General features: G+C 41.3%; 1 protein-coding gene across 1 annotated transcript; it reads left to right on the top strand.

Annotated features, from left to right (window-relative positions):
• Positions 1-51,543: 51,543 nt before the first annotated feature.
• gpatch1 (G patch domain containing 1) lies at positions 51,544-70,693 on the top strand. Its single transcript, XM_038267427.1, has 20 exons — positions 51,544-51,642; positions 53,039-53,173; positions 54,373-54,458; positions 54,613-54,773; positions 54,842-54,939; positions 55,055-55,113; positions 60,201-60,443; positions 60,518-60,659; positions 60,738-60,817; positions 60,888-61,104; positions 63,506-63,778; positions 65,989-66,167; positions 66,248-66,375; positions 66,453-66,541; positions 69,351-69,538; positions 69,616-69,937; positions 70,011-70,094; positions 70,211-70,317; positions 70,391-70,506; positions 70,593-70,693. The coding sequence occupies exons 1-20, from the start codon at positions 51,573-51,575 to the stop codon at positions 70,624-70,626; spliced, it is 2,811 nt and encodes a 936-aa protein (XP_038123355.1). The 5' UTR covers positions 51,544-51,572; the 3' UTR covers positions 70,627-70,693.
• Positions 70,694-72,089: the final 1,396 nt, after the last annotated feature.

The following is a 72,089-nucleotide window of genomic DNA, read 5'->3' as shown; positions in this document are numbered from 1 at the left end:
GGTGGGTTTCCTCCATATCATCCATCTTTATGTCTACATGTTAACTATAAAGTGGTAAAGTGTGATTTTGTTCTTTTTAGAACAATTTTATCTCTTATCTCCTGAGTGCAAACTGAACCGTTTAAACTTGTTAGGTTTGTTTTGCTTTCAGAGCTCCCATGTGTTGAAAAATGTTCTCCAACCCATAAACTGAAGGAATGCAGCAGAGAGAGCGATATCAGATATCTGCGTGCTTGCTCTGAAACACACGTGCACGTGCATGTGCATGTGCATGTGCACACGCGTTGGAGGGATTTAAACCTGGCTCTGGTCCTCACAGAAATGGTTCAGATAGTTCAGACTCGTACTGACTCCCTCCTCCGGGACTTTTATATAAAGTTAGTTTCCTCCCCCTGTTGGAAGATAAGGTCTATTAGCTCAGCGATAAATCCTCACACCTCCTCCTCTCTGCTGGAGCGTTGCCCTCCTCATACTCACACAGACCTGCGCTGAGGCTGGGGTTTTCTGCTATTGCCACAAAACTAGAGAGGAAAGGAGAAGAAACTATTGGAAGATATCAAATTTAAAGATGAAGTAAATAAAGAGAGATAGGAATTTAGGTAAAGAGCAAAATGACAGAGAAAACATTAAGATTTAAAAGAATAAATAAAAGAAAACAAAGGAGAATGTTGGCTTAAAACTGGAGTTTTGGTTTGAACTGTTTTCAGGATTCTTGTTTCTTCTTCCTTTGTGTGATTTTTATAAGTTTCTTTCTTTACTTTTTGTCATGCTTTAGTTACCTCATTAACCTCTTACACCCTCAGGGGGTATAAATAAATTTCTGCCTGACAAAAACACACAAAAGTAAATAACTTATAGCCTCACAGCTATTAGATTTAAGAAGAAACCTTTGGTACGTCTGTAAAGGTAAGATGTCATAGAATGGTTTTCTGGTGTCAGCACCATTGTAGCTTTGACCCTGCCTGAAATATTAGGGACAAAATACAAAATATTTTGCATTTTTTGAACCTCGCCAAAATTTTCTTTGAAATAAACATTGCAAAACACTACCAAAATATTATTTATAGCACAAAAAAGTAGTACAGACTTTCACATCTAAATGTTGTTTAAAAATATACCAAATTTGGACTCAATCAGATGAATCATATTTATTTTAGAATGGTATTAGTGAGAAATTTCTTAGGCGGAGAGGCCATTTTGGCACATTTATCCATAAATGTCACCAAACTGTGCCAAATGTGTTTTTTACATCAATACTGGGGGTTTGGTAACATTACGAGGTCACGTAGCAGCTGGACCCGCCGGTGGGTCCGTCGGGTTCTAGGGGTTAATATTGTAAAATAAATGAATAAACTGAACTTTATTGATCTCACAATGTAGAAATTAACTCTCTGCATTTAACCCATCCCCTCGGGGAGCAGTGCGGTTAAGGGTCTTGCTCAGAGAGATAGAGTGGCAGTCTGAGGGAGTGGGTTTCAAACTCACAACCTCAGGATTCCAAGGATTAGGCCGCCACTCCCACATTGGGTTCTGTTTGATTTGCTCTTCGGTTTCCGCATATCCATCTGGAAACCTTCCGTTGAAGTAATTTTGGGAAGGGGCGAAAATACTGGTTAGCTGATTGGCCTATGTTGGTGATAGACGGGCCAAATAAACCAATCAGATCAACGAAGCATTTGACGTACTAACAGAGCGACGACGAAGAGGAGCCAATTGATAGATCAAACTCTTGCCGAAACCAGTCGGGAGAAGAGCAAAAACATCTTTTCCTCTGAGAAAAGCCTCCAGAGCAGTGTTTTGCTCTTCTTTCAGTGAAGAAATACTCTGTAATTCCGATAAAACTTGCTCGATAGCCACGCTAACGCTAGTTTCATCGGCTGAAGCCGCCATGTTCTTTAGACTGAACTGTCACGCTTCTCGTTGCGTCACACCTCAACCCGCCTCAAAGCCATTGGACGTTCGTTTGGTGAACGGCTCCAAATTTTCTTCAACGGAGAGTCTCCAGACTGATCTGCGAATGAAGCTCGCGAGATCAGGATGGTCTCACGAGGCTATTTTTTTTTTTTTTAGCTTTTGTTAATAAAAATCATCTTCACTCACCAAACTACCTCTGTGCACCCAATCAACTCCTCATGACATATATCTGCATAAAGTCCATGGGACTATAAGAACCGAGCAAAGCAGCCAAAACAGTTACAGCTGGACTCTCGGGTCAGGATACGTCAGGTTCAGGTTAAACCATCACTCATTAATGGGTTAAATGAAGAGCATGAGAACCCTGGAGGAACATCAGACCCACTTTTATTGATACCAGCATCAGAGTACGCAGCATCAGTGTTCAAGGCAGGAACCTCTGTGGGTGGAGACAGCAGGTTAGTGGCCATGTCTTTCTGGAAGGACGACAAACATGTGAGTCACTAACCTGGTCTTACAGTTCAGTCCAAATCCAGAGATAGAGGATGGTTCCACCCGGCTAGTTGCCAATGCGACATGGCGGTCAGAGACAGAGAGTCCCAGTGTCACAGTCTTGGTTTTGTTATGTCTATTTAGAGTATTTAGCTTTACTTTGTTTCTTGTTAGTTCCTGTCTTCCAGGTTTTCCATTTGTTGTCCTCTGCTGCCCTCTTGTGTCCTCTTTCCCTTGCTCTGTTTTCTGCTCTGCCCTCACCTGTTTTCAATCCCCTCGTTAGCCCTCTCTTTGTCTCTGTCCCCTTTAAAAGCCCTCCCTCTTCAGTTCCTGTTTGCTGGATCCTCGTCTAACGGCTGTCTGCTTACCTCGTCTCTCCCTGGCTCCTAGAGTTTGGTTTCCCCTGATGTCTCCTAGGTTCTAGTTCATTGTAATTTTTGTTGGATCTTTGATTCCTGCCTCCGTACCTGTAAACCTCATTAAACCCACCTAAATTCACCTCTGCCTACTTGCCTCTACTTTTGGGTTCTCAATCCAACACCAAATCCTGACACCCAGACATGGAGGAAGTCTTGATTCAGGGTTCCACACCAGCACCTTTGAATCTGTGTTAATAGTAATTATATGAAATTTGTCGGCTGGATTATCCCGTCCCTCAGAGAGCAGTGGACTGCTTGCTCAGGGATCCTGAGGAGTGGTCTGGGATCGTCGGTCAACTGGTTGATTTCGTGTTGGTTGTTAACCATTAATGTCGTTCCACCATAGCAGGCCTGATACTGTAACTGTCCACGCAACTACTGCCTTTATCCTCAACCTAAAATCCTCAACCTGAGAGTCATTCTTTCCAACCAAACTGAGATCCACTGTTTTCCTGCTGTGGACAGTGCAGTGGTCTCAGCATCTAGAAGGCTACTGCGTTTGAACCCAAAGTTCCCTAAACCAGAGACACCTATGCTGTTCCTGGTCCATTTTTTTTATTTTAACTTGTACCCTGTCTTTGCAGCACCCCCTACTGTTTATAATGTATCACTGCTTCTTTCTGCATCAGAAAACCTGCCCGATGTTAACAAGTTAACTTCCTGCAAACATCTTCAATGTTGTAGAAGATAAGAAATGCCACCCTTTACATTTTTCTTAAGAGCTGTTAAGATAAATGAAGACACAAGATTTAAACGGAACCATCTGCAGCCTGTAGAAGGAGCTGTATCATATTTCTCTAAATTCACTCTGATTCAGCAGATTTATCAGAAAAAAACCTTGGCAGCCAATCCTGGAGGAGAAGCCAACACGTCCTGTGAGCAACGATAGAGCAGCAGAGGTGGTTGGAGACAGTTTGGTCCACGTGAGGAAGAACCCTGAGACCAACATCAGTCATCCTCCCACCACGAGGCCTGGTGTTTCCTCTCCTGTGACTTTCAGTCAGCAGCAGCTAAATTTAACCCTGCTGCCTCGAGTGATGTCACCACAGCTGGAAACACCAACAAACATCAGCTCGGACATCATCTGACAGAGCGGTCCAAAGAGTAGCAAGCAGGGTGAACAACCACAGGCTCGCTGTCCTGTCGCTTTCACAGGGAACTAATGGATCATTTTAGACCTTTAGAGCAAAGAATCCCCTAAGTTCAAATTACAACATTTATGAAAAACACCAGAAAGGCAGCTCTGGCCTTGTGCCCAAAAAAAAATACACGCTTCATGTTAACCAGACCCATCTAAAGCCGGGCTTACACTGAACGATTTTGTCAATCTTTGCACGCAGCTACAGCTCACAGCTCACGATGTATGTTCTCACACATCTACCTGCTCACGTTTAAAAACCAGTTGGGACTCAGCTCCGCAGTGAGATGGCGCTACTCGGACTCGTCTATCTGGAAGCCAAACCAGTAGCAGAGGAACATGAAGCTCATAAGAGTGAAACGCGCTGCCTTGGATATTTGGGCAATTTAGTGCTGAAAGCCCTAAAAGAAAAGGAGACGACGTATTTGGACAAAGACATGGCTGAGCTAACGTGGCTACTACGGTCTGTCAGTTTGACAGAAAGAACTCCATTTCACTCATTGCCCCCCCGCCATGCTGCTGGGTTTACATCTGAGAGGAAGAAGAAGAAGAAGAATCCTTGTTTGCCCACTGAGGGATTTGCCGACTGAATTTCAAACATGTTTGATTTTCTTCCGACCTAAAGATTCCTGATGAGGTGGTCGTTAGAGGCGGATCGCCCCCCGTTACCCCCTGTATACTACGCCACACACCATCAGGGTGAAAGTCGACCCCATCGAAAAAATTCTCACAGGGCTGGAAAGTTGGCCAGAAAAGGGCACAAAATTGTACAGCTTAAGCTTTGGACCAGACTCATCTAGTGCCTAAACCAGACCGATCTAGGCATTGGACTACCACCGTCTAAAGACCTGACCTGACAGCTCTATACCTTTCTAAGGCCTAAAGAAAAACAATTGAATGCCTGGAAAAGACCATCTAAATCTGGACCAAATCCATCTAAAGCCTGGACAAAAACAATCTAAAGTCTGACTCAGACCGTTCCAAGGCCTGGACTAAACTCATCTAAATCTGGACCATATTAATCTAAAGCCTGGACCAAAACAATCTAAAGTCTGACCCAAACCGTTCCAAGGCCTGGACTAAACTCATCTAAATCTGGACCATATTAATCTAAAGCCTGGACCAAAATAATCTAAAGTCTGACTCAGACCGTTCCAAGGCCTGGACTAAACTCATCTAAATCTGGAGCATATTAATCTAAAGCCTGGACCAAAACAATCTAAAGTCTGACCCAGACCGTTCCAAGGCCTGGACTAAACTCATCTAAATCTGGAGCATATTAATCTGAAGCCTGGACCAAAACAATCTAAAGTCTGACCCAGACCGTTCCAAGGCCTGGACTAAACTCATCTAAATCTGGACCAGATTAATCTAAAGCCTGAACCAAAACAATCTAAAGTCTGACCCAGACCGTTCCAAGGCCTGGACTAAACTCATCTAAATCTGGACCATATTAATCTAAAGCCTGGACCAAAACAATCTAAAGTCTGACCCAAACCGTTCCAAGGCCTGGACTAAACTCATCAAAATCTGGACCATATTAATCTAAAGCCTGGACCAAAATAATCTAAAGTCTGACCCAGACCGTTCCAAGGCCTGGGCTAAACTCATCTAAATCTGGACCATATTAATCTAAAGCCTGGACCAAAATAATCTAAAGTCTGACCCAGACCGTTCCAAGGCCTGAACTAAACTCATCTAAATCTGGACCATATTAATCTAAAGCCTGGACCAAAATAATCTAAAGTCTGACCCAGACCGTTCCAAGGCCTGGACTAAACTCATCTAAATCTGGACCATATTAATCTAAAGCCTGAACCAAAATAATCTAAAGTCTGACCCAGGCCGTTCCAAGGCCTGGACTAAACTCATCTAAATCTGGACCATATTAATCTAAAGCCTGGACCAAAATAATCTAAAGTCTGACCCAGACCGTTCCAAGGCCTGGACTAAACTCATCTAAATCTGGACCATATTAATCTAAAGCCTGGACCAAAATAATCTAAAGTCTGGCCCAGACCGTTCCAAGGCCTGGACTAAACTCATCTAAATCTGGACCATATTAATCTAAAGCCTGGACCAAAATAATCTAAAGTCTGACCCAGACCGTTCCAAGGCCTGGACTAAACTCATCTAAATCTGGACCAGATTAATCTAAAGCCTGAACCAAAATAATCTAAAGTCTGACCCAGACCGTTCCAAGGCCTGGACTAAACTCATCTAAATCTGGACCATATTAATCTAAAGCCTGGACCAAAACAATCTAAAGTCTGACTCAGACCGTTCCAAGGCCTGGACTAAACTCATCTAAATCTGGACCATATTAATCTAAAGCCTGGACCAAAATAATCTAAAGTGTGACTCAGACCGTTCCAAGGCCTGGACTAAACTCATCTAAATCTGGACCATATTAATCTAAAGCCTGGACCAAAACAATCTAAAGTCTGACTCAGACCGTTCCAAGGCCTGGACTAAACTCATCTAAATCTGGACCATATTAATCTAAAGCCTGGACCAAAATAATCTAAAGTCTGACTCAGACCGTTCCAAGGCCTGGACTAAACTCATCTAAATCTGGACCAGATTAATCTAAAGCCTGGACCAAAACAATCTAAAGTCTGACCCAGACCGTTCCAAGGCCTGGACTAAACTCATCTAAATCTGGACCATATTAATCTAAAGCCTGGACCAAAACAATCTAAAGTCTGACTCAGACCGTTCCAAGGCCTGGACTAAACTCATCTAAATCTGGACCATATTAATCTAAAGCCTGGACCAAAACAATCTAAAGTCTGACCCAAACCGTTCCAAGGCCTGGACTAAACTCATCTAAATCTGGACCATATTAATCTAAAGCCTGGACCAAAATAATCTAAAGTCTGACTCAGACCGTTCCAAGGCCTGGACTAAACTCATCTAAATCTGGAGCATATTAATCTAAAGCCTGGACCAAAACAATCTAAAGTCTGACCCAGACCGTTCCAAGGCCTGGACTAAACTCATCTAAATCTGGAGCATATTAATCTAAAGCCTGGACCAAAACAATCTAAAGTCTGACCCAGACCGTTCCAAGGCCTGGACTAAACTCATCTAAATCTGGACCAGATTAATCTAAAGCCTGAACCAAAATAATCTAAAGTCTGACCCAGACCGTTCCAAGGCCTGGACTAAACTCATCTAAATCTGGACCATATTAATCTAAAGCCTGGACCAAAACAATCTAAAGTCTGACCCAAACCGTTCCAAGGCCTGGACTAAACTCATCAAAATCTGGACCATATTAATCTAAAGCCTGGACCAAAATAATCTAAAGTCTGACCCAGACCGTTCCAAGGCCTGGACTAAACTCATCTAAATCTGGACCATATTAATCTAAAGCCTGGACCAAAATAATCTAAAGTCTGACCCAGACCGTTCCAAGGCCTGAACTAAACTCATCTAAATCTGGACCATATTAATCTAAAGCCTGGACCAAAATAATCTAAAGTCTGACCCAGACCGTTCCAAGGCCTGGACTAAACTCATCTAAATCTGGACCATATTAATCTAAAGCCTGAACCAAAATAATCTAAAGTCTGACCCAGACCGTTCCAAGGCCTGGACTAAACTCATCTAAATCTGGACCATATTAATCTAAAGCCTGGACCAAAATAATCTAAAGTCTGACCCAGACCGTTCCAAGGCCTGGACTAAACTCATCTAAATCTGGACCATATTAATCTAAAGCCTGGACCAAAATAATCTAAAGTCTGGCCCAGACCGTTCCAAGGCCTGGACTAAACTCATCTAAATCTGGACCATATTAATCTAAAGCCTGGACCAAAATAATCTAAAGTCTGACCCAGACCGTTCCAAGGCCTGGACTAAACTCATCTAAATCTGGACCAGATTAATCTAAAGCCTGAACCAAAATAATCTAAAGTCTGACCCAGACCGTTCCAAGGCCTGGACTAAACTCATCTAAATCTGGACCATATTAATCTAAAGCCTGGACCAAAACAATCTAAAGTCTGACTCAGACCGTTCCAAGGCCTGGACTAAACTCATCTAAATCTGGACCATATTAATCTAAAGCCTGGACCAAAATAATCTAAAGTGTGACTCAGACCGTTCCAAGGCCTGGACTAAACTCATCTAAATCTGGACCATATTAATCTAAAGCCTGGACCAAAACAATCTAAAGTCTGACTCAGACCGTTCCAAGGCCTGGACTAAACTCATCTAAATCTGGACCATATTAATCTAAAGCCTGGACCAAAATAATCTAAAGTCTGACTCAGACCGTTCCAAGGCCTGGACTAAACTCATCTAAATCTGGACCAGATTAATCTAAAGCCTGGACCAAAACAATCTAAAGTCTGACCCAGACCGTTCCAAGGCCTGGACTAAACTCATCTAAATCTGGACCAGATTAATCTAAAGCCTGGACCAAAACAATCTAAAGTCTGACCCAGACCGTTCCAAGGCCTGGACTAAACTCATCTAAATCTGGACCAGATTAATCTAAAGCCTGGACAACTCATCTAAGGCCTGGACTAGATTCATCTAAAGTCTGTTTTGAGCCTTTAGACCGGAGGTCTTCAACAGGGGGTCTGCAGAGGTACTGCATGGGGGTCGCGAAAGTTTTGGTTGAATAGACTGTTTTTATTTTTATATATCCTCATCTAACCATCAGTTTGGGGTCCTTAGCCAGGAAAACGTTGGAGACTCCTGCTTTAGACAATGCTGAACAATGCTTTTTTTAACTGTAAAATGTGAACTTTAAACCATCAGACTCAGAAGTGGATTAAAGGAAAGTGTTTGCGGTGAAGGTGACAGATAGTCTGCAGAGTTGAGCTGCAGAAATGTTCTTATTGTCCCGTCCAGAGTTTGTCTGAGCGGTCAGCTTCTGGACCTGCAAGCCTCCCACGGGGTTTCCAGCTGAGCGCAGAATAGCTTCATTTCCCCATAAGTTCATTCTGTCGGGGCATGTCCAGATATCACTAACATACAGCATAATCACAGGCTTCTCTCCCCACCATTGTCTCCCACACACAGTGTAAACAGTCGTCTCAGCCGTGTTTAAGCAGCAGCGACATTCCTCCCACAGGCTCCATCGGCTCCGTGTGTTTGGCTCATTCGTGCGACGCCCCCCCGATCCTCAGGACCGGTCAGTGATCTATGTATCTCCATGTGAGCACGCAGCGCCTGCAGCCTCCACATGTATGGAACCTGTGGGTAATGTTACTGAAAGCCCCACACCTCTATAACCCAATGTTTATCTATCGCCTCTTTGCACTACTCCCCATAATGACTTGCAGTGACTTAGAAATCACAGGACGATAACTGCAGGTAATTCCAGCTGCTGCCTTCTCTTCTTTCTGCTCAGCAAGAAATTATCGACTGCATTTTCTGCAGACATAAGGAGTTGATTTTGGGCTTTCTCTGCTTCTCTGGGTGGAGCTCAGCTTTGAAGATAGAGACGGATGAACGTTAGCGTGCAGACTCAGCTGATGTCCCTTAGAAAGAGGGAATCGGTCCAAAGAAGTGGGACATGCACTGGAAAAAATCTACATTTGTTCTTGAATTGAGAAGGTAATTGAAATACTTTGCCAGTAGAACAAGACAATTTACATTTAAAATAATAATACTTATTTCAAATCCTTACTATCTAATTACCCACTCAAATAAAGGATAAATACACTTAATTTAAGAAATGTTTACTTCTTTCTAGATGTTTTTTTTATTTGAGTGGGTAAATAAAATGATTGGAAAGAAATTTTTTATTTTTAAAGTAAGATAATTAGATAATATGAACTTGAAATAAGACATTTTAACTATTATTCCTTATTTTAAATGTAGATTGTCTTATTCCATTAACAAATTGTCTCACTTAGCTCCTTACTTCAAGAAAAAATGACTAATTTTTCATTTTTTTTTGTGTTGGGCAACAGAAATATGGATTTCTGTTCATGGTTCTGGTGTTTTTAATGAAACCAGCAGCTGAACATAAAAAATCAATGTTCCATGTTGACAGGAATCAAAGTTCTGGAGAAGTTTTAATAAATGTTTCCAGTTAACAAGGAGATAAGCGCCTCACTGCAAAAAAACGTTATCTCAACACTGCAAAAACAATATAAAAATAAGTCAAAATTTCTTAAATTAAGTGTATTCACCCTTAATTTGAGCAGGTAAATGGGATAGTTTGCCAATGGAGTGAGTATTTTTACTCTTAAAATAAGATAATTGGATAAAATGCACTTGAAACAAGACAATGCAATTGTGTTTTCATATTTTAAAAATAAATTGTCTTGTTCCATTGGCAAAATGTCTCTTTTACCTCCTCAATCCAAGAACAAATGCACTTATTTTAAGAAAAAAACGACTTATCTAGATTTAGATTTTTTGCAGTGAATTAGTATTTTTTTTTAAATAAGTGTATTTGTCAATGGAACAAGACTTTATCATTAAAGTAAGAAAAAATAATATTTCAAGTACATATTATCTAAATATCTTATTTTAAGAGTAAAAACTAATTCCATTGGCAAATAATCTTATTTACCTGATCAAATGAAAGCTAGATAGAATTTTAGATCTTAATTTATAAAATTCTTACTTATTTCTAGATTATTTTTGCTGTTTTAGTTTGGTTCCTTGTTAAAACATTACTGCACTGCAAAAACGATCTAAAAAGAAGTAAAAAATTCTTATATTAAGTGTTTTTACCCTTAATTTGACCAGGTAAATGAGATAGTTTGCCAATGGAATGAGTATTTTTACTCTTAAAATAAGATAATTAGATAATATGCACTTGAAATAAGACAATGCAATTGTGTTTTCTTATTTTAAGTATAAATTGTCTTGTTCCATAGGCAAAATGTCTCTTTTATCTCCTCAATCCAAGAACAAATGCACTTATTTTAAGAAAAAATGACAAATTTTTAATTTTTTTTTTGTGTTGTGCAACAGAAATATGGATTTCTGTTCTTGGTTCTGGTGTTTTTAATGAAAACAGCAGCTGAACATAAAAAATCAATGTTCCATGTTGATAGGAATCAAAGTTCTAGAGAAGTTTTAATGAATGTTTCCAGTTAACAAGGAGATAAGCGCCTCACTGCAAAAAAACGTTATATCAAATAGTATTTCTTTTTAAAATAAGTGCATTTGTCAATGGAACAAGACAATTTATCTTTAAAGTAAGAAAAGAAATATATTTCAAGTGCATATTATCTAAATATCTTATTTTAAGAGTAAAAACTAATTCCATTGGCAAGTAATCTTATTACCTGATCAAATGAAAGCTAGATAGAATTTTAGATCTTAATTTAAGAAATTCTTACTTATTTCTAGATCAGTTTTGCTGTTTTAGTTTGGTTCCTTGTTAAAACCTTACTGTTAATTGTTTGACCTGGAAACTGCAGCTTTTTCTGGGTCTGCTCTGATTGGAGGAGGTTCTTCTGATTCCCAGGAGACTGAACCTCTGGGTTTCTGGGATTCTTCAAGCCTCTGCAGAGACAGCAGATCCAGCCCAGCCCAAACCATGTTGCCTTTGTTAAACCCATGTATGTGCAGCCAGGATGAACTGTGGTTGTGGAGCAGCAGAGTTTGCCTCTTAGCTCAGCAACTGCTGACCTAGGCTGGGGCCACACCTTCTCCACGTCCCTCCCTCTCTCCCTCTGCCTCACCTACGCAGGGTGTTTCTGGCCCGGTCCTGCGGGTTTGGCAGGGCTGCGTGTTTTTGTGCTCTGTGGTTTTGGAGGAACTAGGCAAATGAATCTCATGCAGGACGAGTCATCAATCAGCGCAAACTGTCACCTAAATCATAAGACGAGTCATCATAAGGGGTGCACGGCTCGGAGCGTGCGTGTCAGGGTGTGTGTTGGTGTGAAAATGTCATGAGAGAAGGGGTGGAAATATTGAGTTTTCTGTTGCTGGCCTTTTAAAGGTGGCACTAATTCACCTCTGAGGAGGACTGGGAGCTTTAAAGGCAGCTGCTGTGGTTAGACTGCAGCTTTATTGGGTTATTAATGTTTTAAATGTTCATGCCGACGGTGCTGAAGCCTGAGGCCGAGTTCATGTTGCAGCAGCTCAGACACTGTGAGAGCAAACAAGCCAGGATCCACCTGACTGGAGGAGAGATAATTAAACTGAGTCAACAATAGAAGAGATTCAGCCTTTATTTGTGGAGATTTAACTGCATCAGCGGCACAAAGATCCACATTAAAGGAAGAAGTTGGAGCAAAAATTCAAATAAAATTTAGGGTTTACAGTAAGAACTAATACTAAAAAAAAACTAAAGATGATGGTTCTGATAATCATTAGGCCGCTTTATTAGGTACATCTGTTCATCTGCTTCTCTACACAACTTGTTCCAGACAGCTCGGCTTCTTCTTCCGCTACCTGTAACATTAGCAAAGCCCAGCAGAGCACCAACTGTCTCCATCCCAGTCCTGGTCTAAAATATGTCATCTCGATTATGTGACTCCTAAAAGCCTCTCAATATTTTGTTTAACCTTTTCGTCAACTTCAACTCACCACCAGGTTTCATTATCCAGTTGCTCCGAGAAAAAAAAGGAAAAAGGCCAACCATCCCAAACTTTATTTGCATTTTGATCTCATTCTAGTAGAAGTATGCATATTTTTATGATCTTCCTTCAGGGAATGGAGACGATTTGCTTATTAGCTTCGCCGAAGATTCCTGTCTCTACTACCGTAAAAAAAAAGGTGTCAATTTCACATTTGTCGGCATCAATAGGCCGGAAGCTACGGAAGAGGATTAGGGCCACTGAAAAAAAAAAAAAAAAGTGAACTGATTTTTAAATTTTATTTCAGTTCAACATGGGAAAAAAGTCTGAATTCTGACTTTTTTCTCCGAATTCTGACTTTAATCTCAGAATTTTGACAATAAAAAAGTCAGAATTCTGAGATTAAAGTCAGAATTCTGACTTTTTTCTCCGAATTCTGACTTTTTTATTGTCAGAATTCTGAGATTAAAGTCAGAATTCGGAGAAAAAAGTCAGAATTCTGACTTTAATCTCAGAATTCTGACAATAAAAAAGTCAGAATTCTGACTTTTTTCTCATACTAAACTGAAATAAAATGTAAAAATCAGTTAACTTTTTTTTTTTTTTCCACTGGCCCTAATCCTCTTCCGTAGGAAGCTATGACGCTGCACCGACTTTCTCATTGTTTTTTATGTGAAGAACAAAACATTTAGAAAAAAGCAGCTTTTTAACGACAGACATGCTGAATGTTTCCTTAATAAGCCTTCAGGAAATGTAGACGAACCTTTTTTGATTAGTTTTGCAGAAGATTCGAGAACATCTGTTCTGGATCCGTTCCATTTCATCTAAACGAGGCTGATACGTAACATCGCAAGAAAGAATCTCCAATTCAATTTATTCTGATGACGTTTATAGCATAAACATGCATAATACTTTCATATTCTTTTATTGTCATGATCGGTACACTAATGTGACCCAATTATGCAGAACACCACGACACAGGAAACAGATGAAAAGTTAACAGAGTTTATTGAAGACAATCCAACGATAGTATGTTCTGGTTATGGTCCTGGGCAAACGGGTTCACCGGAGTCTGTGAGGAAGACAGTTAGTTAGCTGGGCTCTTAGCGGTTTGTCCTTTGATAGTCTCTGGTTTGTACCTTGTGGGTCCTTGAATGGATCTTGGAGAGGAAGGTTGTTGGAACTGGAGAGAGTCTGATTAGCTGAGTCCGTTAGCTGCTTCAGCGTCTTGCTTCTGAAAGGTAGCTGACCTTGACTTAGGATCTCCAGCTCTGGTCCAGAGCTGCAAGAGAATCCAGGGGAAGTCTTCAGGTTTGGCTCTGAGGGCAGGCTCGGTGGGTTAAGTTCTTCCAGAGCTTCACGAAGGAGGATCAGATTTTCCTGGAAAAACAGAGACAAGATTAGGATCCTGTCAGGATCTCAGAGCAAGCAAAGTTCTCAGAGGTTCAGGGCTTAGGTGCTAACCAACTGGCTCAACACTGCGGCGTTGAGGCAAGGTCTGAAGACAGCTTAAGTAGAGGGTCCTCCTGATGATGGTAACGAGCAGCAGCTGTGCAGAGGGCTCTGCTCAGGAGGATCCACAGCGGACTCTGCTGGAGAAGAGAGGTACTTCTCCAGCTTCCAACACTACCCCCCCCTCAACGACCGCCCCTTGGCGGTCCGGAGGAAGTAGATGGGCAGGAACGCTCATACTCCTCGATCAGGGAAGGATCGAGGATGTAAGAGCCGGGAACCCACTGACGGTCTTCAGGTCCGTAGCCCTCCCAGTCGACGAGGTACTGCCAGCCGCGACCTCGCCGACGGGAGTCCACGATGCGACGGACGGTGAATGCAGGGTGACCATCGACTTCCAGGGCGGGTGGTGGGGAGTCGGATGGCGGGCACAGAGGGCTAGAGACTACGGGCTTGACCTGAGACACATGAAAGGTGGGATGGATGCGTAGACTCGGAGGTAGCTGGAGACGGACTGCGGAGGGACTGATGACCTGGGAAACCTTAAACGGACCGATGAATCTGGGAGACAGTTTCCGAGACATTCCCTTGAGGGGAATGTCCCGGGTAGACAGCCATACCTCCTGTCCGATGGTGTACTCAGGAGCGGGACGTCTCTTAGAGTCGGCAAAACGTTTGGAGGTTTCTGATGATCTGTTGAGAGTGGTGATGGTTTCCTTCCAAACCCTTTGACAGCGGCGGATGTGTTGGTTGATCGTCCTGACTGATATCTCCTTTTCATCTGCGGGAAAAAGTGGTGGTTGGTATCCATGACTGACCTGAAATGGTGACTGGCCGGTGGAAGCGGATCTCTGGGAGTTATGGGCGTACTCAATCCAAGGGAGATACTGGCTCCAGTCGGTGGGGTTGTTGGAAGTTAGGCAGCGGAGGGTGGATTCAAGGTGCTGGTTCATGCGCTCGGTCTGACCGTTGGATTGTGGATGATAACCTGAAGTCAAAGCAGACTTACAACCCAGAGCTGAACAGAAGGCTTTCCAAACTTGTGAGATAAATTGAGGACCACGGTCTGATAGGATTTCCTGGGGAATGCCATGTAATCTGAAGACGTGTTTCACGAGAAGCTGAGCAGTCTGGAACGCCGAGGGGAGCTTCCTGAGAGGGACTAAATGACAGGACTTGGAAAAACGGTCAACGATGGTGAGTATTGTGGACATACCTCGAGAGACGGGGAGACCAGTGACGAAATCTATGGCAATGTGGGACCATGGACGTGAAGGGATCGGAAGAGGTTGAAGCAGACCAGAGGGTGGCTGATGCGAGGCCTTGTTTCTAGCACAAATGGGGCAGGCCAGCACATATTCCTTTACGTCCCTGTGGAGAGTGGGCCACCAGAAGCGTCTGGTGATGAGAGTGATGGTTCTACTGACTCCAGGGTGAGCCGAGAATTTGGCAGTGTGCATCCATTGAATGAGCCTGGACCTGACGGAAGACGGGACATAAGTTCTGTTAGCCGGACCGTTACCTGGGTCGGGTTCCGTGGCCAGGGCGGAGTTAATGAGATCGGAGATCTCCCAGTTCACGACTCCCACAGTACAAGAGGCCGGGAGGACTGGCTCTGGAGTCTCGGGTTGATCGACGGAGTATAGGCGCGAGAGGGAGTCTGGTTTCACATTCTTTGATCCGGGTCTGTAGGAGATAACGAGATTAAATCTGGAGAAGAAAATGGACCACCTGGATTGACGAGGATTGGCCTGTTTGGCAGACTGGATGCTAGCAAGGTTCTTATGGTCAGTCCAGACTAGAACCGGGTGCTCAGCTCCCTCTAACCAGTGTCTCCACTCCTCCAACGCCAACTTAATGGCTAATAGTTCTCGATCTCCAACACCGTAGTTCTGTTCTGCTGATGAGAGTCTGCGGGAGAAAAAAGCACATGGATGAATCTTTTGATCTGAGTCGAGTCTCTGGGAAAGGACGGCTCCGACGCCAGAATCCGAAGCATCAACCTCGAGGATGAACTGTTTAGAAGGGTCAGGCTGAATTAACACCGGTGCTCTGGAAAACAAAGATTTCAGTTTGTCAAAAGCAGACTGAGCTTCGGGAGTCCATTGAAAATTCCTCTTAACCGAAGTTAAAGAGGTCAGAGGTTGAGCCGTCTGGCTATAATTTCTAATGAAACGACGGTAAAAATTGGCGAACCCCAAAAACCTTTGAAGCTGTTTTCGAGTTTCAGGAATCGGCCAGTCCAATACCGCCTTTATCTTGTCCTCAGCAGGCTTAACCTGCCCGCCCTCGAGCACAAACCCCAAAAAGGTCACTGATGGTTGGTGGAATTCACATTTTTCTGCCTTGACGAATAACTTGTTCTCCCGTAGCCTCTGTAACACCAGGCGGACATGTTTCTTGTGATCAGTTAAGTTCCGTGAATAAATGAGTATGTCGTCTATAGACAAAGACAAACACATTTAAAAAATCTCTGAGAACATCATTCACTAGTGCTTGAAAGCAGGCGGGGGCGTTAGTTAAACCAAAAGGCATCACCAGGTACTCGAACTGACCTAATGGTGTCTTGAAAGCAGTCTTCCATTCATCACCTTCTCTGATTCTGAGGAGATGATATGCGTTTCTCAGATCCAGTTTGGTGAAGACTGTTGCCCCCTGAACTGGTTCAAAAGCTGAGGCTAGGAGAGGTAGAGGGTACTTATTCTTTATAGTGATTTGGTTCAACCCTCTGTAGTCAATGCATGGTCTTAATGAACCATCCTTCTTGCCAACAAAAAAGAAACCAGCACCCAAAGGAGAAGAGGACGGACGAATAATTCCAGCAGCTAAAGACTCGTTAATATACTTCTCCATTGTCTCTCGTTCTGGTTTGGAGATGTTGTATAAACGGCTGCTGGGTAACGGTGCTCCAGGTAACAACTCAATTGCACAGTCATATGGTCTATGTGGTGGAAGGGACGTAGCACTGACCTTACTGAAGACCGGGGCCAAGTCATGGTACTCAAAGGGGACTGAAGATAGGTCAGGGGAGTCCATCTCCTCCCCCCCTCTAGGAGGCCCCACCACGGGGGCTGCCGACCGAAGACAAGTCTCATGGCATGACGTAGACCATGCTTCCACGTGACGTTCGGTCCAATTAATGCGTGGATTGTGTTTCTCCAGCCATTCGAATCCGAGCACCAACGGGGAACATGCGGAGGGAATGACAAAAAATGTGATAGTTTCACGATGGTTACCTGAGAGGAGGAGCTCGAGGGGTTGAGTTTGATGAGTAACTTGGTGGAGATTTTTCCCATCAATGGCAGAGACACGGAGAGGTTGAGAAAGGGGAACAGTTTCAATCATCAACTGTTGAACAAGGTTAGAGTCTATGAGGTTCCGTTCACAGCCTGAGTCAATAAAGGCAGAAAAGGAGAGGTTCTGATTATCACAAAACAAAGTGGCAGGAAGCATCAATCGAGGAGATTTCTTAGAGTTGGTTTGGCCCGCCAGACTCCTCAGATCCTCTGGCGGGCCCTGCCTTTTGATTTAGCCGGGCAGGAAGCAATGAAATGTCCACTTTCACCACAATAGATGCAAAGTCTGCTCAAAAAACGTCTTTGCCTCTCCTCAGGAGTAAGCCGAGTGTGTCCCACCTGCATAGGTTCGACCTCCATACCATCAGAATGTGAAGCCTGAACAGGCAGAGGGAGGGACTGGGCTTTAGGTCGCCCTGTGGGAGGAGAAGAAACAGTCATAATATTTGAAGCAGATGTAGAGGCATGAGACCCAGAATTTCTTAACTTGGAGCTGCTTCTGGCTCTAATTCTGTTGTCCAATCTAATTGTCAGTTTGATTAGATCCTCAAGGGAGGCTGGCTCGTCGAGAGTTGCCAGTTCGTCTTTAATATTCTCATTTAAGGCCATGAAATAAGCTCCCTTCAGAGCACTTTGATTCCATCCGGAAGCCGCTGCCTTAATCCGGAAGTTGATCGAAAAATCAGCCACAGATGAGTTTCCCTGCTTAATACTGAAAAGAGCACGAGAGTCAATTGTTTGATCAGTTTCTTGATTAAAAATCTGGGAGAACTCAGAAATGAAATCAGAGTATCGGCAGTTGAGACTTTCATCTGAGGGGAATCTGGCCTGGGCCCACTCCAAAGCTCTTCCTGTTAGTTGAGAGAGAATAAAGGTTATTTTCTTAAAGTCCGTCGAAAAACTGTTGGGAGAGTTCTGGAACAATAATCTGCACTGAAATAAAAATCCTCTGCAATCCTTCATATTACCGGAGAATTTTTCAGGGAGGCTTGGGCGGAACTCTGATGACGTCACTGCTGGTGACCGCGGAGGTGGAACTGGACCCGGAAATGGTTGCGCTGCCGGTATGGCGTTAGCACTATTAAAGTAATTAGCTCACGTAAGGCCAAGGCATGTCCATTTAGTTGGGCCGCCTGCTCCTCCAAGTGGCGGGTGAAGTGATCTGCTGGGCCTTGTGTTTGGCCGCAGTGTTCTGTCATGATCGGTACACTAATGTGACCCAATTATGCAGAACACCACGACACAGGAAACAGATGAAAAGTTAACAGAGTTTATTGAAGACAATCCAACGATAGTATGTTCTGATTATGGTCCTGGGCAAACGGGTTCACCGGAGTCTGTGAGGAAGACAGTTAGTTAGCTGGGCTCTTAGCGGTTTGTCCTTTGATAGTCTCTGGTTTGTACCTTGTGGGTCCTTGAATGGATCTTGGAGAGGAAGGTTGTTGGAACTGGAGAGAGTCTGATTAGCTGAGTCCGTTAGCTGCTTCAGCGTCTTGCTTCTGAAAGGTAGCTGACCTTGACTTAGGATCTCCAGCTCTTGGTCCAGAGCTGCAAGAGAATCCAGGGGAAGTCTTCAGGTTTGGCTCTGAGGGCAGGCTCGGTGGGTTAAGTTCTTCCAGAGCTTCACGAGGAGGATCAGATTTTCCTGGAAAAACAGAGACAAGATTAGGATCCTGTCAGGATCTCAGAGCAAGCAAAGTTCTCAGAGGTTCAGGGCTTAGGTGCTAACCAACTGGCTCAACACTGCGGCGTTGAGGCAAGGTCTGAAGACAGCTTAAGTAGAGGGTCCTCCTGATGATGGTAACGAGCAGCAGCTGTGCAGAGGGCTCTGCTCAGGAGGATCCACAGCGGACTCTGCTGGAGAAGAGAGGTACTTCCCCAGCTTCCAACATTTATAAGGAAAGCAGAAAATCTGACATTTATAAGGTGAAAGATAAAGTCAGGGAGGTTAAAATTATATATTTTATAAATAATTTTGAACAAACAATAAAATGAAAATAGCACAAAACAAATAGTATAAATAGTTATATAGTGAGTTATTTAAAAAAAATAGCAGGTAGGAAAAATAATCAATATTCCTTTTTGTGCACCTATAAAATATATCATCATTCAAGTCTTTTCAAACCAGTTAGACCTTTAAAATATTCCCACATGATTAAAAAAGGTTTTTTTCTATTATTGGCTGCATAAACACATTATTATCATCAATAATATTATTCGATGTTCTTTAACCCCTAGAACCCTACGGACCCACCGGTGGGTCCAGCTACTACGTGACCTCGTAATTTTACCAAACCCCCAGTATTGATGTAAAAGACACATTTGGCACAGTTTGGTGACATTTATGGATAAATGTGCCAAAATGGCCTCTCCGCCTAAGAAATTTCTCACTAATACCATTCTAAAATAAATATGATTCATCTGATTGAGTCCAAATTTGGTATATTTTTACACAACATTTAGATTTGAAAGTCTGTACTACTTTTTTGTGCTATAAATAATATTTTGGTAGTGTTTTGCAATGTTTATTTCAAAGAAAATTTTGGCTAGGTTCAAAAAATGCAAAATATTTTGTATTTTGTCCCTAATATTTCAGGCAGGGTCAAAGCTACAATGGTGCTGACACCAGAAAACCATTCTATGACATCTTACCTTTACAGACGTACCAAAAGTTTCTTCTTAAATCTAATAGCTGTGAGGCTATAAGTGATTTACTTTTGTGTGTTTTTGTCAGGCAGAAATTTATTTATACCCCCTTAGGGTGTAAGAGGTTAAATGAACCATATTATTTAAAACATGTTCTAATGAGTTCATTTTCATAGTTTTTTAAACAGGTTTATTTGTTTTAGTTCATCATTTAATCTATTCTATAGATCCATTCCACACAACAATGTATAAAAACTCATATTTAGTCGTATTTTTTATTTTTTATCATAAGTTGTAACCATCACCTCCTCTTGCTTAATTTATTATTTCCAGCAGTTTTTTATTTATTTAAAAATGGTTAAATAGATGATTATTTTCCTTACTTGTAATGTTTTGTAAACCGGTTTTAAATGGTTTATCCAGCTCTTCCATATGTCTGATGGACAGGGTGTTAGTTTCTTGCGATGAGTCTTTTAACGCGATATAAACCTCTCAGTTATGAATCATTCTTATTTGGAAGGGTGTCGATAATCTTATTTTAATATAACCTCTAAGCGTTCAACTTGTGCTTTAGGTCCAGGTCCAAAAAGGCCATTTAAGAAAAGCATTCCCTCGTATTTCCACTTTGATTTTAGATATAAATCTATCCCTATACAGTGATATGCATGGCAAGTCTTTAAGTTAACTGTAATTAAAACTTTACTCAAGAAACCTTCGCTTGATCCAAAAGAAAAATTACAGACCTATATCTAATCTTCCTTTCTGATCCAAAATTCTCGAAAACATTGTTGCCAATGAAATTCAGGAGCACTTACAGCATAATAAGCTCAGCTTTTAGAGCTCATCGTCACTATTGGTATTCTTGTTGTGAATTGCTGCTATATAAATAAATTGAATTGAATTTAATATTCTCATGATCTCAGAAAATTGGATTGTATCCGAACTTTTCCTGTTGGATCTCGGTTGATGCAGTTGATCAGAATATTCTATTTGAATGCTATGTAGGAATTAAGGAAACTTCTTGAGGCTAGTTTAAATCTCATTCGTCCTTAAGTTCCTATATTTATTTCACATATAAAGCCTTAAATGGCCAAGCTCCATCTGATATCAGAGATCTGATTGTTCCTTATGTTCCTAACAGAGCACTTCGCTTTAAATCAGTAGGTTTACTAGGGCAGACTTCCTGTCAGCTTTTAAGGCTAGGCTTAGGTCTTAAGGCTGAGCTTGGCTATCTCTATAGCAGGGGTCTGCAACCTTTCATATCCAAAGAGCCATTTAGCCCCGAATCCGACCAAGTAAAAGTTGTTTAGGGCCTCAAAATACTTGGAAAAAAAAGACTTAAAAAAAAAAAAGCCTATTTTTTTTTTATATCTTATATGGGAAATTAGTTGCCAACAAATTATGTATTTTTAGCTTTTAAAATAATATTAAACACATAAATTCCAAGCTCATTCAAAGAAAAAAGCTTCTAAAAACATACTTCTGGTTCTTTTAATGTCATTATTTCCAACTTGTGTTTAAGAAAACATTTAAGACTAGTACATTATTTAGCTCTTCATATACATTTTAGCCACTATTAAGAGCCGCTGTAGGGGGTCCAAAGAGCCGTATGTTGCTCTAGAGCCGCAGGTTGCAGACCCCTGCTCTATAGTAATGCTGCTATAAGTTTAGGCTGTTGGAGGACATAGAGAACACTTTTCCTCATTTTGCTTCATTTTAATTCTGTTCTCCAGTTTTGCTGTAGGTATCAGTTCAACTAACTGGATGTTCTATTTGCTTGTCATAGTAGCTTCATCTAGCCTGGTTTTTGTTTAGCTGCGACACCATCCTGGAGGGAGGCAACAGCTAGGCTTTTTAAGTGCATAGTCCTGTTTTCTCCTAAAAATAGCTTTAATTCAGCTTTTATCGTGTCAAACTTTTTTTTCCTTTCCACTGCAGCATGCATGCTCTGTGTGAGGGATTGCTGCAGCATTAACGGCACAGAGGAAGCAAATGTCTGCTGGCTCCACATGTTCGTTCAGGAGCGGTTATTCCTGCAACGTAAATGACTGGATGAGAGAACTCTGATTGAATTGTGTCTGTAAAGAGCCTTAGGATGAAAAGTTGTCAATTGGCACGATAGAAATAAGCTAAATTTTATTGAATTTAAACTGGTTTCTGGGACGTAACAAGGAGTCCTCCGGATTCCAGTGGCAAATGAACAAAATTTTAACCCACCCAGATTTGTTATCAGAACCAGGTCCACTTTGGTCAAAAATCAATTAAGACACTGGATCATCAACTTCTAAACAGTAATTTCTCAGTCATCCAGGTCATGGAGATCACAAAACAGAAATCAAAGGTTATTCCAATCTTGCTTATTTTTGGGAACGTATACTGGAGACTTTCTCAATTCAAACTACTTTCAATTATCTATAGTAAACAGAATTTAGGCTTTTAACATGTTTTAACAGGAACATTTTGGATCTTATCAAATTATCTCATGTTTATCATTAAGGATAAACATTTTATATTGAATTCAACTAGAGAGTTCACAACTTTCACCAAATATCAGAGATCTTTTCAAACTGTCAGAATTTAAAGTCCATGGACCAATGAATCTATCATTTGAATTCAGGAAAGTTCTGGTGGTTTCTTCACTTTCCGAGGGCCTCTGGAGTCAGAGGCCCGTTCCTCAGCTGTCCTCAGTTGGCCTTTAACAGAAATAACAGAAAAAAGAGAACTAATCAGAACTTTTGGTCCAGTTTCAACAGAAAACTACAAACATAGAAGCTCAGAATGGCTGAACTTTGGAGTCTTAATTCTCAGTTTAGAAAACACTGACGTCACAGCCTCGTGCGGCCCCAGTGGGGCCCGACCTGAGCCGGGATTGAGTGGGTCTCAGTGGTCAGCTGGCACTGGGAGCTGAGCAGTAAGAGCATTAAGATCTTTCAGCTTCTTGGGCCAAAGAACGAAGACAAGAAAATAAATAGAACAGACGGAGGATGATGGTGGAGATGAAGGATGATGATGCTAAGAAAGTCTGGATGCAATCCTGTCAGAAACACCAGCTTCTTCATGACAAATACCCATCAGGACCATCAGGGGGCTTTACATGTTGTCACTGTTGAACTGATCTTACCGAACGGCGCCACTTTGAACCAGATAATCCAGGAGGTCAATATCTACGTGATGTAACAGGCAGGAAAACCTGTGAAGAATCCCCCTGATCCCCCACAGCCGCCGGCCTCTGCTCAGAGTTGTTAGGTAACCGTTTTCTTCGCTCTGACGTCACACCTGAGCCGGTACACAGCCAGGAATCTGCTGGAGTTAACGAACTTTGTTTTAAAATCCTGTAACTTCCTGTTTGGCTCGTTCTTGGCTAATCTCCTTGGCCTCATCCCGTAAACGGTGGCCGGGGTTTTGCAGAACTACCTGACCACAGGACATCAGTGAAGAAGAACTGTCCTCATGCTCGGCAGCTTTCAAAATCCCCTGAAGCAAGAAATGTTTCGACACAATGAGAGGCTGCAGGTGAAGCAGTCGATCGAGTCTTGAGGGAGATTTGCTCCACCAGGAGAGGTAAACTCACCTCAATTAGATATTTAACGTCCTGATTATCTATCCATTTTTTTGCACCACAATAGTCTAGATACTCTACATAAAGATATCTATGAGAAATATTTATCTGAAGGGAAGAAAATAAGGAGGTCAAGTCAGTATTTCTATAGCACCAATTCATAAAACATCATCTTAAGACCCTTTTACAGAGACTAAGCAGGAAAAAGGATCCCAGGATGCATCAGATGGATTCTTAGGGTTCTTAGAGAAACTTTCTCTGAGTTAGAACATGTGGAAATATCAACTTTTACCTCTTTAATGTTATATCTTCATACCAGAGCCTTCATCTGTTGAAAAGTAATGGAATTATGATTACAGGCCTAATCAGGTCCAGCTTTATTAGCCAAGACTGTTTCTACAAACAACAAAACTGACGTAGACTTCTTTTTTTTTACCTGCAGAAGCGAGTGTAAATACAGAACCTCAGAAGAAATAGAAATAAGGATCAAAGGAACAGCATATATGTTGATCTGCAACGATATAAATGTATTTTCTTTTGTAAAGATATGTTAAAGGTATCCTATGCAACCGGTGTTGATTTTCCAGCGAGGCTCCCCCCAGAGGGCGAAAGTAAAAGTGCACTGTCGTAAATATGCTTAGCTGTTCTCCTGGTTTCTCCGTCAAGCCAGGCGCGGTTGTTTTGAGCTTAGCAGACAGGCGAACTCAACCAATCACCATGTCTACTGCGGTAAGTGACTATTTTGTTCCAGTTTTCGAGTTTGAAAATGTAGCATGTTTTCATACATTATTTGTTGTGCATGTGTCTAAATAACAAATATTGTAGTTAGCCAAGTTCTCGCCGTAAAGCAAGACCGACTCTCGCGAGACTTCTGAGCCTGTGGGTGCGGGCCGAGGGCTCCTGCAATTGCAAGTGCGGTATTTCCCCCACAGACCACCAGGGCGGCCGAGAAAACCTTTGTTCGACCTGAAATGACTCATTTAATCATCCAAAACTTTATGGAACACATTAATTAACTGAAAAATGTTGCAGAGTATGCCTTTAAAATGCTGAAATTATACCTATATGTATTCCCATTAGAGGAGCTGACCGCTTATAAGGTGCTTATTGTATTGTTTAGTTATTGGATCGTAAACTCTAACGCTGCTGCAGCCAAGAACCGCCAGCTGGAGTTGCAGCCAAAGCTTCGTCTGCTATAAGATGGAGCCACGTAAAGCCAGAAGGAAATTCAGCTGATCTACCAACCAGCTCCCTCTAAAGTTCACATCCTGCCAAAACAAACCGTTTGGCCGCAGCTCCACCAATCAAACTGGTAGTAGCTAAAATGACCAGTCCTTAGAGAGGTGGATGGAATCCCAGAGGAGCCAATCAGAAGCTATGGTTGATGAATAGATTTATCAATCACACAGTGGGAGAGATTTTCTGTCATCCAGACTGATCCAGAGGAAGGTGGCTCTGATCATGGTCATTGTTGATTGGTCTTTGTGGAGAAATTATTCTTTTTTTTACCAGTGGTCCAAATTAACCACAAATGTTTAGTTTGAAGTTCCCCTAAAGGTGTGTCATTGCTAGCTACACTTTGTACGCGCTAAAGAGTGACATATCTGCAGCTGACTGACCAAGGCGACCTCGTAGGGGGCACTAAACAGTTCGGTGTCTTTGTACACGACCCTGTGGTACACCTTTGTAAAGTGAACTTCTTTTCAAGTGTAGAAGAAGAGGTGAAAATGCAGATTATTGTATGAAGTCCTCCTTATAACCTTCCTCATAACATGCAGAACCTTTTCACCAACTATCAGGGGCTAGAACCCATTACCTTAAAGGAGAATTCCGGTTTTTAACACTTTTAGCCCATTTTCTGTAGTGTCCAGGATGAAATCGAATGATCGACACCAAAATTTTGACAATTGGTCCTGTCTCTGCTTTTTGGCTCATGCAGAATCCCCCCCTGGCTGCTTCAGAATGGCTTCCATAGAGCATGTCCGATAATGTCCTTAAAACAACCTTAAACGTTCTTTTTTTAAAATATGCTACTCACCGGGTCGTCAGCGCTGTTCAATGACGTTCCAAAAAAAGTTTCGTGAAGAAAAACCGTTCCTGTCTTGTTTTATTTAGCATTTTGTAAATCCCAGAACTATTTTTTCTGATACATCACAACCGCTTATAAACTTCCGCTTCCCGTTCGAATCTGAAGCGTTGCACACTCCAGACCACTAGTTGGCGACGGTATCCTCTACCATCAAACTCAAAGTCCAATATGTCCTCCTCAAGAATCCACCTTTCGTATTCCATTTTCAGAGTTTTTTAAAGTGTTTAACAGAGACGTTAGCACCTCGACGTCGGAGTACACAGAGTGAAGCGAAAAGACTACAACTGTGTAAACAGGCCCCATTTCCGTTTCCGGTGGCGGAGGGATATTGACTATTCCAACAGAACTCAATGGGATTTACAAAATGCTAAATAAAACACTACAGGAACGTTTTTTCTTTACAAAACTTTTTTTGGAACGTCATTGAACAGCGCTGACGACCCGGTGAGTAGCATATTTTAAAAAAAGAACGTTTAAGGTTGTTTTAAGGACATTATCGGACATGCACTATGGAAGCCATTCTGAAGCAGCCAGGGGGGGATTCTGCATGAGCCAAATAGCAGAGACAGGACCAATTGTCAAAATTTTGGTGTCGATCATTCGATTTCATCCTGGACACTACAGAAAATGGGCTAAAAGTGTTAAAAACCGGAATTCTCCTTTAAGATTCCATGCCCAATGCCCTAACCACTAGGCTGCCACTCCCGAAAGCAGGCATTAGCGTGAAGGATCATGCCTAAGAACCGACACTGGCAGATCCCCCCAGCTCGGGTACGGACCCAGGCTTCTTGTTTGCAGGACGGGTGACTTACCACTTGAACTACACTGGAAAAAATGCCTTCTAAAAAATAAGAAAAAAATATACCGTTTTAAGTAAATAATTGCTTATTTTGAGCAAAATAATCTGCCAGTGCAGCAAGCAAATGAGACTTGGTAAGATTTCTTAAAGCAAGAACATAATACGGCGTTCCCTTTTAAGGCACACTGCAAAAAATAGAAATCTCAATAAGTAATTTTTTTCTTAAAATAAGTGCGTTTTTCCTTGAATTGAGGGGGTAAGTAAGACACTTTGCCAATGGAACAAGACAATTTCCTTTTAAAATAAGAAAAAACAATTTTATTGTCTTATTTCAAGTAAATATTATCTAACTATCTTATTTTAAGAGTAAAAATACTCATTCCATTGGCAGATCATCTTATTTACCTGCTCAAATTAAGGGTAAATATACTTAATTTAAGAATTTTTTACTTATTTCTTGATTGTTTTTGCAGTGCAGAGCTTCTATTATAATAAGCATATGTATGATGTACAGTAGTTTAAATGTAGTGTAGTTTACTTTGTTCTGCAAACAGCGAATGGTCCACTGGTGAGGTTCAGAATCTCAAAGCTAAACCATAAATGACAATCTCAATAACCCGATCAATTTGAATGCAATCAGATTTGATTAGCTGGAATATCTTAATGAGATGGGGTCAGTTCTTAAAACAGGTTAATACTGATCGTCTTATTGTCTTGAAACAAGTAAAAATGTGCTCACAGTCTAAATGTTAACGTGACACAGTCCGCAATGTGTGCTATTTTAAGAAAAAAGCTGCTCAGAATTAGTTTTATTATCTAGTTAGGATGAGAAAGGTGAATTTTCTTAAAATAAACCAAATAATCTTAACAATCTTCAGTCTTACTAAGAAAATACATTGAAAAACAATTGTAATAAGACCAAAATGCTTAATTCAAGTTTATTACACTTGTATAGATTTTCCTTTTTTGCAGTGTACACTGGATAAAATCGAAATCTAGATAAGTCATTTTTTTCTGAAAATAAGCGCATTTGTTCTTGAATTGAGGAAGTAAAAGAGACATTTTGCCAATGGAACAAGACAATTTACACTTAAAATAAGAAAACACAATCGCATTGTCTTATTTCAAGTGCATTTTATTTAACTATCTTATTTTAAGAGAAAAATACTAATTCCATTGGCAAACTATCTCATTTACCTACTCAATTAAGGGTAAATACACTTAATTTAAGAACTTTTTACTTATTTCTAGATCGTTTTTCCAGTGCAGCCGCTAGTCTTGTCCTTTTAGACTAAGGGTTTTAGTTTTTTCTGCAGCGGTTCAGTGTGAGCTTCTAGTTTGAGCTCCTAATCTAGGTTACAGCCTCATATCCAGGTCCTGACTCCCAGTTAGAGCTCCCAGTCTGGGCCATAGCTTTAAATCCCAGTCCAGACTCCCAATTTGAGCTACTGGTTTAGCAGGAACACCAACAGGCTCAGGTGAACTTGTTGTTGGATTACTTTGTCTCGCCGTCTGCATTGCGACGCCTCTTAACTGTGGGCCCATAATGATGAAGCGTTAATCTGTCGGTACGCCTCCCACATCAGACCAACCGGATCACACCTGAGAGGTGAGATCACTCCTCCCACACAGCCTGCTCCTGATTGGCTGCCAGGTCGGGACTTAATAACGTCTGCTCATCAATCACAGGCAGCTCCGACGACAGACAGGGTAATTACTGGGCTGAACATCACACATCGGGACTTTTATTGATTCAATCAGTCAGAAGATTAAAGAGCTTTCCAGAGACTCGCTGCCAGGCCTCGCACACAGCGCTTTATTTGTTTTCCACAGATTGTTTTCTGCACCACAATTACAGCTGTGGGCTGCAGGGAGAGCTGTGGGATTTAACAGGACAGTGGTGAACCGCAGAGCTGCACATCAGCCAATGACAAGATCATGGAAACACTGTGAGCAGCTGGGAGGCGGCCTTCCAGGGGGAGCATAAACACCCTCTCACATTTCCTCCTTCTCTCTTCACAGATCTTCATCATAACCCTGGCTGTGGATCCACCGCTCGGTTAGTCTCTGCCTCCAGGGCAGGTGGGTTCTGCATCCTTAAACCAGTACCAGTGACTGGTATCCAACTGGTGGCTCCACACCTCCAGCTGGTAACACGTCTACAGGGTGTACAGAAAAAAAAAACAAAGCTGGAGAATTATGAATTAAATCTAACAAACATTTGTCTGAAATAAAGTATTAAACATAGGGATGCAGAATATAATGGGCCCCCTATCAGTATCGGCCTTAACACTGAATATCGGACTTGGCCACCCCACCGATATTTAACCCGATATTTGATCAGCTTCTGAGTTAAAAAGTAAAATAAAAATACTACTTCTTCAAAAACGTCTTTTTTTCAGACTTAAAAACTTCTAAAGACGAGGGAAAAAATATTGATCCATTAAAATATCCCAATATCTTCATATGCTGATATATTGCCATTTAAAAACACCATATCAATCTCTTTTACTAATGAAATATTGCTATATGTCATCGTTATGCTACGAAATCCCCCGAAAATTCACCAAATGTTGCCATATTTTTATATGTTGATATATTGACGCGGTATCGATCTATTTTACTGACAAAATCTCACAAGAATTTGCAAAATATCACGAGAGTTTGTAACAGAACGATGAAATTTCACCAGATTTTGAAAGTAAAATAGATCGATACCGCGTTTTTAAAAATCAATTTGATATCAGCATATGAAAATATATTTGAGTTTATTATTTTTCAAAGTGTCAGAAATGGATAACAAAACTGCTATTTTCAATGACTACTTATTTTTGTCCAGCTTTAACATCGGTATCGATATCGGTTATCGGCTACATGGGTTTTAAAATATCGGATATCGGATATCGGCCAAAATCCCAATATCGTGCATCCCTAATTAAACAAGTAATATTAAATAATTTAAAACTTTCACAATTAAAATATCACATCGAAATGAATAAATAATACTAATAATTTATGACAAAAATATTCTTGCTTTTTGTACAATAATTTATTTCGTATATTTGTTACTTGAATTAAGTATTATGTCTTGGATTAATCAGCAGTTATATTTTTAACTTCCTTTTTTATCAAATGAATGGACCCGTCTACACTGGATTCTGCTTCTTCCAGGTGTTTTGGTTCCCTGCTGGTTGAACAGAGAAAATGAATCAGTTTCCAGATCTTCATTTCATCTGAGGAGCAGGCATGGTGAAGATGAAGTCAGCGTGGACTCCTTCTAAGCTCCTATAATTCTTCTTTCTTTCATCAGTTTATTTCCATTTTAGCGTTACTTACTGCAGTATTTTGATGAAGAGCACGGATTTAAACATATTTCAGATAAACTGGATGTTTCTGGATATGTGGCTGTGAAACAGATGGGAGACCTTCTGGAGAACATCAGGAGCTCTGCAGAACCACAGAGGTTACTGAGATGAGCTCAGGAAACCTGCCTGCTGCTTAACGGAGCACAGCTGATTTCAGTGAGGCCTTCACTGAGTGCAGGGATTTAGAGCTCAGATAAGGAGGCATCCTTAATGCATTTTGCTTCGCTTCTGTCTCCTCTCCTATGATGACCTTTGACCTGTAAAAGTTTTTTCTGCCGCTAACTACTGCCACCACCTAAAGGGCAGCGATAACAGAGCGACATTAATCTGAATGAGACTCCAGAAGCCAATGAGATGTTTCCTCCAAAACACGAAATATGAGGATGTTTCATCTGTTAGGGATCAGAGGTTCTGTTCCTCCCTGAAGAGGAACCACAGACCAACCTTGGCCAGTTTCAGAGACCAAATGAAGGATATAGAGAGAAATACAGAAACATATTCCAGCTAGACTTCAGGATGAACTTAGAACACAGAAATCATCTCTGATGTTTCCTTTGGTGTCTCTTTTTCATGATAGCTAATTTATTTAAAATAACATGCAGAGAAGAAGTTGCTCCTTTTACAAAATAAGTAGTTTGTGAAGGGGAGTGAATTAGATGGTTGCTCTTTGCAATATTTTCTGCAATACACAGGAGATAAAACGGGAAGAGATTCTTCAAAATGTATTACTCCATTATCTGATAGTGATCTGCTGAACTGAAACCTTATGGGGAGAAGAACTCTGTTAAAGTAAGTTTAAAAAATATAAACAAAGTGGTCAGATATTAAAGTATTGTGAGATAACACTATTGTTTCTTCACAATCTGTGCCATATGTCAGCACAGGGTCCAAAGCATGAAGATGAGAATGTGTGGGTTAGTACACATTTTGAATTAAGTCAATCAGGTGCATTTAACCTATCATCACAATGTTGGCATGTTGAATGTTAAAATCCCACGCTATAATAACATTGCTAGTATTTAACACTAAATCAGATAGGAACTATGAACAATGATCTAAAAAGGACAAAAGTTACAAACAGAAGAGGTTTGTGGAATTTACAATTCAGATGTAAACTAAGGGTTAACAACAACTCAGACTGAAGGACTGTTGCTACGACTCCTCCTCGCCGACAATTTATGGGCATGTGAAAATTTTAGTAACTAGATTGAATTTACTCATTTATATCAACATTGTCCTCTTGCCACAGCCAGGTTTCTGTAAGACTCAATGCATTTATCTGATTATCACAAATCAAATGATGACTAACAAACTGTCTGAGGAGAGAAATCCTATGTTCAATAAAACATGTTTATTTTGTTTAATTGTATGCTATACTGAAGCTATAGTAGTTTAATTTATTCTGATTTACTCCTTTTCTAATTTATTTGGCACTGTCTGGCAGTGGTGTCAAAATTACACACATTTGTTTCTTAAGTAAAAGTATAGATACTGCAGTTTAAAAACACTCTGGTAAAAGTTGAAGTATCAACTTGACCTCTTTACTCAAGTAAAAGTGAAAAAGTATGTGCTTCAAAAACTACTCTGTGTATAAAAGTATAAAGTAACCTTTAAAAAAACAGCCAGACGCCACTATATGAACAGAAAGCTAAATTTTTCTAATATTTCTATAAATTCTGTGAGATAGGGCCAAGGATGAGGGATGTCTGGTTGGTCTCCGTCTCCCGATACGCTCTCGCCTGTGTCCGACCTTTCAGACATTTCAGCATCTTTTTCTGAATCCCACATTGTAGCATGGCATAGACAATTCACGTTAGCAGTTTGAAGAACACCTGCTGGCTTCTGATGGTTTCCTTTAGCTAACCAATGAGTGTTTGCCTTCTATGACTCATCCAATCACACTAGTTTTCACTAGATGTGGGCGGAGCCAATGATCTGCATTGGATGGAGCACATGACGGGAAATAAAGATTTACAAACATTAAACCGACCACATCAACCAGTAAAGGTCGGGAGACATTTTTAATGATCTGTTACTTTAAAAAGAATTTAACACTGAAAATAAAATTAGGTGTTATACATTGAATTTTTAAATAAAAAAAAAATATATAGTTAACAAAAAAATTTTTTGTTTTCTTTTCTTTCTTTTTTCTGTCTTAATGTTGGCAGTGGGCTTTAGGCTGCCCTGCAAGGCTTTAAACCTGGGTTTAACCGGAGACTAAGCCATTCTCAAGCACATATCAAGGAGCTCATTTTGAGCCTGGATCCAGATTTATTGTTGATTCTGTTCATGGTGGAGAATCCTGCTTCACAGCAGCAGGTTGAGCCAAACATCCTCTAAATGTGCAGGCTCCGCTCCGGTCCGGCCAGGTCAGGATCCTCTAATCGCACCAAACAGGAGAAAGAACGGCGAGAAGATCCAGTTTGTCAAATTAAAATATAGTAACAACAGATCGGTAATAACTACAAATTAGAGCATAATCCTTATATATTTAAAAAAAACTAACACTGTTTATTTAAAAGATTAGATGCAAACTATTGGTTCTTCAACAGACCAGGAAGCAGATTTCTCATCTCCATCAGAAACTGAACATCTGCTGGATGCTGATGGGGATTATTTAATCTGTCACATTAAATTAAGCATTCATTTCTGCATGTTTTGCTCCTACTAATTTAATGATAATATGGCGCGTGCTCTCCTCGAGCTCCGAGGAGAATTTGGGAGGAAAAGCGGCTTTGCTTTGCACATGGGGTCTGCATTAAACCGCAGCCAAGAGTAACGAGTAACATTGGTTTTAAAAATGTAATGAATAGAAAGTACAGATACTTGTGCGAAAATGTAATGAATCAGAAGTAAAAAGTAGGAAGAAAAATAGGTCATGGAGTAAAGTATAGATACCTAAAAAGTGTACTTAAGTACAGTAACCAGTGTTGTGGTCAAGACCACCTAACCCGAGACCAAGACAAGACCAAGACCAGAGTGTATCGAGACCGAGACAAGACCAAGACTTTTAGGGTCCGAGACCAAGTCAAGACCAAGACCGAGGGAAGTGGAGACCAAGTCAAGACCAAGACTTTTAGGGTCCGAGACCAAGTCAAGACCAAGACCGAGGGAAGTGGAGACCAAGTCAAGACCAAGACCGAGGGAAGTGGAGACCAAGTCAAGACCAAGACTTTTAGGGTCCGAGACCAAGTCAAGACCAAGACCGAGGGAAGTGGAGACCAAGTCAAGACCAAGACTTTTAGGGTCCGAGACCAAGTCAAGACCAAGACCGAGGGAAGTGGAGACCAAGTCAAGACCAAGACTTTTAGGGTCCGAGACCAAGTCAAGACCAAGAGCGAGGGAAGTGGAGACCAAGTCAAGACCAAGACTTTTAGGGTCCGAGACCAAGTCAAGACCAAGAGCGAGGGAAGTGGAGACCAAGTCAAGACCAAGACTTTTAGGGTCTGAGACCAAGTCAAGACCAAGAGCGAGGGAAGTGGAGACCAAGTCAAGACCAAGACTTTTAGGGTCCGAGACCAAGTCAAGACCAAGAGCGAGGGAAGTGGAGACCAAGTCAAGACCAAGACTTTTAGGGTCCGAGACCAAGTCAAGACCAAGACCGAGGGAAGTGGAGACAAAGTCAAGACCAAGACTTTTAGGGTCCGAGACCAAGTCAAGACCAAGACCGAGGGAAGTGGAGACCAAGTCAAGACCAAGACCAGCGCCAGTATGTGACAATTAAATGTGAAACTAAATATGAAATTAAATGTGATCAAAATCACTAAAATTGATCTAAAAGACCCACATTCGCATAAAAACACCTCGATATTTAACACACATGCTTTTCTCTCAATGTTGCTTTACAAATATATTCTTTGTGATTTAAATAGCCGATTTATAACCGATGATTTGGCCGACATCTTATCCCGTTCTCAGACAACCACTTGTGACGTTCAATCGAAGTGCTGCAGCCCGCATGCAGGTGAAAGGTGGTGGGCGGGACAGCGGGAAAAAACAAAGCAAAAAAAAACATGCATTTACCAATGAGACAGGTTATTGCTTGGATTTGAATCCAAGCATCCAATAAAAAGAAGGATCTTAAAGAAACTGATAATATTCTGATGATTAGCGTTATTTCCACAGTTGTGGTCTTGACCGGTCTTGAAATAAAATGCCGAGTCCTCAGCGCCCGAGACCGAGACGAGACCATCAAAAAATGGTCTAAAGACCAAGACCAATCTCCAGTACTACAACACTGACAGTAACAAAGTATTTGTACTTTGTTACTTGACACCTCTGCTGTCTGGATAAGATGATGGGTTAGTTACAGTAGAAATCTGAGCTGTCAGGGTTTTTGCAGACTAAGAAAGAAGAGCTGCAGCATCCAATGGGGGATTGATGCCGTCTCTCCGGATATTAGACCAGGTATTCCCCCCAACATTTTGCTAACTATCAACTTGGCCCATATCGATTTCACCACCTTGACTAGACAACCAGTGTTTGAATGACACGGACTGGTCCAAGTATCACTGAGAATTAAATAAACTGATTTGACAGAGAATGAGCACATTCAGGCAGGTGTCTGGGTTCTGAACAGCTTGCCCCTCCCTCCCTCTCTATGGTGAACCTCTTTCTGAAAGCAGAATTTGATTTTAAGTTGCTTTTGTTAACTTAAACTCATCTAGGTAGCGTTAATCAGAGTCCTTTTAGTTTCTAATGCACTTTTTCAGTTTCTCTTTAGCTTTTAAATGGGTCTTTTTTTCTGGTGATTTTGATGAGTTTCTGTTTCAGTCAGTTCTGCTTCTCTTTGGTCACATGGTGATATTTTTATAGCAGAATGAAGAAGCAGGAGATGGGGTTTATTTGCCCATGTTTTACTGAAGAACAGATGTTTTCTGTGTTTCCCACTGTTCCAGGCTTTACACATGAAATAAGATGAAATCTTCCCGGTCACTGCTGGTTAAACATTGGCATTGCAGCTAGAATATTTTCCAGTTTGACTGACAGCAAGTGAGAGTTAGGAACAGCTGACTGACCCCAGAGAAAAACAGGAGTTGTCTGTCTTTAATCAGAGATGTAATTTAGTTTGGAGGGATGCTTTATGAGCCTGTGAGTGGCCAGTAATAACTTTGGTATGTTGTTGTCATGTGGTGATGTAGCTGCAACCACAGCTTGATTTAAAAAGGAGGAACTGTGCAACCACAGAAATGTAACTGTGAAAAAGAAAGAGAAGGAACCACTGCATGATGGACTGTTTGCTTTAATCAGACTTTATACAACTTCTGTATTGGATGCATATTAACAAACAGGATGAGTCCTTAATTTACAGCAGGAAAATAAGGGCAGAACATATGATGCTTTAGCTCATCAGCGTATTAATAACCATCCCTAATGTTTAACTTCTTCCAGACAACCAATGATGCCATTCTCTCCTTTTTTGTTCCTGGTTCTGGTTCCTGAATACTTCTTCTTCTTGTGGTTTCCCATGGTCTCCTTGGAGAAGATTTGGTCCTGCAGGCTGCAGATGTCGCTCAGAAATCTCTGTTGATCTTTTCCATATCGCAAAAGAGTAGATCCATGTCAGTAGCTTGATCTGAACTCTTACCATCAGATCCTGGCTGCAAGGAATGGATGCTCCTTTTCCATCAGACATCTGGAGATCTGATCGTTCTGCTTGATGGTCTTGTATTAAACCATCAGGAAGTAAAGAGCTGCAGCATCACCGTTGCAGTGCTGTGAATACGGCCTCTCCTTGCTTCTCTATGGCAGCTTGGCTGCTGGTTGCAGTTACCCGCAGCGCCAGTCGTGTCACTTGTGAGTCTTATTTCCTCATCCTGCCACTAGTATCCTTAAGAGTTTAGCATAGCGGTCAGATTATGTTACGACTCTGTTTGGGCCCAAAGCCAGTTTTCATGTTAGTGACAGTTAGGGACGTAAATATGAAGTAATAACCACCTCTGGTCTGGGGAGAGCCATTTTCCTACAGCAGCTAGTAAAGTCCTGATCATCAGAGGGTTTGCATGTCTTAAAACCGGTGTTTGTTGGCACTGAGCAGATTTTCAGGGGCACAAAGAGCAATTGACCAGACGATGTGTGCAACCGTTTTTTCTTTGTTTGCTTTCATTAAAGGAATAGTACACCCAAAACATGATTAGCCTTCATTTTCTACTCCCCCCCATGCTGAACAACACTCTGGAGTACTTTTTTGATATCTCAAATGCATCTGGAGATCTGGGAGGCTTCTTGCTGTCTGCTGACATTCAAATAATGGAGGTCTATGGCGCCCGAGGCAGAAAGGTCCATAAAAGTCCACAAAAAACGTGTCAATATTCCTCCATACTGCTCGTCCAATGTATTCCAAGTGTCCTGAGTGGGTAGCGTCCAGAATTTACTCGAAACAAAGTCATTTAGAATGTTTTTAGAGCACAAACAGTAGTGTATAGGATTTCCTGAAAGCGCGTTCACGACGCTACGGAAACCACGGCAGACCAAACCAGATGAAAGTGCGCATTCAGCTCGGCAAAGAACTCATGCTCTTCCTCAACACTGAAGTCCTCAGACATTTTTCTTTCGTTGTTTCTTTCTTTGCACGGGTAAACAGCACATTTCTTCTTCTACGCTTGCATTATCGGCAGAGCAGACGCTGAATGCGCACTTTCATCTGGTTTGGTCTGCCGCGGTTTCCGTAGACTCGTGAACACGCTTTCAGGAAATCCTATACACTACTGTTTATGCTCTAAAAACATTCTAAATGACTTCGTTTCGAGTAAATTATGGACGCTACCCACTCAGGACACTTGGAATACATTGGACGAGCAGTATGGAGGAATATTGACACGTTTTTTGTTGACTTTTATGGACCTTTCTGCCTCGGGCGCCATAGACCTCCATTATTTGAATGTCAGCAGACAGCAAGAAGCCTCCCAGATCTCCAGATGCATTTGAGATATCAAAAAAGTACTCCAGAGTGTTGTTCAGCATGGGGGTGAGTAGAAAATGAAGGCTAATCATGTTTTGGGTTTACTATTCCTTTAATATGCAGATCATTTTCTAATGACCAAACCAGGCGAATATCTACTCACTGTTCAGTCACTATAAATCTAACGTTACTTAAGATGGCACCAAATACAACACACTTGTGAGTCATTCCAGAAAATGCAAAGAGCACTAGAAGTGAGTTTTTAAAATATTTAATCATTTATATCAACCTAATACGTTCCTCTCCACCACTGAGCCCACCTGTCTGCACCTGAGCGTTTCTGTCTGAGCTCGCTGCTGGACTCTGAACCTGCCTGAAAACTCTGTGGATTCCTGGAACCCTGGATCTGTTCCTGTTTGGATTGGAACCCCTGGTTTGATCTCAGAACAGTCCTGTTCTGGACTGTTTCCTGGACCTGGATCGGTCTCCTGCCTGCTCACTGGGGTAGCTGCATTGGTGACGCTCTGGACGCCTCAGCTCCGCATCTCGCTGGCAGTGCATCAGCTGATCCTGCCTCTCCAGAGAGGATGGACTGAACTGTGGAACCAGGTAAGTGACTCAAACAGACAATAATCTTCTGTCAGATCATCATGGTCACTTACCTGTGTTTCTCCTTGAACCAGAGTGCCAGTGATGCTTAGTGTCCCGCCCCCTTGCAACCGCTGCATATCTGCTCATCCACAGCTTCGCGTTCCATTTCTGTCTTTTATTTTTCTCATTCAACATTTTTAAACTTCCCACTGTCTGTCTGTCTGAATAATAGATCCATCAGTCCCATTTCATGACAGAACCTGAATGTGTTCCAGCTGTTCTGAAGCTTAAAAACTCCTCTTCATCGCTCTGTGTCGATGCAGCAGGCTGGTTTTGTGCTTTTCTCAAGATAACATTATGAACCCATAAACACATTAGTTTAAAACTCCAATGTTAACTCACACCAGAGGAAAGGAGAAGTTTCATGCTTGCAGCCAGTAGTCCCAGCTGCCTCTCGTCCTGCAGAGGACCAATAAACAACAAGCTGAGTTCAACAGCCTGGAGTTCCAGCCTCAAACCTTTTGTCCAATGTTCACTTCCTGCAGGATTTTAATCCTGCTGTTTGTTTAGAGGACAACATTCCTGCAGCATCAGTAATCATAGAAGACACGATAGCTCCTGTCGGACAGGGCTGATGAATGGTGACTCTTTGCTGGATGTACACTGTATGAAAAGTAGCACGCCTATTAACATCAGGGAGCAACACGGTATGTGAACGCACCGCCGTCAGAGCGGAGTAGCAACCACACTGCAGTCATATGCATTCACATGGATGCAAGTAAAGTGAATACTACATTAGAACAACAAAAACAAACAGTGAGTCAGACACGTCGATTTTTCTCTGAAACTCTTCATGGAGCAACAGGAGCTGAAAATGGTGCACTTTCTGCTGACTTTAAATCAACCGGATAAAGTGAGGAACCAACATTAAGAGGAGACATGAGTCATGCAGCTCTCTAAGGGTCATGAAGCTTCTGTCTGTCCCTCCCTGCTCTTTGTCACCAACGGAAACAGCTCAGAGGTCACTGGGAGGGTCAGGGTTAGAGTCCACCTACTCTCTGATGACGGATCACTGGTCACCGTGGAAACCACAACATGGATGGATGGATGATGGATGGATGGATGATGGATGGATGGATGGATGGATGGATGGATGGATGGATGGATGGATGGATGGATGGATGGATGGATGGATGGATGGATGGATGGATGGAGGATGGATGATGGATGGATGGATGGATGGATGGATGGATGGATGGACGGACGGATGATTGATGGATGGATGATGGATGGATGGATGGATGGATGGATGGACGGATGGATGGACGGATGGATGATGGATGGATGGATGGATGGATGGATGGACGGACGGATGATTGATGGATGGATGATGGATGGACGGATGGATGATGGATGGATGGATGGATGGATGGATGGATGGACGGATGATGGACGGATGGATGATGGATGGATGGATGGATGGATGGATGGATGGATTGATGGATGGACGGACGGATGATTGATGGATGGATGGATGGACAGATGGATGGACGGATGATGGACGGATGGATGGATGGATGGATGGATGGATGGAGGATGGATGGATGGATGGATGGATGGATGGACGGACGGATGATTGATGGATGGATGATGGATGGATGGATGGATGGATGGATGGATGGATGGACGGATGGATGGATGGACGGATGATGGACGGATGGATGGATGGACGGATGGATGATTGATGGATGGATGGATGGACGGATGGATGGATGGACGGATGATTGATGGATGGATGGATGGATGGACGGATGGATGGATGGATGGATGGACGGATGATTGATGGATGGATGGATGGATGGATGATTGATGGATGGATGGATGGATGGATGGATGGACGGACGGATGATTGATGGATGGATGATGGATGGATGGATGGATGGATGGATGGATGGATGGACGGATGATGGACGGATGGATGGATGGACGGATGGATGATTGATGGATGGATGGATGGATGGATGGATGGACGGACGGATGATTGATGGATGGATGATGGATGGATGGATGGATGGATGATTGATGGATGGATGGATGGATGGATGGATGGACGGACGGATGATTGATGGATGGATGATGGATGGATGGATGGATGGATGGATGGATGGATGGACGGATGATGGATGGATGGATGGATGGACGGATGGATGGATGGACGGATGATGGACGGATGGATGGATGGACGGATGGATGATTGATGGATGGATGGATGGACGGATGGATGGATGGACGGATGATTGATGGATGGACGGATGATGGACGGATGGATGGATGATGGATGGACGGATGGATGGATGATTGATGGACGGATGGATGGACGGATGATGGACGGATGGATGGATGATGGATGGACGGATGGATGGATGGATGGATGGACAGACAGACAGATGGATGATGGATGGATGGATGGATTGTTTCCTTGACAACAATAATGTCTATTCTATTCTATTCTATTCTATTCTATTCTATTGTGGGACCCCTAAGCCCAGGCCTGAGGTCCCAGCAGGACTTCAGAGGACTTTGTTCCGGATTGTTCTTTGTGTTTCTGACCTTCAGAGGATGACGTAGAGGGTTGTGTAGATCTTTGTGCTCCATGCAGCTGCTTATGTAACGGATCTGAGGGTTTCTTTGCAGCCGTGAGGGGCCGCCACGCGCTCCCTAAGAGGATTTAGGCTCTGCAGCCTCTGTTGTTCTCCATCCTTCCTTCTGTCCATCCTGAGCCTGTTCTCTGCTCAAACAGAAGATCACAGTTTACTGCTTCCTCCTATATCACAAGTTCTGCTTCAAATTAAAAAAGGACCCAGAACAGGTTGCAGGTTGGTCACATTGGAGACAATAGCTGCAGGTTGGACTGACACTGAGATGTTTGTGTGAATTCCATCTAATGATCAGTTAGAGTTATGAACATGATTTATGTTCTTCAGAATCCAGTTTTACAGGATTTCCTTTTTGTTAACCCACCAGAACCCTGCAGGACCAAACATTGCTGTAATTGCAGGATCTCCTAAGGGATCATTGGGATCCTATGGAGACCTTGAAGGGACGGTTTGTTCTATTAGCTTCCAGTGGTTTTATTTCCTCATCAGCATCAGCAAGGGAACATAAAAAAGGGAGAAGGTTCTATTGATGAACATAGAAGAAAAAAACAGAGGAATTGGGAAAAAATAAGACTGAGAAGAAGCGCCACATTTCATGCTTCTCTTATTCGAAGATTTTGATGAGTTCTGGTTCTGTGTGGGTTCTTCAAGAAGGACAGGTGCAGGACCATTTCTCTCCATGATGGATCTCTGTATGTTCTTGGGCCAAGATTGTCCTCCTATAGGACGGCTGCAGCAGAAAGCTGCTGTTGCCCCCCCCCCCAATTACTAATCTCCAGAAGGTGAGGCCAGCAGCATGTGACTGGAGGTCCGATGGACCACAGCGGCCTGTTTGTTCCACCAACATGATGTTCATACATGGTTCTGCGCTCTTTGGGCCTTCCTATATTCCTCTGGGTATAGAAAGAGGAAACCCTGAATGTCACGGCGGGCTGGAGGTTTGACAGGAGGACCCAAATCCAGACTGAAGCTTAAGAAGATTATTTGAAAATGTATTATCCCAAAAAAATTCAACAATAGCAAAAATCCAAAAACTTAAATCCACACAATCGAAAAAGGCTGAAAACCAGGGATACGCACAACAAGTGGCAAAGAAATGACGACCAACCAGCCCAGAGTGACTGAGCAGGAGGTGTATATATGGGAGAGGGAAACAAAGACCAGGTTAATCAGCAGATTGGGAGCAGGTGTGAACAGAGGAGTCTAGAAGGGAGCAAGGAGAAGGAGACTGACACAAGAGGGCAGCAGAGAGTAAACCAGAAACACCTAAGAACTCAAATACAATAAAAGAAATAACTAGAATAACATAAAATGGAGAAAAAAAAATGAAAACTGAAATATAAAACTTGAACAGAACCAAACCATGACACTGAGGGACAAAGAGTGTTGTTGGGAACAGGTTACTGAATATATTATGGTTGGCAGTAAAGGAATAATATAATATATTATTAAAGTTACTACGGTGGGTAACAACCTGCGCTGAACAACACACGACCAACAGCCTAAATAAAGAGGAGATTTGTTGTTGTTTAATTAATAAGATGGTTTTAGAACAATAGAAGAAGAAGACGGTGGCGATACAGCTTCAAGTGGCTCTGTTCGAATTCATGGGCTGCGTCCCCTGAAGGCCAGATTCGAAGGCCGATGACGTCATAGCGCGGCGCCGAGGTCTGGTCGGATTCCAAGACTCCTCATTATGCGACCTGAAAATGCGTCCTTCTTTTAGCCCGATTTTAAGGACGGGTTCGATGTATCCTCGCTATCCTTGGGTATCCCAGGACTCATTGCGAGACCAAGCAAGCCGTGATCAGAGGAAAAAGGAAAATGGCGCCGATCAGTGGATTATATTTAATTGAAAGTTCAATTAAATATAATCCAGTCAGTGAATAGTTCCGTCTGAAATGAATGAAAATAGTTGTTTTAATGGTTATTGAGTCAGATATGTGGCGGTAAGGTTCTGCATTTTTTATTTTATCTTATTTTTTTCCTACTTGCTTTGATTCTGTTTAATTTTCCTAAATCGTAATCGTGTAAAGCACTTTCCATTGTCTTTGTACTGAATTGCACTATACAAATAAATCTGCCTTGCCTTTAAATCACAAAGGAACACATTTTCACTCATTACTTTTAACAGGCGTCAGACACTAGCTACGTTTACATGCGCAAAATTTCCCCGATCCGATCCAAACCTTGGTTGATCGGAAATTCAAAATCTCCGTTTACATGGACACTAAATGAAATGATCCGATCATGACGTGTGTATACATGTACCAAGCGTTGGATCAGATTAAATCTTTTAAGCATGCGCAGAACTTCCTGCCAAACTTGGCAGTTCTGTCTGCGTCTGGTTTTTGGGAGGCCTGACAAACGATGCGCTCGGAGCGAGCGGAAAGAAAAAAGGAGAGAGGAGGAAAAAAGCGGTTGGCAGCGAAATGTCCGAGAGAAAATGTAGAGAATGAGCGATTGAACCGGCGTGGGAGAGCGAGTGGGCTGTGGAGAGGAAGAAGAGGAAGAGGAGGAGGATAAACTCCTGCTTCCTGCAGCTTTAAATGAACTTGAGTGTATAAGTCGGCGTTCCTAGACTCCCCCCGCCATGTTGTTCACAGCGAGAGCGAGAGCGACCGGTGGTTTCCTGTTGTTGACAAGGCGGAAAACGTAGCGCTGACGTCGCACACATGCGCAGTGAAGATTATTTTACTCTTCAGATCCGAATGGGCGTTTACATGGACGCCAATCGGAAGGACGCCGATCGGCAAAAACCACCTCTCTCTTTCGGAATTAAATTTAGATCCGATCGGACCGAATCGGATTAGAATCTTCAGTCTGACATGTTTACATGAAACATTTTTGATCTGATCAGGCCTTCAATCCGATTAGTTGTTTCCATGTAAACGTAGCTACTGACTTCCTCACTTTAGACCTTTAGGTGGCGGTAATGCTCTTAAACTGGGTTTGCTGCTACAGAGAAGGTAACTGCAGCTAGTGTGCAGAGCCATGCATGAGATCAGAGCTAAGAGCTTTTCCACACACACATCTGTCATCAATGACCCCTGACCCCCCCACCATGGACTGTTCTCCCTGCTGCCCTCTGGGAAGAGGCTTCAAAGCATCCGATGCAGGTCCAGCAGATTCCAGAATTTCTTCCCAACTGCCGTTAGACTGCTGAATAAAATTTAAAAAAAAAAACTGAATGTTGGAAACTGTAAATCATATAGTCGCATGTTTACATTTATCACTGCTGCACTTTAAAAAATGAAAATGTCTTAAGAGCTGAACGAAATTTCATTTTATATACACTCTGTGTACAAAATGATGATAAAGTTGTCAGAGTCTTGGTCTGTTTGTTCCTGTTGATTTTAGAGAAATGGCATTTCTCTAGAAGTTCCTCAGAGCTCCCCTTATACCGGAGCCTGTTGCAGAGCAGCAGAAGCGGAGGCGGCGTCCTCCTCGGGGCTTCCCGCTGAAGCGGAGGCGCCGTCCTCCTCCGAGGTTCCTGCAGCATTGGAGACGCCGGCCTCCAGAGCGTCCGCCTTGCCTCCGGCCCCACGGCCGGCCTCCAGAGACTTTTCGTTGCCCTCGCCCACCCTGGGTGGGTTTGTTTTTTTTGTTTTCAGACTCTGTTTTGTTTTCGTGCCTGCCTCCCTAGTTCCCCCTCTGCCCACCCTGGGTGGTTTCTGGACATTTTAGGGCGTCTGGGATCCGCCCTTAAGTGGGGGGTATTGTCAAAGTCTTGGTCTGTTTGTTCCTGTTTTTCTTGGTTTTCCATTTGTTGTCCTCTGCTGCCCTCTTGTGTCCTCCCTTGCTCTGTTTTTCTGTTCTGCCTTCACCTGTTTTCAATTCCATCGTTAGCCCTCTCTTTGTCTCTGTCCCCTTTAAAAGCCCTCCCTCTTCACTTCCTGTTTGCTGGATCCTCGTCTAACTTCTGTCTGCCTTCCTCGTCTCTCCTTGGCTCCTAGTTTTGGTTTACCCCTGATGTCTCCTTGGTTCAGGTGCGTTAGTAGTTTTCTGTTGGACTCTGATTCCTGGCCTTGGATCTGTGAACTTAAATAAATTGACTTTAATTCACCTCTGCCAACTGGTCTCTGCATTTGGGTCCTCCAAACAAACACCGCTTCATGACAAAAGTCTAGTCTAAGTCTAACTTAACACACACTAACTAAAGTCCTGTCACAATGTGCTCTGGACAAAAAACCATGAAATGAAACATCTACATGCTGGCGGTTGCTGCAGAGGAAAATCCAAATAAACTTGCAGTATTGGTTGAATAAAATGCCATTTCTCTAAAACCATTCAGGCCGACTTTAGGCCGACTGGGACGGACCTGCTGAAGTCTCCAGGCTGTCAAACACATAAAGCCTTGGATCAGCTCCATTTCATTCAGATGGATCACCAGTCGTCTCAGCTCCGTCTCCTCGCTCCTCGCGGTGTCGCTCTGAGGAGGAGGAGTTGCAGCCTGTTGCCTCATGCAGTGGAGATGACAGGCAGCTCTGAATGCTTTAGTCATGAGTCTCTGAGCAGCAGCAGCAGCAGCAGTTCGTCTCTTTGATGCTTCAGCGCTGATGACGACATCCAGATCAGTGAAGGTGTAACGCTGCTCAGAAAGCAGGAGAAGAAGAGCAAGCAGTCGCTCCTCTAACTCCATCATCTCAGCTCAAAGGAAGTCTCTGTCCTGACCTTTCCTTTTGGTTCTGAATAAAATGTTATAATTCAAACAAAGATAAGCTGATATTAGATAAATTTCTGTTTTTAAATCATGCTTCCACTAATCATGAAGAGAAATCTGCTGTTAAAAAAGATTCCTCCCGAAACTCTGAGCTCAGGTTGTTTCTCCATCAGCAGCAGCTTATAAAGGCGGATAGAAGAAGAAAATCCTTCAAAGTCAAAGACTGGATGCAATCAGCTGCTTTTCTTTAACTTGTAAACAATCTGACTTGACTGAAATGTTGGTGCTATTTACATAAATTTAATTAAATTGACTTGGTACAGAGTTTTATCATCAATTGAATTCAGTTTATTTATGTGAAAATAATTACTATAATTACCTCCAACTATGAGGCTTAGAGCAGTGCTCCCAATTTCTGGTTAGATGTCCTTCACCTTTGAGATTTGGCTCTTCTTCAACACACCTGATTCATATAATTAGGTCAATAGTACGACTCTGGAAAACGTGACTGTGTGCTGAAACGGTAATTCTGCCGTTTGATTCAGTGTGGAAGCAGAAAGATTTTTAAAATCTGCAGAAAACCAGACCTAGAGGACAGTAACTGAGGAATTCTAGCTTAGAAAATCCCAATGCTAATGGCCACTTCCAATCGCCTATAGAACATGCAATCTGTTTAATTCAGGCATCCCCAAACTCTGTCCTCCACGCCCCCTGTCCTGCAGGTTTTAGGCCCCGCCCGCACAAAGTCAAACCCTGGCCTGAACGCACACATTTTTCACCAAACCAGCCTCTCATCCATACGAAGCCGGCGTTTCGGGGGTCTGTAAACGATCTTTTTTTTATTAAGCCTTCAGAGTGGGAAGATTTTGAAACGCCGTTTTCGCGTTTCCATTTTTAAGCTCTAACCGCATTTATTTTTTTTACACGCATCGTCATAGCGTCGCCTCTAAACACGCATGCGCGACACAGTATCACAACAACAATGGCGCCGTACTGTGTTGAATGGTTGCTGCTCATGCTACTCACCCTGCTGTCGGGCTTACAACAGAATCTTCTTCTTCTGGAATATCTCCAGGAAGAACATAGTTCATCACTTCAATTTGACTGAACCACGAAAATGGACCCGCAGGGCCATTTTCCGGTTTTCCGGTTTGGTTGTTGTATAAATATTACTGCGCATGCCCAACATTTCGTTGCCTGTTTTCGCCTATTTTTGCTTTGGCACCACAGCGCCACTTACAGGCCTGGCATACATTTTGCAGCGTTTTCGTGCATTGGTGTGGTCGATCACATTTATTTTACGTCTCCGTCTTTACGACAAACGTTTTGGAAAATATTAGCGTTTCGTGTTCGTTTTGACTTTGTGTGGACGGGGCCTTAGAGGTTTCTCTGCTTCAGCATAGCTTGTTATAATGATTGCAGTAAACCAAAAGCCTGTTAATCAGCTGTCAATTAAAACCAGCTGTGCTGGAGCAAGGAAACCTCTAAAACCTGCAGGACAGGGGGCCTTGGACCGAGTTTGGGGATGCATGGTTTAATTCATTAAAGGACAGAACCAAACTGATTTGCACATCTCAGCATTTCTGCAGCGATCTTTGTAGAACAGCACCAACTTATTGCACATACTGTCATAGTTCTGTTCTATTATGTTTTCTTTTGAGTTTGCAGTTTTACTTTGCTCAATGTTTTCTAGTTTTAGTGGTTTGATTGGTTTGGAAGGTAAAAGACATATTTTGCCAATGAAACAAGAGAATTTACATTTAAAATAAGAAAATACAATTATATTGTCTTATTTCAAGTGCATTTTATCTAAATACCTTATTTTAAGAGTAAATATACTCATTCAATTGGCAAATCATCTCATTTACCTACTCAAATTAAGGGTAAATTCACTCAATTTGAGAAATTTTTACTTATTTCTAGATCTTTTTTCCAGTGTAGCCAATAACCGCTCACCATTTGAACTGAAGGTGGATTAAATTAAAGAAATAAATAAATCAGAATCTTTGGAGATCATACACACATAATTTCAGAGCGTTTTTAAATTTTGTGCTCAGTCTGTCTTCGCCTGATTTGGAACATTAGTGGAGGGACATTTCTGATGTTTCTGTACCTATAGATCTCTTAGAACGGTTTGCTGTTATTATTTGGGTCCTATAAGAACTACTACATAACTTATAGCATAACAGTTCTCCGTTGTTGCACTGCAACACATCAGGACCGGAACATTTGGGTTTATTTCTGTGATTTTACTTTCAGGTTCTTGAAATTTTGTTGTTGTCGTTAAAATAACTATAATCATATACTTGCGGTCAGATGGTGAGGGGAACCAGACAACATTTGACAAAAAAAAAATGTCTTTGTTATTACTGCATGTGGTAATAAAACAGTAAAAAGAGACTCATTGAAGGTGAAACAGGATTTCAAGGGATCTGGTGCTGCTGACCCTTAGAGTGAGAGTTTGGATGGAGGCTTAGTTTCGCTTAAAAAAGAGGACAAGCTGGAAAAACAGCTAATAGGTGAGAAACAATGTTTTCAGTCCTGGGATCCAGTCCTACTCCTCTCTGTAGGGGAATTTCTACTGCAGATCAGACCCAGAGGTCATGCAGACAGAGGAGTGAGTAGACACTGACATCTAGTGGTCACAGACTGCAACTCCCTCCCTGTTTGTAGCAGGGTTGCATCAAATGCTTTAACTGGGCTCTGAAAAATAAAAATGCAAACCCTGCAGCTGGAATTTATAAACTAACAAAGAGGATTAGAGCCAATGAAAAAATAAAAAAGTTAACTGATTATTAAATATTATTTCAGATTAATATGGGGAAAAAGTCAGAAGACAGAAATACCAGTTTTGAACATCTCAAAGACAAAAACTTTAGTACTTGGTTCAAACAAGTCTAAAACATGTCCTAAACATGACCCAAAGTTAAACTTGTTAATAAATAACACACTCATTGAGCAAGTAACAGAAGCTAAACTTCTTGGTGTCTTTTTGGATAATAAACTGTCTTGGTCAAGACACACTGAAGCTGTTGTATATTGAGAAGATGTAGCAAATTTTTGCCAGCTGATTTGACTATTGCTTACAGTAAGAACATTAATAATTTCTCAACTTGACCACTTTTAAACAATATGGTCAAATGCAAAAAGAAAAGATTTAGAGAAACTTGAAATAATGCAGAATAAAGCTGCCTGCGTAGCATTAAATTGTTCTTATAGGACCAGTATAAATACCATGCATTCAAATCTAAGCTGGCTAAAGGTTCTTCGCTATTATTCTCAACGTGGAAAATCTTAACACTCCAGAGTCCACTGTTTCTGTTTGTTCAGTTGAAAAATAATTCGGACTCTCATGTTTATGCCACGACACATGCAGCTGAAGGACGATTTTTCCCCTTTTCTACGAATGTTCAGTCTTATTGATATGTATATAATATTTGTCATCTGTCAAACATGTTTATGAATTTACATAGTATGCTGTATTTTAATGATGTGGACCCCAGGAAGAGTATCTGGGTGTAACGCATAGCTTATGGGGATCCTAATAATAAATAAACAAATAAACAGAAAAACAGACTTTTTTTTCCAGAATTCTGACTGAATTCTGACAGCTAACAAACATGTTAGCATGCAGCCGTAGCCATGTCTGTTTTAGAGACTAACTCTCTTGTTTTAATCACCTTCTGCTCCTCCATTAATCAAATATAATCAGCAGGGACGGAAAAAGTCGCCTAATTCCATCATTTTCCACCAATGTGTTCCTGTTTCTCCCAATCAACTCACATCTCTGTCAGTGAAGCTGAAAGCTCCACATCTCTGCCTCCATGGTGCCCATCTACATTAAGATCCACAATTCTGAGATTAAAGTCAGAATTCTGACCTTTTTCACACATTAAACTGAAATTATATTTAAAGACCAGTTAACTTTTTTTTTATTTTTTCAGTGGCCCTAATCCTCTTCCGTAATAAACACATCTCTGCATTTAATTATTTATTTTGCTCAAAAAGATAACCATCTGGTTTAATTCAGCCAAGGTTCTGTCAGTTCAGGCAACCAAGCTTAGATCCAGAACCGACTTTTAGCTCCTCAAGTCTGACTAAATACTGATGTCTTTTATATTTTGCTGCTTTATCTGTTGAGTTCAACATAAGACACCATGAAAACTAAAGCAAAGAGATTCATTTAAATGTTTACTGGTAAACATTAACGCTCACAATGACACATTTAAACTGTAGCAGAAAACCAAATCAAGTCTCAGGATAGTGAGGCCTTCTAAGCAATGATTCTAAGCAAAAAATAATAATATGTAAATAAAAGGATTGACCGTCGTCATGGGAAAAAAGTATTCAACTATTCACCCTAGTTAAATAAACGGAGATCGATGGATTTCACCTAGTCGGCACATTTATTCATATCTTTGCAAAGAGAGAACAGTTCATCATACAGTCCTTATGGCAGCAATCTGCTCTGTTCTGCCTGAGCAGCGTTCGTTCCTCCTTACTGACAACAATGGAAAGCAGTCAGAGTCTAAACTAATTACAGACACTTTGGTTAAACAGTAAAATGTCATGAATAAACCTGAGAAAGAATCTGGATTGTTATGGAAGAAGCTACGTCTGCTCTACAAACACCATCCTGCAGAGAATGGTGCAGCCTTCAAGGTGAAACAGACTGAATGAAAACTTATAGTGAGTAAATAGGATAAATTATGTGTAATAGAAGATAAATTAAAATTTTCCAACAACACTGTGCACCACACCTGGGTCTACCCACAATGCCAAAGATGTAATTTCAACCAACTACAGCAGCGTGGTCCATCTACAGTTGAGGGATTTTCATAAGATGACATTTGCATCTATTTAACAAGGCATCAAACATAAATAGAACAAAACCTGCCATCTTAAAAGGTTCTTTTAATGTAGTTCAAACTTAGCCAAACAGCATAAACACAATTTCTTAAATTAAGCATGCATTTAGCGAAAGTGGCGAGAAAAAAAAAAACTTTTAACAAGAACAAACCTCCAGCAGAACCAGACTTCTGCGGAAGCCTTTTGGAGGTTGAAGAAAAGCAGACAAACAAAAGAAACATAAAGGCACTGATGCATAAATGCTTCCATGTTTGGGAAGATAACTGTAAACTAGCTCCATAGGTGGCTCTGTCTAGGAAAAATGGTTAAGGATATGAGGTCAGAGCCAGTTTTAATGTCAGCAAGTATGAAAGAGCAAACAGGCGGTTAGTTACATTAAAACCAATGGCTATGTCTAGAAGGGAAACTGGACTAGGCACTGAAAAACAGGAAAAACTATGTTCTAGAATACAAGCAGCAGCCCAGCTGATGACTCCCTCCAGGATGATGTCACTAGTAAATAAAATGAGAGCTGATGGAGCTGCTATGATGGGAAAAATCAGAGAGAAAATAAAGTTTAATCAAAAACAACGCAGGACTGGAGAACAGAAGTGGAATAAAGCAGTGAGGAAAAGGGGTCCCTATGTCCTCCAGCAGCCGAAGCCTTTAGCAGCATAACTATAGAAATAGGTCAGGATTGCCTGAACCACTCTAACTATAAGCTTTATCAAAATGCAGTTTTAAGCCTAGCCTTAAAAGAAGACAATCTGACAGTATCATCCATTAGTGGGAGTGGTCTTCAACCAGCAATATCAGCAATGGCATTGGGTGGATTCACTTTTATGACCAAATCTATCTCTGTTTGCTTTATGTTCTATATCCACTAAAATCCATCAAAGTTTCATCATAAGACATTGAAACTAAGGGAAAATTCATAATGATGTATTTTAACTTTTGTAATTTTAGCTGTAAAACATTAAAGCCTCATAGAAAATACTGTAAGAACAACTTTTATGAACTAAAGAACTAAAATGTTCTTCTGGTGTGATCCAACAAACCTCTGGCAGGAAGAATCTGTCGTCTTTTTCACCTTTTTCACTTTCCTTTCTGACTCTGCTCTATCCTCCTGGTGTATTTCCTGTCACTACTGCTGTTACTGATTGGCACTATTATAAGTGAACTAGTGAGCTGATTAGACAGAGAGGCGGACAGAGTCATTAAAACATTTCTTTTCAGCAAAACTTTTGGTCCCCCTTAGAGTTTTCTTTTTTCTCTTTTAAAACAGCTTTTATTAATTTATTTTATTTTATTTCTTTTATCTCTATGTTTTTCTTTTTTAATGCTTTTTTTAAAAAGCTTTTTTGTAGCACTTTGAGGCCTTTTTGGTGAAAAGTGCATTATAAATAAATGAATTATTATTATTATTATAAAATGTTTCTATTCATTGCATTTTTGTAAACGTCTGACTGTTTCACTTTAAGCCTGGTTAATTCAATACAGCTGATATACTTCAAAACATAGTAAACTATTTGCCACAAGTCAGAGGCTCTTTTAATCCTCATCAAATGGAAAAGTGGAGAAAAAAAACGAAATATAATAAGTTAGACCCTAAAGAAAAGAAAGTAGATTTTTAGCCGATTCTGAACTTAAAAGCTTTTCAATAATTTAAACTTTAAATCTTGATTTAGTTTTGTATGGAAGCCCGTTTCCGCCACTCAGTACAAAAAAAAAAGAAAAAGAAAACATTATCTCGTTATAATGAGTTACTATCTCATTATAGCAAGAAATTATTTTTTTTTTACAGAGTGGCGAAAACGGGCTTCCATAGTAAAGCTTTATCACCATGAGATGCTGCAGCTTTTCTGTTGGAATCTCATCGTTACTTTGATACGGAAGAGGATTATAAGGAAGAGGATTAGGGCCAGTGCAAGAAAAAAAAAAAAAGTTAACTGATTTTTAAATTTTTATTTTAGTTTAGTACGGGAAAAAAGTCAGAATTCTGACTTTTACCTCAGAATTCGGACTTTAATCTCAGAATTCTGACTTTAATCTCAGAGTTCTGACTTTTTTATTGTCAGAATTCAGTCAGAATTCTGAGAAAAAAGTCAGAATTCTGACTTTTTTCAGTTAACTTCTTTTTTTTCAGTGGCCCTAATCCTCTTCCGTACTCCTCCGTACTTTGACGCTTCGTCTTCGCATGTATTTTATCCCTCTGCAGATGCCGTAGTTGTGTACAAACATGGCGTCGGAAGGCGGCGGCGAGGAGGACTTTGTGAGTTTCGGGACTCCTCTGGAGCCTCTGGAGGAAGGTGAGGTTCTGCCCATCATCTCCCTCAGATGCTCTCCTTCTCCATTAGAGCTTGGCGGAGGTTAAAGGAGGAGCAGCAGGAGGAGAGGAGCAGGTCTTTGATGGAGGCTAAGCTAACAGCTGCTAGCTTCTGCTCAGACTGAGGCTTAAAATGTCCTGAAATTAATTAACTTCTCAAATGTTGATGTAACTGAAATACAAACTTCATAAATCCACTGATTTAAACCCGAACATCAGTTAAATGTATGATTGTCACACATGTCCACTTTAGACGCTTTTTATTTCAGACCAGAAGGTGAAATTCACGACTTTCTTAAACAGTTGATTTAAAATAAATAAAAAGTTTTCTGTTCAAGGGAGAAAAAACCGTCATCAGCAACGCAGAGACTTATGGAGGACCAATCCTGCCTCAAATAAAATACATAAATGACTCATAAATATATGGCCTGAAATTGTAATAAGTGAGCCATTAAATGCAACAATATGATTTAAAAAACAAAAAGTATATTAAAAAAAATTTGAAATTATTTTTATATGATTATATTTAATTTTATTGTTCTATTTTATCTCTGCACCAGTAAATAAGTAAAGAACAAATACAGCTTTGCAGTAAAAAAAAAAACTAAGTTTAAATACTATTAGTTTAAATAAAAATAAGTGCAGAGATGACATAGAACAATTAAAATAAATGATAAATATAATCGTATCAAAATAATTGATACATTTTTAGATATATAATATATAATTTCAAGCCATTATTACGGCAATGACAGATTTGGGTGATTTATTTATTTCTGTATGCACCCGGTATTGTATGGCAGGATTGGTCCTCCAGAGAGACGCCCCTCTCCACTAAACACGTGACGGTGGAGAAGAAAAACTTCCTTAAGATGAAGAATCCTGCAGAATCACTTGAATTTATCATTGGTGGAGATAGATGGCAATAATTGCAGATTTGGAATGTAGAAGTATAATTAGGCAGAGAGAGGAGAAGGGGTCCCTATGTCCTCCAGCAGTCTAAGCCTATAGCAGCAGAACTATAGAGATAGCTCAGGAGAACTTTAGCCACTCTGTCAGGTTTATCAAATAGGAAAGTTTTAAGCCTAGCCTAGCCTAAAAGTAGACAGGGTGTCTGCACCATGTACTTAAAATATGAAACTATTAGTATTTGGTGTCTGTATTTTTCACAGACCAACTGATTTGAGATTATTTATTTTTTTGGGAATCTGAGGGATTCAGATTACAGCACAGGTAGCCACCTTCTCCACAACCGGCTATTCATTTAATCCAGTCCTTAAATTGTTACCCAGAAAATAAGCGCAGATCAGTTCTTACTGATCCTGGATCGTCAGGATTGTCCTGCTAAAACGCCTCATGTTTTTTGGGGGGGGTTTCAGACGAGCCTCTGAAGAAGCCCATCCCGCTGCACGAACAGACCGTGAAGGATGAGAAGGGACGCTATCAGAGGTTCCATGGAGCGTTCACCGGAGGCTTCTCAGCGGGATACTTCAACACGGTGGGATCAAAGGAAGGTCAGTCCTGTTAGAGGTTGAATTTAACTCGGACTTGTGTGACAGACGGCTCTGAACACACTTACTGTTCTGCTCCCAGATGTTAGATCGTTCCTTAGGATTGATCTGGATGTTTTTTAGATTATTTTAATCCAGATTCTGAAGCGCTGCAGGAATCTGTAGTTCACATCGACCTATTCCAACGTCTCAAGTTTCATGTCTCCTTCCTTCCCCATGAAAGGAGCAGCTTATGACTAGGGATGCAGGATATTGGGATTTTGGCCGATATCCGATATGCCGATATTTTAAAACTCATGTAGCCGATAACCGATATCGATACCGATGTTAAAGCTGGACAAAAATAAGTAGTCGTTGAAAATAGCAGTTTTGTTATCCATTTCTGACACTTTGAAAAATAATATACTCAAATATATTTTCATATGCTGATATCAAATAGATTTTTAAAAACGCGGTATCGATCTATTTTACTTTCAAAATCTGGTGAAATTTCATCGTTCTGTTACAAACTCTCGTGATATTTTGCAAATTCTTGTGAGATTTTGTTAGTAAAATAGATCGATACCGCGTCAATATATCAACATATAAAAATATGGCAACATTTGGTGAATTTTCGGGGGATTTCGTAGCATAACGATGACATATAGCAATATTTCATTAGTAGAAGAGATTGATATGGTGTTTTTAAATGGCAATATATCAGCATATGAAGATATTGGGATATTTTAATGTATCAATATTTTTTTTTTAAGTCTGTAAAAAAGAAGTTTTTGAGGAAGAAGAAGAAGTAGTATTTTGTTTTTTTTTGTTTTTAGACTTTAGAAACTCAGAAGCTGATCAAATATCGGGTTAAATATCGGTGGGGTGGCCGATGTCCCATATTCAGTTTTAAGGCCGATACCGATAGGGGGCCGATTATATCGTGCATCCCTAATTATTACAGGATGTTGGTTGAAGGCAGGCCTTGCATGACCGAGTCTGGTTCCCACCACAGGAATGGAATCAATGAAAATAAATAAAAAAGGTTTATTTTATAACATGTTCTGTGTTCTTTTATAAAGATATAGAGGTGTTTGTTTGAATCCTGAAAGTATGATGATAATAAATCCTGAAGGTTTAATCTCTGATTAAGGATTATTTGATGAAATAAAATCAGCCAAACATTAATTTCTCCTAGTTTTTCTGATATCTTTATAATTTAGGCTGGACTCCTTCAACCTTTGTGTCGTCACGGCAACAGAAAGCTGAGAAGCAACATGCCCGACCCGAGGACTTCATGGACGAGGAGGTAAAACCCTGATGATCTTCTTCCTATAGATAAACCTTCCCTGTGAGGCAGAGCAGCAGGTAGAGGACAGGAGTGACGGAGAGATGCAGAACCAGAACCGGGCTTTACGGAGAGTTTGATCCCAAGATGACAGAGAACTGCTGCTTGTTGTCAGGATTTCAGCGAGCACGGCATCGCTCCCAGAGAGATCACCACCAGTAAGGAGTTCTCCTCCAGCCGCAGAGACGAGGCGGCGGAAAAGGCCAAAACCATCAGCGCTCAGGCGGCGCTGATCCCCGGAGACACGCTGCTGGAGGAGCTCCTCTCACCAGCGAGGTAGGAGCTGGCGCTGCTCATTGGTTCGGTGTGTTATAACGGCTGAAGGTTGTCGGTTCTGCTCCCAGGTCGTCCATCGGCATAGAGCTGCTGACCAAAATGGGCTGGAAGGAAGGACAGGGCATCGGGCCTCGGCTGAAGAGGAAACCCCGCAGACAGCTCCAAGGTCGGGAAACGCAGCGCTTCGGATCAGAACCAGAACTGATAGAACTGAACTCAGCGGCTCCTCCCACTGAACATCCATTCATGTGTTTCATATTTCTTCTTTATCTATGTAACAGCGGAAGCATCCAGAATGTACGGCTGTGCGCTTCCCCCTACTGGCTCGGAGGAATCAGAGGTAGGTCGTAGCTTCAGACGACCCAGTTAGAAACCATCAGGCTCTAAATCTGGATGCAGCAACAGACTCAGAGGTTCAAATATACGGGAACAAAGTCAGCTTCCTATCACCTAAACAACATCTCCAGGATAAATAACGTTATTGACATTCTGTAGGGGTTTTTTGTAGACAGAAATGCCAATAGTTTTAACTATCCTTAGTTTTATTAAAATAGTTTTATAAAAAAAAAAAAACTGCCATTCAGTGACTCTAGCGCCGCTCGGTGACTGAGGGAGGAAACAGGAGTGACGTTAAAGTTTCCTGAGGATCCGCAGCTGCTTTCAAAGTGGATGAAGCAGGTCAGAAGCTCTCCACAGTTTCTCTTCTTTGCCTGGAACATTTTCAGAAGGATGTATTTTTTTTCTTCTGTTCCCTCGTTGAAAGAGTTGTTTGGTGAAACGCTAAAATGAGCAGCTGCAGCTCATGTGGAGCTTAGATCGTCGATTGCTGCTTTTTCAGATGATGATCCAAAGCTAACTGCTGTTAGCGGAGCCTAGTAGTGACTATAGCGCAGCTCTGTATTCTCTATCAGGTGTTTCATATGTCCGTGGTTTTAGCAGAAGCTTCAGAAGAATTTATTTATTTTCATTTCTTTTTAATGAGGCGGTGGATTTTCATCTTATTTTAGGTTGGAATCGTAGATCTGACAGCCCTGCAGGTGAAGGACGGGTGGAGTTATTAGCTATGTCTTTATCAATATAGTAGATATTTTTTGGTAACAGCAGAAGAGGATTTATTTGAAAATCATATTCATTAATCAGGGTTCCTGCAGGTCCTTAAAAAGTCTTAAAAGGCATTGAATTCTTCAAAATAAAACTAAGGCCTTAATTGATATTAAAATGTCTTAAATCAGTCTTTCGTAGGTCTTAATTTTAAAAACATCATAAATAGGATTATTTTTATTATGATTTATTTTTGTAATCTAAATAAAACATTAAAATTGACCTTTTTATTTAAAAAAAAATAACTGCTCGCCATTATTGGTTCCGTCCCGATAGCGGAACCAATAAAGCGTTGTTGCGGTCGGGACATTTGGGAGATGCACCATTAACTTTTTGTCTGGAAAATATGAGCAAGTGTAAATGTAAGGAAAATTGTCTCCAGCCAAGAGTTTTCTCCATGGCTAAAACCAGGGAACATACATGAGGCTCAGTGGATTTAGTGCAAGAAGTCATTGAAGCTCAGAACGATGGGAATGAAGGCAGTGGAGTCGCACATGCGAAACACGAAACACAAAACGTCAAAATGGAGTTACAGAGAAACAGCCGGTATTTCTCAGTTTAGTTCCACCCTTGTCTCTGCAACGCCTCCACTTATCACCAAATCAAACAGACTAAGAAAACCATACAAAGAAAAATAGCTGCAAAAAAGACTTAGCCTGGTTATGTTGGGGCTTTAAAACTGATTTGTTTTGTTCCCTGCTAAAACAAAGTTTGTGAATTCGGTTAAATAATTGTTCAAATATATCTGTCATTGGTGTGTTTTTAGCTTTCTTCCTGTATGGGAAGCTTTTCAACATTTGAAGCATTAGTGCAGTGGTTTATGTTAAAATAAACCTTTGGGTTAAGTTGTCGCAAGCAGGTTTTTCTTGTGAATTTGGTCTTAAAATTTTATTTCAAGTGGCATTATAGTCTTAAAAAGTCTTGAATTTAACTTGCCTTATGCTTTAGGAACCCTGATTAAAATCATTATATACCAATTTATATTTATAAACTAGTAAATGGTAATGCTATCTGTACCAGAAGCGCAGCACGCCATTTCTCTCTGCCGTGGTTTGCTACACCGCTCATATTAGCCGTATTATTAGTCCAACTCCAACAAAAAACCAGACTAGGGGCGGGGGCGCTTTGGTGGCGCTTTGGTGGCACACACGACCCATGCATGGAGGCCTTAGTCCTGGACGCGGGCGACCCGGACCAGGATCCTGGTCCTTTCTCGCATGTCTCTCCCCCTCTCTCGTCCCCCCCCCTCCTGTCGGCCTACTGTCCAAAAAAAAAAACCAGCCACTAGTGCCTTAAAAACTCAAAAAAATAAAAACAGACTAGATGTTCTGGAACAATCGTCAGTGTTTCCATTCATCTCCATTATAAACTGCTGACGTCCCTCTGATGTCACCACATGGAGATGTGCCAGCTATGAAATAGGCTGCTGATGTGGAGCCACTCAGTACGTCCTGCTGCAGGATTTTAATGCTTAGTTACAATAAATCGACATCACGTTATCATCACTTTAAAGGTCTGATTCTCTGTCAGACCTTAAAAAACGGCGGCTGCAGCTGATCCGACTGATGGACAGATACCTGCGTCCTCACTAGAAATGAGAAAGTGGAGAACATCAGCCCAGTTCTAAATAGGGGTGTGCAAAATAATCGTCATGACGATGCATCGCGATTCTAATTTTTGTGATCTACTGCATCGATTCTTGACGCCAAGTATCGATTCTTAATTTTAAAAAATGAACAAATAAAATACATGAATGGTTGGCGCACATCAGCCAAACCAAGTGGAATACAACTTCCAGTCCAGCAGATGTCGCTGCGGATGAGTTGACGCCCACTGCTTTGTGTCACAAGCATTTCCGGCCGTGGGATACTGAGACGAGTCATTCGAAAACAAAACATGGAGGACACTAAGAAAATTCGCCCGGTGGCTCCATCAGATTTCAAGTCAGATGCTTGGATGCATTCTGGCTTTAAAAACAAAGAAGGTAAAAATGAAATTGATACGATGCACGTCATTTGCAAAAGGGGAAATATACATTTGAATGTTTTCGTTTCATTGGTTTAAAGGACCACTGAGGCCATGTAAACGGCTCTGATTATCCTTATTTTGTTATTTTAAGTTAGATGAATCCTAAGATCTTTTTGTCAGTGTGTCCACGTCAGTAATCGTAATATTTCTGTCCAGTAGTTGTTTCCATGGCAACACCTCCAAAAGTCGGTTCATTAAATACAGCTATGTATGAATTCAGTTGCTTTCAGTTACGTATCAATTGAAGACACGATCCAGATCATTTATTGCCAGTCAGCCACTGGTAGAGGCTGCATCTTTTTCTTACAGTGTTCAGTGAGAATATCGCAATGCATCGTGATGCATCGCAATATTTCAAGTATCGTGATGCATCGTGAGAGAATCGCATCATGGCATGTGAAACTTCTTTGCCAATACCCACCCCTAGTCCTAAAGTCCTTCCACTGTCTGCCCAAATCTCAGAGCAGAGATTTTAAAACATTTCTGTTAGAACCAAAAGCAATGACAGACTTTCTGTCAGTAGATCAGTGGGTCAGACCTGCAGGAGCAGCCATTAAAAATGGCCGTTCACAGTCAAACGCCAGCCGAATGGCAGCAACAAAATCCCCTCCAACTTCCAGCCACTGAAGTGACCCCCCTCTGGCACATTTCTTTACTCTGACTCCACCCTTTGACTGAATTACAGGGTCTGACCAGCAGATGGCGCTTCTCTTTAGATCTTAATGTCCTCAAATCATGACAGAATATTTTAGTACAAAGATTGATTTTTAAAAAGGAATTATAGGGGATCAGCCAGGGACCCATCAAGGAAAGTGGGGAAATTTTGAATGGCTGCTGCTGTATCGGGGCTTCTGGATCAAATCTACTCTGCATTCCTGAACAAACATGGAGACGCAGCATTTATCTCTTACGCTCCGCTAATCTGTAACGTGAGTTTCTTTAAATCCAGATTAAAAACATTTTTGTTTAGAGTCGCCTTTGGATTCTTTTTATTTAAACTTGTAAATGAAACATGAATCGGTTCAGTTTGATTTTATCTTTTCTCTCTCTGCCTCTAAATGTACTTTTTTAGGATTTCATCACTTTGAATAATCCTTTTGATGCATAATAAACTTCTAGCCAGTGTAACAGTTATGGGCTAGGCAGCTGACTGCTACATCAGAAAACAGTTCGTTAAGGAGCCTGAGGTGTGAATGAAAACACAAGGAAACTGTTTTAGTTGGTGTTACATGCAAGTGTATTATTGTTTTTCCTTGTAAACATGGAAAAAATAAGGGGCAGGAAAAAACAACAACAAACAAAACAATTACAAATACACAAATAAAGCAATTAAAGAGTCCTGGGGGTCTTGTCCTTTTTTAGCTCGCCATCAGTTGTTCAGGATCTGAGGATCTGATCCATCATATATATAAAAAACCCGACCTAAAAGGCCAGAAAACCCATTAAGTGTTTTAACAAACAACACAAATGCAACAAATAAAGTCAATACAACTATCAAATATCTAATAATTAAACATTTCAATCAGGTTAAATTAACCATAATTTAAACAAACAAAAAGAATAATCATTTCAAACTAATCAATTAAGGTTAAACTTGAAAAGTTGAAATCAAAAGTTAACTTTCAAAATATCAAATAAAATAAATTAACTCAAATACTCAAGCAGTGTGAGGAAAAGAAATTAAATAAATAAATATACTGCGCAATATCAATTTAAATGTAAATGTAGCTACATGATCCTATTTTAATGCATTTCATTTCACAAAGTGCCCAAACACACACACCATACCAGCAGGTTAGTTACCTTAAAGCAGGGAGTGGGGCGCACCCAACAGCGATCAGCTGTGACAGCCCAGGCACAACAGCAACTGTTCTAATAAAACAATGCTCCAATGAGCAATCAAGCAGCCATTGCATACCAATCCGATATCGCTATGCTAGGAACAAACTCACCAAGAGAGCAAATCAGTGGTTTCAGAGATTTGGATTATTTCCAGGGTGAAATGTTCAGCAGGATGCCAACAGCCAGCCACAATCACAGTGGAACAGGTGATGTAGTTTAACCTGGCTGGAGGCGGGGCTTTAAATAAGTTGAGGAGTTTGGGCAAAACAGGAAGTGGGCCCGCAACAATAAAAGTCTCGAATGATTGACTAATTGCGGGTTACACCAGACTTTCTGAAGAGCTTCCTAAAGTAAAACCCTTAGAGGTTCTGATGGGTCTGAAGGTGTTACTTTCATCCTCAAACAGGCCTGGAGCCGCTTCTCCTCCTGAAGATCTGTCTGTTTGCTTCTGCTCAGGAGGACGATGAAGAGTTTGCCCCAGAAAATGTTACCTTTGCTCCAAAGGATGTGACTCCGGTGGACTTCACCCCGAGGCTGGGGGTTCAGGGTCTGGGGTACCGCGGTCTGGACCCAGGTCTGGCCCTGCTGGGGCGAGTCACGGACGAGCATGTGGACCTGTTCAAGCCTCAGTCAGAGACCAGGAGTCGGCTGTTCGGGGACCGGCAGAGGAGCTCCAGGAGAGGAGGGGTCGCCGGTCAGGTGGGGTTCAGCTCCTTTAGGGGGTCAGAATGATGGAGGTCTGGGTGTTGGTTGACCTGAGCTTTGACCTGCAGGCGTTTGGCGTGGGGGCGCTGGAGGACGAGGACGTCTACCACAGAGACTCCATGTTGAGATATGACACCGTTCTGAAAGACGAGGAGCCTGGAGACGGTCTGTACGGCTGGACGGCTCCGCAGCAGTACACCAAGCAGAAAGGTAAAACCCGGACAGTCCTGGGAACGTCTGAAGGGCGTCCGGCTGGAATTACGTTCATGTTTGTCTGAATGTTTTCAGACAGAAGCAGAGACGCTTCGTACCTGGGGAAAATCCTGGAGGGGTTCACTCTGGCCCAGAAACCTCTGGAGGAGAAAACGGTGAGTCTGCAGCTGAGAAGCTTTCTGTTTCTGGAGGAAACTCCCCGCTGACTCCTCTCTCCTCCTGCAGATCTTCCCTCCTCCCATTCTGCCCAGAGATTACCGCCCTGTCCATTATTTCCGTCCACAAGTCATCGTCTCCAGACTGTCTGGAGTCAGTCCGGCGCTCGCTGAGGCTCTGAAGACCTCCCGGGGTCACATGGTCAAAGAAGAGCCCCAGCAGGGAGGACGCCACCAGCTGGACTCTGGCCAGAGGGCGGCGCTGCTGGGAGAGGACGCCCTGAAAGGTGAAGGGCTCCGTCTAATCTCTGGGTTCACCAGTAAGCCTGTGTTTAGGTTTGGACTCCCGCTCCAAAGACCTCATGATCCGATTCTCTAAGAGTCTTAAAGCATCAAACTGACCGACCAGAATAGAACCTGCTGGTTCTGCTGGTTCTGAGATCTCCGGTCCATCCAGAACCAGAGGCAGGATTTGGGTTTTCCAAACCAATTTGCTTCCATTCTTTGAATCCGTTGAACTCATTACAAAATAGGTTTTTTATCCCTAAAGCAAATGATACGTTATAATAACTCAGGGATTTTTATGAGTTGTTGGTGTTGAAAGCTGTAAGCAGGACGGATATTCTGTAGAGTTCTGTGTATCAGTAGATCTGTTGAAGCCTCTGACTGAAGACAGTCTGATGTTTTTTATCGACTGATGTCCATAATGTTCTTCTCTTTATGAATAACTCTTCTTTGTGATTCTAGAAGAGTTTCTGGAACAGACCGGCCTTTAATATTAGCTTGATGAGCTTTTTTAAAGTCGTAGGGAAATCATATTTAACCCTTTAAAGCCCGATCCAAGAATAAAACAAAACAGAAAATTACTTTTTTTTGGTTTGAAGTCCTTATTTGGCCTTTTAACAAAATATGTAAAAAGAAAAAACAAGAAATACATTTTTGATATTAATAATTTATTACTATGCGATAAGTCAAGATTATTTTTTGTGTAGTCTTCTACTGGCTGTTATCAGGTATATCTGATTGTGTACAATAGGATTTTGAGCAAAGTTTTTACCATTAAATTATGCAAAAGGTGTCAGACGCAAAACATTTCAGAAACCGTATGTATCAAATATGATACATTAGGCATTATAGGGTTAAATGTCAAATCATTCTGGCTTAAACATGGATATAAATGTTCTCTTTATCAGATGATATTGTCCCAAAAGTTAGAAAAAGTCTATAAAAAAAAAAAATCCTGCCTGTTTTTTTCCGTTATCTTCTCCAGGCCAGTTAGTTCTACGTCAGCCTGAACACCTAAATTCGGCCAATCATATATCAACGGTCATCTGTCAATCAAATGTTTTCGGGTCATAGCATCTTGATTCATGTGTCGCAGCTAATATACGCAACGGTTGAAACCAGAATCCTTTCCTTTCCCATTGAGTTGCGTCCCAGTGTTCACGGGGATGGACGTCTGTGTCTTCGGCAGGCGTAGAGCTAACAGAACATTATTTTCATACAATAACAGAAAAAATAATAAAGATTACATTTCTATCCATGCAGTGGCGGTTCTACACCAAATGTACCAGGGGGCCAGCGTGTTTCATGGGGGCCCAGAAAAGCATGAAATAAAAAAAAAACTGGGCAAGCAGTTCAGATATATAAAGAGAGCTGCATGAACAGAAATTTCTCTTCAACTAGGTTTAATAAAACTTCTATTACTAATTAGGTCAATATATATTCAGAATTTATTTTATTTTTTACTTAATTTAAGTTGAAATTACCGGGTTTTTTTTGTTTGTTTTTTTATATATAAAATCTGAATTGGAACTCAAGAAAAAACTGATAAATTAAGCTGTAAAAATTTGAGGTTTTTTTTTTTCATTTTGAAAAAAACCATTTAGCAGATGAAGACTGGGATCCTATCGCAGCACCACTGCAGATATCGCCTCATTGTTTTTGAATAATTAGTAAAACAGAATTTGCAACCATGTCTGTTCCAGCGCATATCATCTTTAGAGTTTCTTTGAGCATGATGTCTTCAGTACAGGGGCCATAACGGGGACCAGGACATGTTCTAGAGGGGCACTGGCCCCCGTTGGCCCCTGTCTAGAGCTGCCCATGTATCCATGTTTCAACCAGAATGATTTGACATCTAAATTTGATTTCCCTACGAATTTAAGTTAGCAGAGCTACTTCACCATGCAGCCATCTTTATCAACACAATTCTAGAATTTATGTGATTAATTAATTGTAAAGATATGATGAAAACACTTGAATATTTTCCCAACATAAATCTAAAATAAAACTTGAATTTTAAATATTGAGGGTTGGCCCCAAACCGGGAATAAATCTATTTAGCAAAACCCACTAAAAGAAGCAGCCTTTATGCAACCAGATGCTAACAAGTCAATCCTTTTCCTCCATCAGACGCGCAGAGTTACTGATTATTAGTGGGTTTTTGGCCACACCCCCTACACCCGTCGCTGGTTCGACATGGGGTCCTAGATCTATTCCTATCTATCTAGATATAAACATTTCTGCCCACTGTTCCCTGAAGGAGGACTTCAGCTTCATTGTAATGTAGATTTGCAGGGACCAATAAAGTTGATTGTCTTTGCTCCTTTAGTCGGTGAATTACGGTAATTATTGTGGCTTAATTCCTGATTCCTTCATCTGCTTCCTGGTTCTGACCCGGATCAGGTCCCAGTTCAGTCTTGGATCTGCTGAGACCTGAGGACCGACAGTGCCTGCTCAGCCTTCGAAACTCCTCGGCCCAGAAGCCATCCACGCCCGACCCCCCCCTGCCCACTCCGACCGGACCGGTTCCGACGCCATCCGCCCTCCGGGAGCAGGAGGCTCTAGCGGCGTGGAGAGGCTCCTCCTCCTCGCAGAGCTTCAAACCTTTTGAGAAAACCCCCAGCAAGCAGGCGCGCTACGAGCTGTACCTGAGCCGCCTCCGTGACGGAGACAAAGGTAGGAGACGTCCCACAGAAACCAGGAACCAACTGAATCCAACTGAAGGTCTGAACCGGGACTACAACTAACTAGATTTAACACATCAATTAAACGATTGATTACTTTTTCAATCAATCGATTAATAATCAGATAGCCAAAGGTTCCTTAAAGAAGACTTTTTGTTAAATTAAACCTCATGAAGCTAAAACTTTTCCACTTCAGACGTTCTGGATAGAAAATATGAGAGAAGAAAAATATTTTTATCTTAAATAAAAAATCTTTACATATTATTTGGTATAATTACTGCTCTAAGGTCGCTCTGTCAGCTAAAGGCATGTTTTAAAATCTCTAAACTCCAGTTAACAATTAATCGACTACTAAATGATTTAAAGATTATTTAACCCTTTAAGCACCGAGGCGCTTAGGAGTAACTTCTGCCTGAAATTCCAGATGTGAATTAAAGCAAGTTTAGCTCTAAACTATAAATCGGAAATAAAATTGTTTGTATTTGTGTGACATAAAGGCACTGAGGAATAGTTTTCAGGTGGAACCACTATTTTAAATGTCAGCATGTCTGATTTATAGGAGATTAAACAAAGAAAAAAAAAAAAAAAATGTTTTTTTCCACGATAAAAACTGCAAAATATCATGAAAGCCTGTTTTAAACTCTGGATGAAGCTCAGACTCCATAGATCCACATCTGGACTAGAACTCAAACACATTTGGACCGAATATGATGAAGCATGTTTGTTCCACAAAGGTTTTAGCTGGCAGTTTGCTGGGAGGAAATGGGATTTTAGCACAATGCCAAATGTACAAAAATGCATTTTTTCCTCTCATAAAGGAGAATCTGGTCAGATAAATGTGCTGATTTCCATATTTGGAGACCTTCTGCATGAGGCAAAGCCTTTGCTCCTCAGATTTAGGCGTTTGTTCATTGAAATTTACCGATAAAATCACCAAACTGAATAGAAAATAAGAGCAACAGAGCAATTACCTCCAATGATGGCGGCCATTAGGAGGCGGGGCTAAAAATGAATACCTGCTGATGCCACACAGAGTCGCACATGTCAGGTGGAATTTTAAATCTTATTTTGTTTATTTGTTAACCCAGCTATAAAACAAAAGGTACTCGTGAAAAAATTATTTTAGAAATTTTAAAGCCCCATTTGAAAGGCGTGTGGAGGATAAAAAGTGCCAAAATTAAATAAATAAATACGGCATTAAATAAATAATTAAATGTGTCAATAATTAATTAAATGTGGAATTAAATAAATAAATGTGTCATTCATTAATTAAAACCACGTCACTAATATAAAGTGCCGCAATTAAATAAATAAATACAGCGATAAACAATTAATTAAATGTGTAATTCATTAAATAAATACGGAATTAAATATATAAATGTGTCATTAATTTAATTAAATACGTCTTCATATTATAAAAAATATATATATAATTATTTCAGTGCGTCGAAACCATTAAAATAATCTGTCAAACTCCCCCATCAAAGTTAGGGGGCGGGTATCTAACACCTGATTGGTCACCCTGCACATTAAGGCGGAGCAAATCGATTACAGAGACCCGATTGGCGTTAGCCCCGCCCCCTAACTTTGATGGGTGAGTTTGACAGATTCTTTTAATGGTTTCGATGCACTGAAATAATTATATATATTTTTTTAATAAAATGAAGACGTATTTAATTAAATTAATGACACATTTATATATTTAATTCTGTATTTATTTAATGAATTACACATTTAATTCATTGTTTATCACTGTATTTATTTAATTGTTGCACTTTATATTAGTGACGTGGTTTTAATTAATGAATGACACATTTATTTATTTAATTCCACATTTAATTAATTATTGACACATTTAATTATTTATTTAATGCTGTATTTATTTATTTAATTTTGGCACTTTTTATCCTCCATATGAAACACCATGTGACTGTGTTTTGGCCATGAGCCGGTGTCAGCTGGGCCCTGCGCCGGGCCCGCCGGGCTCAGGCGGGTAAATATTCGATTAAATCGGATGAACGGTCTCAGCCCGTCTTAATGTTGTTCCTGTGGATCTTCAGGTTTAACCGGTTAATCTCGATCATTTCCTGCTTCCTTCATGAGCAGAAACGACCATCAAACTGGTCATTTCAGTCCCACTGGGCCAGAACCAGTGGGCCCAGTGGGCCAGAACCCGTCTAAAGAGGTTCTTCTGTCCCATAGATGCCCTGGAGCAAAGTCTGGACCCGACCATGACTGAGTGGGAGCGCAGCAGGGAGCGCGAGGAGTTCGTCCGAGCATCCATCTTGTACCGACCCTCCTCTTCCTCGCTGTCGTCTCGCTTCACTAGCGCCAAGCACCAGGAGGACGACGACACGGTGGAGGTCCACCTGGACCAAGAGGTAGGACACCCAGATGTGTTCTGCTCGGAGACGCTCCCCCTGTTCTCCCGGGAAGTCTGAGCTTGTTGTTTGGTTGCCAGGGCGACGTGGATGATAAGCAGGAAGCCGTCAAGATGAAGATGTTTGGAAAACTGACCAGAGAGACGTTGGAGTGGCATCCTGACAGACTGCTGTGCAAGAGGTTCAACGTTCCGGACCCTTACCCTGGGTACGAACCGAACCGGACCAGAACAAAGCCCCGTGTCCCAACGTGACGCCTAACTCTGCCTCTGATTGGTCCTTCAGGTCGTCGTTGGTGGGTCTGCCCAAGGTGAAGAGAGACAAGTTCTCCGTCTTCAACTTCTTAACTGTTCCAGAGAGCCGGCAGGCGGCAGGTAGGTCCACTGAGGAAGAACCGGACCCGCCGCGTCCAACCACTGGTTCTGGACCACAAACACTTTGCATCGTTTTCTGGTCCATCAACAAACGAGCGACCGACATAGAAGCAGAACCTTCAGAACTCTGGCTGCAGGTCCTCTGGGCTCAGACGGGTTGGAGACGTCTGGACTTTGACTAGACTCTATGTACAGATTGAAGATTATAACCGTATAATCAGACAGATACAGCGAGGATTAGGGCCACTGGAAAAAAAATGTTTACTGATTTTAACATTTTATTTAAATTTAGTATGGGAAAAAAGTCAGAATTCTGACTTTAATCTCAAAATTCTGACTTTAATCTCAGAATTCTGACTTTAATCTCAAAATTCTGACTTTAATCTCAAAATTCTGGCTTTTTTTCTCAGAATTCTGACTTTAATCTCAAAATTCTGACTTTAATCTCAAAATTCTTACTTTAATCTCAGAATTCTGGCTTTTTTTCTCAGAATTCTGACTTTAATCTCAAAATTCTGACTTTAATCTCAAAATTCTTACTTTAATCTCAGAATTCTGGCTTTTTTTCTCAGAATTCTTACTTTAATCTCAGAATTCTGATTTTAATCTCAAAATTCTTACTTTAATCTCAGAATTCTGGCTTTTTTTCTCAGAATTCTTACTTTAATCTCAGAATTCTGACTTTAATCTCAAAATTCTTACTTTAATCTCAGAATTCTGACTTTAATCTCAAAATTCTGACTTTAATCTCAAAATTCTGGCTTTTTTTCTCAGAATTCTGACTTTAATCTCAAAATTCTTACTTTAATCTCAGAATTCTGACTTTAATCTCAGAATTCTGACTTTAATCTCAAAATTCTGACTTTAATCTCAAAATTCTTACTTTAATCTCAGAATTCTGGCTTTTTTTCTCAGAATTCTTACTTTAATCTCAGAATTCTGACTTTAATCTCAAAATTCTTACTTTAATCTCAGAATTCTGGCTTTTTTTCTCAGAATTCTTACTTTAATCTCAGAATTCTGACTTTAATCTCAAAATTCTTACTTTAATCTCAGAATTCTGACTTTAATCTCAAAATTCTTACTTTAATCTCAGAATTCTGACTTTAATCTCAAAATTTTGGCTTTTTTTCTCCTCAGAATTCTGACTTTAATCTCAAAATTCTGACTTTAATCTCAGAATTCTGACTTTAATCTCAAAATTCTGACTTTAATCTCAAAATTCTTACTTTAATCTCAGAATTCTGGCTTTTTTTCTCAGAATTCTTACTTTAATCTCAAAATTCTGACTTTAATCTCAAAATTCTTACTTTAATCTCAGAATTCTGACTTTAATCTCAGAATTCTGACTTTAATCTCAGAATTCTGACTTTAATCTCAAAATTTTGGCTTTTTTTCTCAGAATTCTGACTTTAATCTCAAAATTCTGACTTTAATCTCAGAATTCTGACTTTAATCTCAAAATTTTGGCTTTTTTTCTCAGAATTCTGACTTTAATCTCAAAATTCTGACTTTAATCTCAGAATTCTGACTTTAATCTCAAAATTTTGGCTTTTTTTCTCAGAATTCTGACTTTAATCTCAAAATTCTTACTTTAATCTCAGAATTCTGACTTTAATCTCAAAATTCTTACTTTAATCTCAGAATTCTGACTTTAATCTCAAAATTCTGACTTTAATCTCAAAATTCTTACTTTAATCTCAGAATTCTGGCTTTTTTTCTCAGAATTCTTACTTTAATCTCAAAATTCTGACTTTAATCTCAAAATTCTTACTTTAATCTCAGAATTCTGACTTTAATCTCAAAATTCTTACTTTAATCTCAGAATTCTGACTTTAATCTCAAAATTTTGGCTTTTTTTCTCAGAATTCTGACTTTAATCTCAAAATTCTGACTTTAATCTCAGAATTCTGACTTTAATCTCAAAATTCTGACTTTAATCTCAGAATTCTGGCTTTTTTTCTCAAAATTCTGACTTTAATCTCAGAATTGTGGATCTTAATGTAGATGGGCTCCATGAAGGCAGAGATGTGGAGCTCTTAGCTTCACTGACTAAGATGTGAGCTGTTTGAGGTGGCCAGTGACACATTGGTGGAAAATGACGGAATCAGGCGACTTTTTACGTGCCCGAGGGGTCCCCTCATTAATGGAGGAGCAGAAGGTCATTAAAACAAGAGAGCTAGTCTCTAAAACAGACATGGCTATGGCTTGATGCTAACATGTTTGTTAGCTGTCAGAATTCTGAGATTAAAGTCAAAATTCTGAGATTAAAGTCAAAATTCTGAGATTAAAGTCAAAATTCTGAGATTAAAGTCAGAGTTCTGAGATTAAAGTCAAAATTCTGAGATTAAAGTCAGAATTCTGAGATTAAAGTCAGAATTCTGAGTTTAAAGTCAAAATTCTGAGATTAAAGTCAGAATTCTGAGATTAAAGTCAGAATTCTGAGATTAAAGTCAGAATTCTGAGTTTAAAGTCAAAATTCTGAGATTAAAGTCAGAATTCTGAGATTAAAGTCAGAATTCTGACTTTAAAGTCAGAATTCTGAGATTAAAGTCAGAGTTCTGAGATTAAAGTTAGAATTCTAAGAAAAAAGTCAGAATTCTGACTTTTTTCCCCATTCTAAACTGAAATAAAATGTAAAAATCAGTAAACCTTTTTTCCCTAATCCTCTTCCGTAGACAGAGGAACTGTCCTAATTAGATAAACTATTATGGAAAACATCGGTTCTGACACCAACAGGCAGCTCATATTAAGCTCACATATCATCAATGATCCTAACAAAGCTAAACTTCTCACTTGTTCCTCTCAGCTCCTCCAAAGCCTCTGGAGCAGGAGAAGAAGTCCAGGTGGGATGTTTCAGAGAAAAGCAAAGAGAAGAAGAACCAGGATTCGCTGAGCGAGCGTATCAGCGATGCACAGAACCAAGCTGAGCCCAAATCTGAAGAGAACTCACCTCCCGGGTCCAACAGCATCCAGACTGCAGCCGGCAGCAGCGAGGTCCGTCTGAACAAACCGGACCTGCAGCTTTAGGTGGATCCTCTGCAGGTCTAACCTCTGCTGGGCTTTTCTTCCAGGGGGGGTCAGCAGATCAGCCCAGCTCAGAGCAGAGAACAAAGGATGAAGACCAGGAGGAGGAGGAGGAGGAGGAGAGGCCTCCTATGGATCTGTTCAAAGCCATCTTTGCCAACTCCTCTGATGAGAAGTCCTCCTCCTCAGAGGGAGAGAGCGATGAAGAGGAGGGGGAGAATGATGCAAAGGAAGAGCGATCAGAGACGGAACCAGTGAAGCTGTTCGTCATCTCCTCTTCCTCCTCCGCCGCCCCCCCTGCCTCCTCTTCCTCCTCCGCCGTCCCCCCCGCCTCCTCTTCCTCTGCTGTCACCTCCAGGCTGCACACAGGTTCTCCAGCTGTTCTGCAGATGTTATCAGCATCAACCGGACTCTGAGCTCAAAGGTTCTCTTTGTTCCCCAGAAGCAGCAGCTTCCCGTCAGACGTCGGCCAAAGACGAGGAGGAAGAGTTTGGACCGAAGCTGCCGCCTCCTTCGGCTGCTGTCGGTGAGAAGCTGCTCCTCCTCTGAGTTCTGGTGCTGAGGAGACTTCCCTCCATTTTTCACGGTCGGTTTAAAGCGGATCGGGAGGTTTAACTGTTTGCTTGTTGTTCTCCTGATCAGACAGAGGAGGCGCCACCTCCACGGCCTCCAACCGTCAGGATGAGAAGTCCAGCAAGAGAAGCAAAGAGAAGAAGCAGAAAAGCAAGAAGCACAAGAAGGAGAAAAAGGTTGAGGAAGAGGAGGACCAGTTCAGAGGTGAGCTGCTTCTGATCTCCGTTCTGATTCTGTTTATTTCTGCAGAAGAAGAAACACAAGAAGCACAAAAGCAAAGGGAAGAGTAAGAAGGAGGAGTCGACCAGCGGCTCTGAGGAAGACGAGGAAGACGCCGAGCTGTCGACGGACGAGCTGCTGAGGAGGTCAGAGGTCGCAGCGAGCTTCGGCTCATCAGCGGTTCTGATGTTCTGATCCTAAATCCGCCTCCGTGTTTCTGATCTGCTTTCAGACTGAAGAGCATCCGGACCCCTCGGATCCGGTGACCCGGAGGAACGCATCATCAGCCGTCTAATAAAAACCAGACATCTTGTTAATGTCGGTTCTGGTTTACTGGGTTTTCACTGTTCTTCCATTTTATCACATTTTAAAGAACAGATTTCTGTTGATCTGAAGTGAAAACCTGAGTTCTGAGCGAGGAAAGGAGGGCCGGTTCTGGTTCTGTCTGCGTTCTTTTCCTGGTCCCCCTGAACCAGAACTAAATGCAGACTTTTGGACTATACCTCTGCTATGATTGGTTGGTGCCCAGCTCCCCTCTGGGTCCCGTGCTCCCGTTTCCTGGGTGATGGATGGAGCAGGACACAGGAGGGTGAGAAGCTTCTGTTGGACGACCAGAACAGAACCCGCTGGAACCCAGAGAAGATTGATTAAAGCCCCTAATTAAAAACCTGATCTGATAACGGCCAGCAGTACGGTTTATCCCACAGGCCCTGAACGCACCATTTCAGACGCGTTTCTATGGAAACCACTAGCGGTCAACACCTAGCTTCCGCATAGATTCGAGGTTTGAGTTTTTCTTTGGTTTTATTAAGAATGAGTCCGATAAACAAGCCATGGGTGGAGGAGGATGAGGAGGAGGATGAAGGGTGGAGCTGCAGGTGAGATCTACCTGCAGGACTTCAGAGGAAATATTCTGGTAAATGTGTTGATGCTGAGTTGTTAATAAAGTTTGTTTGATTTTGGTTCTGGGACTCTGGTATGGAGCTGTCACAGAAAGAGTCCAGCGGGAAAGGTCAGATGTTTTACCCGACCAGGGCTCACCCTGAGCGGTTAGGAGGACCTCTGAGAACCAGGCCTTGGAGGGAAGCTTTACCAGGAAGAAATTAAACCAAAAACACCCGAACCTGAACTGGGCGGCATGATGGATGAAACTTTCCAGAGAATTAAAAAAATTTTTTACAGTGTACTGTCTGGCTATGGCCAGATGTCAATGTCAATCTTATTTATAAAGAATCCCATAAAATCGTTGCTGCTAAGAGCAGGTGGAATGGACGGTTCAACAGAGCTATGGCTCTGGGTGAGTTTGGCAACTGGATTAAAAAGAAATCTAGGATTATTCTGATTCTCCTCTATTAATGAGGAGAAGTATGCTGCTCTTGCTTTACAAAGGGTCCTCTTATACAGCAGTAAACCATTTTTCCAGACTAGGAAGGACTCCCGTAGGCCTGTGGAGCGATATTTTCCCTCCAGTTTCCAAGCATTTTGCTTCAAAGTGCGCAGCTCTGCATTAAACCAAGGAGCAAGCTTTCTATTTTTAACGGTTTTCATTTTCAAAGGAGCTGCGTTGTCTAAGGCAATACGCAGAGAACTAGCAACCCCATCAACAAAATCATCAACCTGTGAAGGGGAATAAGCTAAGCTTTTGCACTCTGCAGCACTGCTCAGCGACACAGAGGAGAGAGAAAGTGAAGCAGATTCTTTAAAATTTATAACTGCACTATCTGATAAA

This window comes from Cyprinodon tularosa, unplaced genomic scaffold (assembly GCF_016077235.1).
Source record: "Cyprinodon tularosa strain WSP-4 unplaced genomic scaffold, ASM1607723v1 ctg672, whole genome shotgun sequence".
Classification (NCBI taxonomy): domain Eukaryota; kingdom Metazoa; phylum Chordata; class Actinopteri; order Cyprinodontiformes; family Cyprinodontidae; genus Cyprinodon; species Cyprinodon tularosa.
This window is presented reverse-complemented; position numbering and strand designations above follow the sequence as displayed.

What these genes read in the sequence shown, in the direction of transcription:
- gpatch1 (XM_038267427.1), top strand. Translation starts at nt 51,573, where the DNA reads ATGGCGTCGGAAGGCGGCGGCGAGGAGGACTTTGTGAGTTTCGGGACT. An exon ending in AGGTCCACCTGGACCAAGAG is followed by an intron (nt 66,168 to 66,247) that starts GTAGGACACCCA and finishes TTTGGTTGCCAG; the next exon opens with GGCGACGTGGATGATAAGCA. An exon ending in ACGGACGAGCTGCTGAGGAG is followed by an intron (nt 70,507 to 70,592) that starts GTCAGAGGTCGC and finishes ATCTGCTTTCAG; the next exon opens with ACTGAAGAGCATCCGGACCC.